At 32.2% G+C, this 52404-nt stretch overlaps 4 protein-coding genes and 1 long non-coding RNA gene across 6 annotated transcripts; 4 read left to right on the forward strand and 1 right to left on the reverse strand.

The window, feature by feature from the left end:
- Positions 1-242: 242 nt before the first annotated feature.
- LOC129292582 (trans-Golgi network-localized SYP41-interacting protein 1-like) lies at positions 243-9527 on the reverse strand. Its single transcript, XM_054930154.1, has 9 exons — positions 9374-9527; positions 9013-9277; positions 8624-8875; positions 4601-8548; positions 3187-3997; positions 2450-3096; positions 1484-1631; positions 1332-1413; positions 243-610 (listed from the first exon to the last, which is right to left on the reverse strand). The coding sequence occupies exons 2-9, from the start codon at positions 9232-9234 to the stop codon at positions 508-510; spliced, it is 6213 nt and encodes a 2070-aa protein (XP_054786129.1). The 5' UTR covers positions 9235-9277; positions 9374-9527; the 3' UTR covers positions 243-507.
- Positions 9528-17905: 8378 nt separating this feature from the next.
- Positions 17906-22865, forward strand: LOC129293983 (E3 ubiquitin-protein ligase AIRP2-like). Of its 2 annotated transcripts, XM_054932152.1 has the most exons (6): positions 17906-17995; positions 18183-18320; positions 19500-19662; positions 20966-21035; positions 21503-21737; positions 22432-22865. In XM_054932152.1, the coding sequence occupies exons 2-6, from the start codon at positions 18223-18225 to the stop codon at positions 22640-22642; spliced, it is 777 nt and encodes a 258-aa protein (XP_054788127.1). In that variant the 5' UTR covers positions 17906-17995; positions 18183-18222; the 3' UTR covers positions 22643-22865. The 2 variants fall into 2 exon arrangements, with proteins under 2 accessions (XP_054788127.1, XP_054788126.1); XM_054932151.1 differs by lacking the exon at positions 17906-17995 and having other exon boundaries at positions 18073-18320; positions 22432-22864.
- Positions 22866-24616: 1751 nt separating this feature from the next.
- On the forward strand, positions 24617-30586 carry LOC129292017 (uncharacterized). Its single transcript, XM_054929507.1, has 8 exons — positions 24617-24738; positions 24815-24932; positions 25016-25104; positions 25192-25268; positions 28878-29412; positions 29822-30118; positions 30374-30446; positions 30547-30586. The coding sequence occupies exons 1-5, from the start codon at positions 24649-24651 to the stop codon at positions 29230-29232; spliced, it is 729 nt and encodes a 242-aa protein (XP_054785482.1). The 5' UTR covers positions 24617-24648; the 3' UTR covers positions 29233-29412; positions 29822-30118; positions 30374-30446; positions 30547-30586.
- Positions 30587-43538: 12952 nt separating this feature from the next.
- On the forward strand, positions 43539-45071 carry LOC129291965 (uncharacterized). Its single transcript, XR_008588833.1, has 3 exons — positions 43539-43684; positions 44347-44412; positions 44962-45071. It is a non-coding gene; the product is annotated as an uncharacterized LOC129291965 (long non-coding RNA).
- A 509-nt stretch (positions 45072-45580) lies between these two features.
- Positions 45581-52035, forward strand: LOC129292385 (uncharacterized). Its single transcript, XM_054929949.1, has 2 exons — positions 45581-46746; positions 51986-52035. The coding sequence occupies exons 1-2, from the start codon at positions 45588-45590 to the stop codon at positions 52033-52035; spliced, it is 1209 nt and encodes a 402-aa protein (XP_054785924.1). The 5' UTR covers positions 45581-45587.
- The last annotated feature ends 369 nt before the right edge of the window (positions 52036-52404 follow it).

The raw sequence follows: 52404 nt of genomic DNA on the forward strand, positions 1-52404 counted from the left end.
CAAGAAATCTTCTGATCATGTTTTCGATCTTCAAATCCTACACTGTGCAACCCTCCACCCCAAAAGAAGAAGAAGCGGGTTAAAAAAAAAAAAAAATTCTCATCCTGGAAGACTTAAGCAAGGCACGATGAAAAGTGACAAAATCGTCTGTACAGCCACCAAACAAAATTTCATCGTCTATCATAATTTGATGTACTACTTAAACTAGTCTCAAATATCTGGACAAGTAGAAAAGACGAATCTCAGCAATTAAATTGGGGGATTCATAAAATTATGATGATGGAGGTCAAAGAATATGGGGAAAATTATCCCCAAACATGTGAGGATTAGATTCTCTGTATCCCTAAAATGTGATTGCAGAGAATCAAATGAACTGTTACTATACATACCTATAAGAATATGTCGGGCTACATTAAGAAGCAAAAAGAGAGAAAGGAAACAAGAAAAGATATTAGTATACAGGATATGCAACGTTGAGCTGTTCAGATAGGTGATGATCCCAAGTTCCTACAAGATTGTTGCCAATAGCCATATATGCAAGAGAAGCAAATAGCCAATGAGTCCTAATCTTGCCCTGGGACGACTCATGAGAAGCCGACCACCAGAAACCCTGCAGAAAGAAATTTAGCCCCAACTTAGTCTTTCAACCCATCTTAGTCTGTTAGAAATCCTGGTTAAATAAATCATTGACTTTTTGAAGTAGAGGTTTGAGCCTAAAAGTTTTTTGCTAGTTACCCATAACTCTCATCACTAGATTAGACCACCACTGTGGCATATTGTCTAAGCTTCAGGTAGTTCTAGGAATAGTACCGAAGTCTATGTGACTTAAGTATTTTTACGCTTCAGAATTTGGTCCTTGCTCTTCCCTGATCCTTAAATTTTCAGCACATAATATGATGAGTCAATGATCTACACCTCAAGTCCTAAAAGCTTAGGGTTGACAACGTATCAGGTATATGTGATCATTGAGATTTTCTTAGAACTTTTTCACTGGGAAGAGGGTTAGGGTACCTGTCTCTCAAATGTCTACTATGCAACTATATGAAGCATTTTGTCATTTTCTTCCTATACTTAATATCAAGTCTGGATAAGTTTGGACTATATAATACAGCGGAGTTTTTGTTCTTTTGTTTACTGCTTGCAGGGTATCTGTTGAGATAATGCCAATGGATATGAATGATGCTAAGATCCAACAGCTCATGCTTCCCTGTTTTACCATTCTTGACCATGCCTTATATGATAATAAATTCACCAAAATGTTGAAAGCGACATTACCAATATGCTTTCTTTACCATTGACAGAAACTTCAATTAGACAATATAGAACTTTACCAGATTCCATCAACACGATCTGCAATGACCTTTCCTTGCTTAGGTACAAATCCTGATGTGTTCAGTGACTTAAATGCATGACCTGCATAGCAATAAATAGTTTAGTCTTCAAGCTTTAGTGAAGCAGCCATGGTATGAGAAATTATAATTACCTTTATCCTCATCAATATCAACACTGCTGATTAGACGATCAGATTCCCCTTCCATGTCAAGAGCAAGATGGTCAGTAGATCCTTTACGCATATTTCGCACAAGCGCAGCTGATGGTGCAGGAGATATGACTTTCTTGCCAAGAGATCCCTGCACAAGACATGAAACTTTACATATGCATTTCCTCACAGATGGAAGAAAAGCATTTCAATATTTTTAAGACAACACAGCCTCTCAATGTCAATTTATATCAGCATTGAGGAAGGGTGAGGGAATGGAAACCCTCTGAAGCATAAACTTCTATTGACAAACCTCAAAAAGAAATGAAAGAGGCAAAGATACATAACGAACACTTGAAACCATCTACATGGTGTCAAGTAAATACTGACAACAATTTCAGGATGCTAATGTCAACATAGCATCCTTATTTGTACAACATAGAAGACAAGTTAAAATACTTCTATTACTGAATCAATAAAACATGCTTTCTGCTTGTTGTAACACCACTAAATATTTTGCCCCATTAATGCTATTGACCATAGAACCTTTTCAAATAAGTTGTCAACAAATTATTCCAGATCCACTACTTCAGAAATTGTTTTGTTATCCGAACAAATTGTGCAAGTTGGCTAGCAATAACACAGCAGTTCTACATAAAAACAATCAACATTGCTCAAGAGAAAAGGTGGGGGAAAGAATACAGACGTATATGCATGTCCATATGTCCACATATTTGTAAGGATATAATATGACATACTTAACAATCCAACAGAAGTTCAAACTGAAGTTAAAAGCTCAGCAGGTCATATATATCCATTTTAACCATTACATTTAAACACTAGACTAAGTTAACAAGCACAGGGAGCATAGAATAAACATTTGAACTTCAGTAACTTTGAAGACCTGGCAACATTATTGCATCAAGGAATAAAATAAGCTTTGAAAATTAACCGGGAGTCTATGACTACCTCTTCAACTTCAGATATCTCTGATCCACCTAGTAATGAGGGTGCTTCATATAAACTCCTTTCCTGGACAACCTCTGTCTGAGAGGTCTTATCATTAAGTGAACCTTCAAGCAATCTAACCTTGGCTGTTAATTCATCAATAACTTTCTGACTTCCAACCAACTTCGCACCAAGTTCCATGGCTTTTGACTTTGCATTTTCAGCTTCTAAAAGAATGGCCACAACCTGCCTTTCCAATACTGGTATCAACTCATTAAAACCTCTAGATTTTCTGTCTTCAACCAAATCACTGGCTCCCAACATGCTGAGAATTTTTTCCAAAGCAAAGGAAAACCCAGACAACTCATTTTTCACCTTGTGTAAGTCCTCCCAGTTACAGTTAAGCTGTTTGACTTCCTCCTCCAGATGCTTAATTTCAAGGTCCTTAGTTGCAACGGTTGTTTGAAGTTCTTCTTTGTCATCGGACAAAGAACTCATTTGGTGATGCAACTGAATAACACTATCAATGATGCTAAAGAGCTTCTTTACAGGAGCTGAAGCATTGGGTTCCATATCTTCTGCGGACTCTAAAAGGGGGAGTTTGATCCTATCAATCTTATCCAAGAGAGTTCTAACCTGAGATTCTGAGAGAAGGGAGTTTTCTGCCTCTGAAATCAAAGACATCAAATCATAAAGAGGTGAATCAACATCTGCAATTAAACAAAATAATCTAGGCCAATAAAGATTTCAAGATTTACCTTCTTTTGTTGACAAAGCGCTATACAATGATGATATCTCTTCCTCTTTTTCCTTTAATGTTTCCTCTAGGGCCTGATAACCCTCTAAGTTATTCCTAAGCTCACTACATGACTTTTGTAATACTTGGATATCAGACTCCAGTTGCAAAACTCTCTTTTGATAAAGGTCTCTTTCTTCTATGACCTTTTTGGAAGCAGCTCCTGTTTCCTTCAATTGATTCTGCAAATCTTCAACTGTTCTGCCTAATTCCTTACTTCGAAATTCAAAATTCTTCATCAAATTATGTGCTTTCCTAGTAGCAGATATCAATTTTTGTGCTGTTTCCGTGCATTTGCTGTTCTGATTATGCTTGGCTAGTACTTCTGCATCAAGGTTCATTTTCTCAGAAAGGGGGCCTGGTTCCACAAGGTTCTCATGAACTACAGATTGAAGTTCACAGGAAGAATCAGTGCATGCAGACAACAAGACTCTAATATCATTCTCCAAAGCAGCAATAGAATTTTCCTGTTCTGCTTTTAAACTTTCCCCAGCATTAACTTTTTCTTTAAGGGTTTCCAAGTGCTCAAGGATATTCACTACATCAGTCTCTGTTTCCAGTAGTTTTGTCTGAAGAAGAGAAATAAACTCATCAATAGAATCAGAAAAGTCATCAAGCCTATCTGCAGTAAGTTTGTTTCTCAGCTGAAACCCCTTCATGATGTTTCCAAATTGTGAAATCATATTGTCAATGTCAGTGCCATTCATGCTGTCCACTTCAATATCATAATTCTCAATGCCACCAAAGGATGCTTTTCTCACGAAGGAATGTTCCTGGTATAAACAAGATGGAGGATTAAGAAACGTGTGTTCAAAAGTAGTATACACATAAAACAACTAAACACTTCAAAACAAAATATGTCCAGACATAAAAAAAAAACATTATGCAACTCTCAACTAACAATCATAACATATTAATCCGATCCCTAACAATCAAAGACAATGGGAAAAGAAAGGAGAAGAAGGAGAAACAGAGAAAAAGATGGGAGGAAGTTCGGAAAGAAAAAACAGAGATGTTTGGATAGAAACTGAATGATCACTGGTTTGAAAATTCAACAAGTCTAGGCTGAAGTGTCCTAACTTACACTGCTCTGGGGCTATTCATAGTAAGCCCATGATAAGATAATAAAATAAATGAAAAGACAGGAAAAATTCCCCCAACAATGATATTTCCTAAAACATTCTCTCACTATTTCCATCACAATACTTGCTACACATGAAAAAATCTACGACTCTGTCAATCACAAGATTGTATTCCACTTGTGAGTAAACTACAACAGGTAAAGCCTCAAGTGCCACATACATGAAGGTCATGACCAGAATAGCATGCATGAAACAAGAAATAATGGAGAGAGAGGTGAAAGGTAAGAATACCACCTCCAACTTTTGGTGTGATCCAGGATCCTTAGCATTCATGCCAACAGTATAGTCCCTTATTTTGTTCAGAATTAAATCCACATTCTTGAGAGCCTCAAACTTCATCTCAAAGCACTGTTCTACTTTGGGAAGTAGAGTGTTCTCTTTCATAAGCACAATAAGATCATTTATAAGTCCAATAAGCTCTGTAGATCTGTTTTCCAAGCCACCATTCTTTCTAGATAACTCCTCCATACATGAATTTAACTTAAAATTGAGTGACAATATCTCCTCTTTAGCAGTTTTATTTGCATCTTCCAGGACAGAGATATTATTTTGTGCCTTAAATAATGTATCTTCCAGTGTTTTCATAGCTGCAGAGGCATCAATCAATTTGCTAGTCTGATTCTCAGCTTCAGATTGCAACTTCTTCAATTCACTCTCCATTTTGGTTCTAGCATCTTGATCAGCATCATATTTGTCTTTCAATATATTGGCATTACTCTCAGCCTGAGATAGTGTCTCTTCTAAGTCCTTTATGGTTGTGCTTGCCTCTGCTAGTTTGCTTGTCAACCTGGCAGCTTCTTCTTTAACTCTTTCTAGCTCAGTCTCTACAGCAGCTCTAACAGTTTGAGCCAGCTCTTTCTCATTAAAAAGAATAGCAATATCTTCTTCGGCCTTTGATAATGCAGCTCTGAGTGACATAGTAGACTCACCAACCTCTTCCAAATTATTTATGGTTGCATTGGCCTCAGCTAGTTTGGTAGCCAACCTTGTAGCTTCTTCTTTAACTCTCTCTAGCTCAGTCTCGGCAGCAGCACTACTAGTTTGAGCCAGCTCTTTCTCATTGGACAGAACAACAATATCCTTTTCTGCTTGATGTAATGCAGCTTTAAGTGACACAGTAGACTCCCCAACCTCTTCCAAGTCCTTTATGATTGTGCTGGCCTCCGCTAGTTTGATTGTCAACTGAGCAGCTTCTTCTTTAACTCTCTCTAGCTCAGTCTCTGCAGCAGCTCTACCAGTTTGAGCCAACTCTTTCTCATTGGAAAGATCAGAAATATCTTTTTCTGCCTGAGATAATGCATTTCTAAGTGACATGGTAGATTCAACAGCCTCTTGCAAGTCCTTTATGGTTGTGCTGGCCTCTGCTAGTTTGCTTGTCAACCTGAATGCTTCTTCTTTAACTCTCTCTAGCTCAGTCTCTGCAGCAGCTCTAGCTGTTTGAGCCAATTCTTTGGCGTCGGAAAGAACAGCAAGATCTTTTTCTGCCTCAGACAATGCAGCTCCGAGTGACATAGTAGACTCACCAGCCTCTTCCAAGGCCTTAATGGTTGTGCTGGCCTCCACTAGTTTGCTTGTCAACCTGGCAGCTTCTTCTTTAACTCTCTCTAGCTCAGTCTCTGCAGCAGCTTTGCCAGTTAGAGCTAAGTCCTTCTCATTGGAAAGAACAGCAATATCTTTTTCTGCCTGTGACATAGTAGACTCCCCCACCTCTTCCAAGTCCTTTATGGTTGTGCTGGCCTCTGCTAGTTTGATTGTCAACTGGGCAGCTTCTTCTTTAACTCTCTCTAGCTCAGTCTCTGCAGCAGCTCTACGAGATTGAGCCAGATCTTTCTCACCAGAAAGGATAGCATGTTCTTCTTTCACTTTATGTAATTCCTCCTCAACTTTTGCGATTGTAATTTCTAACTCCCTCTTTTCTTCAGCAGATTGAGACATATTATTCTCAGCAGAAGATAATGCCTGTTGAAGGGATTCTACAGTTGCTTGTGCTTCTGCTACTTTATTTACAAGGTCATTGGCTCCCTCTTTTACTAGCTGCAGCTCCTTCTCAGCATGTAGCTTAGCATCTTGGCATTCACTGACAAATCCAGCAAGCCACTTCACCTTTTCAAAAGGTTCTTCAAAAGCTGAATCAACGGGAAGATGGATATGATCAATAGACTCTACCACTCTCTGTAACAAGTTATTGCTCTGAAACAAGTGCTGCTCAAACTGATTCCTTTCACCTTTTACTGCTTGAAGCTCAGCCTCCAATTTTCCGATGCTTTCTACATCACTAGACAATTTATCAATCTGGTCACTGTACTCAGAAACTATTGATTCTTGCTTCTGCAAATCAAGCTTTAGCTGCTCAATCTCCCGGTTCTTTTCATTTATAAGACTTTTTAGACTGTCCCTATCTTGAACCAATCCTTTCCCTTTCTTAACTGCCATGGATAACTTATCCTTAAGAACGGCAGACTTCTCCTCTGATCGGTCAAGGTCTTTCTGTAGAGAACTCTTTTCTTCTTTCAGCGTATAAATTTCATCAGAAGCTGCTTTCAAGTCATTTAACAGTTTATTCACATCTGATCTAATCACCATCTCTTCTTCTAGCATGTCCTCACATAGCATCAATCTTTGATCCCTAACATATAAGTGACTAATAATTGTTTCAATTAAGTCAGTATCAATATGAGATGACCTAGAGAAATGATCACTCTGTTCTTTTATCATTTGCAAGCAATGGTTAATAATCATAAATGTGTCAGGAGAAGAACCATCAATTCCTCCATCCTCCATGTCATAGCCAGAAAGCTCAACCACCATTTTCATAATCTGCTCCTTCTCCCTCAAAACCTGATGATTCATTTCAATAATCTCTTCAAATTTACATCTCAAATCAGTTACTTCTGATTGAAGGTAATCTTTTTCCAGTAATTTCAACAGCAAAGATGTGCTCAAGAAATCAATACAGTTGCGGGCTTCTTCTTTAATGGTAGAGACTTCTTCCTGCAGAATATTTGTATCATCCATTGCCCTGTAATAAGAGTTACCCAGCCAATTTATCTTATATTCCAAATCAGACGATGAGACAGATTCTGGTAAATTTATTAGAGATAAAGCATCCTTCAATTTGCAGAACTCTATGAAGGCATCCTTGAGGACATCTCTGTCACCCACAATCCAACTTAACCTCTCCAACATATTCAAATTAGGAGTATCAGGTTCCATCTGCAAGATCTTCTTAACTTGTTCAATAATCATGCTACTTTGAACCAACTCATCATTGGTAAGTCTAGCAGCCTCTAGCTCAGCAGACTTCTCTTGCAATTCAATCAAGCATTTCTCATGGTCACTGGATTTTTCAGCCAGAGATTTCTTTAATGAGTCCCGCTGCTGTACCAATGCCTTTCCTTTCGTCACAGCCATACTAAGTTTTTCTTTGGTATTAGCACATTTAACTTTTTCCTGCTCAAGTTCTACTTTCACGTTTCTAATTTCTGCATTCAATGTTCCTATCATCACCCTTTCCTTGTCAAGCTCATCCACTAGTTTCCGATTCTCATCTTCTACAAGAGCAAGTCTTTCAACTAGTTCTGCTTCCTTTCTTTTGAGCTCCAATAATCCACCACGAGCAGCGGCAAGTGTGTACCAATGTTCCTCGTCCCTAGCATCCAAACCAACCTCAAAGAAAGATTGCCCTAGTTGATAAATTTCAGAAAGAAGATTATTATATTTTGCAGTTAATAGTGCAGTGCCTTCTGCAATATGAACCATTTTTCCACCAATAGAGTTATCTAAAAGTTGCTCTTGACTCACAACTGTTGCAAGAGAGGACATCATCCTATCTACTACAATATCAATCTCTGACGATACTTCTGGAGTCTTCTGACATGAGTTATCATGGGAGACTGATAACTCAGTAACCTTTGCATTGAGATTGTCTATCTGATTATCCTTATCAGAAAGAAGAGCATGAAGATTTCTTATAGTTGCCTCAGCAGAGGATCGTTCCTCTATGGTTAACTTTACAAACTCCAAACATTCTTTAATCATCTCCTTCAATGGAATCTCAGCCAGTTGAGCCTCCTTATCCCTACCTCCAGCTTCAGTTTCATCTGGCAGTGACTGTTGCCAGGACAGAGCCTTTAGCTGACAATGAATATCAAATACTCCTCGGGCAACAGTTTCTCGTTCTTCCTGCATCACAGAAAGTATCATTAATTGAGAATAAACAGTATCTGCAAAAGGGCCTGTTAATCTTATAAGCCGAACCTTATATTGCCGTGTATTACTTTCTTTTCCAGCAACCGTCTTCGCCACTGATTCATCTTCTGCTCTATCGTCCAGTTTACCAAAATGATTCCGTTGATCTTCTTCCAAGTTCTGTCTACTTTCTCCAGCATCTGTTTCTTCCTTAATAGTATCAGTTTGCCTACCATCAAACGTGCCTAACTCATCTGGGCAATCAACAAACATATCATCTCTCGCAGTATCCTCACTAGATTTAGCATCATCAAGGTCTACCTGTTCAGTACGACCCAAAATCCCATTATAAATATCAGCATGTTCAATATAAGCCAGCCAGGGAATAAAGATGGAATGGAAATTTGATTTTCTTCTACCTCCTATGCATATAATGAATCAAAGCTTGACATCACTACCTGATTCACTGTTTCCAGTGCATTCTCGGGAAGTGTGCCCGCCGTAACGTCGTCTTGACGAGTGTGAGTGGATGAATCGAATTGTAGTTCGCTAACCCCATTTGATTGTTCCACTGAGTTGGCTGCTGTTGATTCACTAAAATCCGAAAGGCTCCCGTGTGTCCCTTGCCCGGTAGCTCCATGGCCTTCCAAAGGCTGCTCTGCTCCGTTATTCTCATGCATTTCAAACGGTCATAATCGAATCGCCTCCAGAACAGACTCAGATCTGCAATAAAGCAACCACTACACGATTAGAATCAATCAAATCCACAGACAAGATTCAATCTAAAAGTTAACCAATCAAAGGGAAACAGAAAATTACCGAAACCCTAAAATCAAATTGGTCCGTCGGAAAATGATTGAGGAATCGGAAATAGCGATGGGTACTCGGACGTTCACGTTGGGTGGTGATAACAGATAAAGCTGAGACTCGTCGTTGACCTCGTCACTGAATTCACACAGTCAAAAATGCAACAGTTCAAAGTTACAATTTCGAAGGCCCAAGAGATCAGGTACGTACACGATAAAAATATCGTTAGAGTGTTAGCTGTTCTGTGAAAAAAATAAATAAATAAATAAATTTAAAAAAACCAATTAATTCAATTTAAATTTTAATTATTAAATTTTAAAAATTTGTAAATTTGATTCTTAATTAAAAAATATAAATTATAAATTTATTATAATAAAATTATAAAATTTAAAATTGAACATGTAAATTTATCTAAGACTTAAATTAAATTAAGGATCTCTCATTCATTCAAGTCTCAAGAGTCAAGAATTTAAAGCCATCATCAGAATCCACGTAGGTAAATTAGAAATGGAACACAGAATTAGCAATCACTATCAGAACTAAACCACCGGAGCATTTGCAATCTATAAGTGCAGTTTTCTACTACTTTTATAAATATATAAATTAATTAATAATTAATATCGATAACAATAATCAAAATAGCTTATAAAAAATAGTAGTAGGATATGATGGAAACCCCCTCCATTCTATATTGAAGTTGGCTTCTAGAACAACTAATGATAATGATTTTTTTTAAGCCACTTTATATAAAAAATTAATTATTAATTACTTTCTTTTAATTTTACCATTTTATTTGTAAATAAAATTGAAGGAGTATTAAATATACTTTAGAGTTGTGTGTCTTATTAGTTGGTAATTTAATTATTTTAGAAGGCACTAAATGTAAAAACGTCTTATAACAAATTTCTAACCTTAATTCATCACGTTATGAAAAATTAATTATTTTATTAAATTCAACCTTGTTAATAAAAAATTATACTTTAAAATAGTTAATAAAGTAACTTCATTGAAAAGAAAGATTTTCAATTGGTAAAAAAAGAAAAATCTTATAAGAAAGCTTTCTCATTTTCACTTTTCTTTTTTTTTTTCCCCATTTTATGCCAAACGGCCATAAATAACAATGAAGGTTTTCTACGTTGCCAAACTTTTTTCTCCCAATATTGATGGGTTGTGGCTTATGTGTTTGGTGGAAGTTGGACTTAGTTGAGATGGAAGAAGTCATCTCATGATGCCAAGTTTGAAAGAGTTTGGAACATTTTTTTTTTTAACATATAGCATTTCATATCGTAGTCCACTAAATCATGAGGCCGGACTAATTCAGATGAAGACTGAGTTGGCCCATTTTTGAAAAAAGCTTCTACCACACCTCCCTTGGAGAATTTGTCATACTTACTGCATTTCCAAAACTCAAACTCAAGATCTTAATTAAGTTAGAACGACTTCTTATCCAGTCAATCTAAGTGTTCGGTGGTGGAGTTTGGAACAATTGACATGCAATGTGGGGATTTTACAAGTAAAGGTTACTTCAATTTTTTACAACAAATCCCTTAAAACCTTTTGTCCATACGAAACATGCATGTGGATAAGGCAGGGGCAAAACCAACTCTAGGAGAGGGGATTTTAAAATTTAATATATGTATGCATGTATTTATATTTTATTTTTTTAAATAATTTTATAACTTATAAAACATAATTAAATGAAAAAATTGTTTGATATTATATAAATATTTAAAAAGCCATATTTTAAAATTTATAATTTTTTAAAAAATCCTTTAATATAACTTGCCATTAAAAAAATATTAAAGGATCTAGCTCAAATGTATTTTGATGGATAACAAAAAATAATTAAGATAAAAAAACTAAAGAATTGAAATGACCCTAGTACATGGTATCCTTGCAAATAAATATATGAACATACGACGACATAACAATATCACCTCCCGAATAAGCTTTTGACTGGGCCCATCATCTTTTTTTTCACTTATCCACTACTTTCATACGCCATTGATGAGGACTTGATCTTCAACAACAATATGTTCGCTAAACTCATTCCTTCAATCTTCCCACATGCCTCTTCCCCTCCAAATCAATTCACTTCCTTGATAGGGAAATTTTGGCAGGGAAGTTGGGGAGCCACAGTAATGTGGTTCTGCCTCTTGTAAAGAATGAGTTCCTTATACAAAGATTTTTTTGGTGATGGTCTCTTCAAAAATTTTGTATTAAAAATCAAGTTAGCTCACTTAATTGAATCAATAAGCTATTGAATTAGTTTTTTGACTGGATCAATGAAATATTTTTCATAATTAATTTAATCATAATTCAATCATTATTTATTATTAACCCTTACACCAGTATCTTGATCGATTTATAACTTATTCATAATAAAAAAAGTTTTTCTAGTTAAGAGATCAAGGAAAAGAGATGATGGGTCCAATTTATACATTGTTTCTTACATGATTTAGCTCCTAAATTGAAGTAATTATGAAATAAAAATAGTAAGAAAATAGAATATACTGCCTCATTGCACATAGTTATGTGTCTTGTAGAGAAAGAGAGCCGGAAAGTACCAAAAATGCACTAAAGGATGAAGAATCATGCCTCTAGTTATGTCTAAGCATGGATGAGGAGAAGCTGAAAATGTTGGCACATGATTCGATAACAGGTAAATAAAATTACAAAGGACATGGTTACCGGCGAATCAAAGGCTATTTCATGCTTTGATCATGGGTGGATGAAATTGTAAAGTGGCACGATCGCGCAGATGAAAAAAAAAAAATAAACATGTGACAACTGCAAAATTAATCTTGAATAAAAATAATTAAAATAAAAGGGCCAATGGGCTTTTAGGTTTTTATTGTGCGAAAATTGTATAATAAACCTTGAACAGCCTCATTTACATCATCCAATTTCATATCTAAAAGCAAGGAGGCACAGCGTGAAATTTGGAAGAGTTCTTATAAGTCAGGAGTTTTTCTTCTCTTCTCTTTTTTGAATTTTAGTTTATGTCTTTTATTGGGATGTTTTGTAGTAACTTTATAGGTTTTTTAAAAAAAAAAAACTCTCATTCAAGATAGGGAATTATAGCCTAGCTATGATGGATTTTGCTCTTTTAATTTGGTCTATTTATTTTTCTTGTTGAATATGAAATTTTATCTATGAGAATTATGTTTATATTTATATTTATCTCTCTTGATTAAATTATTTTATTATATAGATGGCCATTATATTGTACATCTATGGATTGTTTAATAAATTGAAAGGTAAAAAACGAACCTAGATTTAAAGAGACAGATGCAAGTAACTGAATTAAGAATAATTTAAGATCTATAGTGGCTTAACTCACAACTTCATGATCTAAAAAGTACATTTTGAGTTAGGAGGAAGCCAATTCAACGCTAGTTAGACACGTCTTAACATACTTAAAAGTAATTAGAATACTTAAGAATGATTTTGGCTATAAATAAAGGAAAATAACATAACTAAATAATTAGAGTAAGCCATCCTAGTAGATGAATCATAATTTCTTACACTTGTTTAATGGTTTGGTTCATCATTTTTTATCATTGCTCTTTATTTGCATTGTTTAATTAATTATTAAATCCATCTTTGAAACTACTTGTTTTTTTATAAATGATATAGTTAATTACTGAGTTCAATTCCTAGAAAAAGACTCATAAAATTACACATAAGCACCCTATAAAAATTAATATTAATTAATTTTTTAAATTACATATAAATAAAAAAATACAAATATTATGCTTTACTCACGTAAAAGGTCAAAATTACCATATTATTTAGGGATTTAATCACTATATTATTTTTTTATAGGGTACTTATTTGTAATTTTATAAGTCTTTTTATGTAATTTTAAGTTCTTTTCATAATATTTTTAGTCAACTAATTGTCAAAATTAATTTTTTTTTTCATACTAGGGTGCTCAATGTATTATTTTTAAAAGTTAAAGAGAAAAATTACACCACATAAAAGTTTACGATACCAAATGATCTTGAGGAAAAAATTAAAGGACAAAAATATACTTTAACCCAAAAATGATACCCAAATAACATTCAAAAAATGATAATAAAATCCTACTAAAATATATAAATGACAACTAGATCCCTTACAATGTCATAATTTGTCTAAAGTCCTTAGGTACCATTTAACATTAATGATTTTAGGTTAAATGATTAAATTTCTCCTTATTTAAAATAAAAAAATAACAGGTTCACGTGAAAAATTGTGATTTCTTGTTTAATTTTTGTGATTCATGTAATAAAAATTGTGATTACTTGAACAAATATTAAATTAGTTATTTTAGAACTTGGACTTTAACGATAAAAGAAATTTCACATGGCAAATTGTAATTTCTTGTTTAATTCTTATGATTCACATAATAAAAATTATGATTACTTAAACAAAAGTTATAACCATTTATTTTTAGAACTTTCTTAAATAATAAAAAAATTTTCACGTGCAAAATTATAATTTGCTATTCAATTTTTACAATTCATATAATAAAAGTTACAATTACTTAAATAAAAACTACGATCAATTATTTTTAGAACTTGAATTTTAATAATAAAAGAAATTTTACCTGAAAAGTTATAATTTTTTATTTAATTTTTGTAATTTATATAATTAAAATTATAATTACTTAAACAAAATTTATAATTGAGACTGATTATTTTCAAAACTTATTTATTAATCATAAAAGAAATTTTATGTGAAAAGTTGTTATTTCTTTTTAAATTTTTACAATTCACAGAAAAAAAAATTGTGATCCAAAAAATGAAATCAGACTCATTATTTTTGTATTAAGAAAAGGCTAATTTAATTATTTAACCTAAAATTATTAATATTAAAAAGATACTTAAAAACTTTAAAGAATTATGCCATTTCAGAGACTTCATTATTATTTATATATTTCAGTAAAATTTTATTATTATTTTTTAACAAATTTTTATTTTTAAAAATTTGATAATTTATTTTTTAAAAGTTAAAAGTAAATTAGTCAAACAAGTAAAAAAAAAAGCACATGAATGGATTTTCTAACACATGAATAGAACCAACAATTGGAGGGATTTCCTTAGGCCTTTTGACTGGAGTGGTCGGATTCAGCACTGGACAGATGTGATGTGAAGTTATGTCATGTCTGGTGCAAACTGTAAAGAAAGAGCATACTTAATGGAGCCAGTTTTTCTGAGTACAATGGCCAACTGTTTTTTTTTTCACCGTAAGCATAATAATAAATGTAATGTTCAAATTTAATTCGCTCAAAACTTAACATTCCATCAAAGTCCAACACATATCCATGTTTGCTGTAAAACATACAGTGACCATGTAACTAGATGAAATTTAAAAGATAATTTCACTTGTAAATTATATGTTTAAGAGTGTCTAGAATTTTAAATTTATCTTTTAAGCAATATTTCCTTTTAATTTTTAAAAATGATACTGTACAATTCTTACCATTAACAAAAGTTAACTTTAACCATTAATTGATCAAAAAATAATAAAAAATGGCCAAAAATTATAAAAAGACAAAAAAAATTATAATAAGAGCCCAACAAATTACAAAAAAAGACCAATAAAATTTTATGATCCTTTTTATTATTTTATTATCAACTAATTATTAAAGTTAACTTTTATTAATATTAAAAATTACATTTCACTGTTTTTCAAAGTTAAAAGAGAACATTACATAAAAAAAAAAAAGTTTAGGATCAAGATATATAGTTTGAAGGTCAAATTTCTATTCAATTCAAAATTAAGTCAAAGTTAGATTAGGAGAAGGCTTCCAATATATCTTTTTATTTATATGGTTTGAGTTGGAGATTTTATTGAAAAGATAAAGAGCTTTTTCTAACCAGTCAACCTAATTTTTTTTTAACAATAAGTAACAATATCTAATATTAATTGTGAGAGGTTGACTCTTATGAGTATCCACAAAGAGTGAAACTTTATTGAAAAAGATATTGGTGGAAAAATGTCAATTTGTGGAAAGGCAAGTGGCAAGAGATTTCACCAAACAATCTATAAGATGGAAATAGCCGGCAGCTGGCACCTTTGAATACTGAACATAACAATTGCAAAAGCATAATCATCAATATGAGAAAATCAACACCAAAGTGGAACCAACATTTAATTTTTGGACTTCCACACTGAAAGTCAAAAATTGTATTTGGGAAGCTCAACCCCAACCAGCAATCACCTAGAAAACCACTCATTCAAATTTTTTAGACATATTAGCTTCTGTACATTCTATATGATTTTATATAAAAAAATTAAATGTTTTTAAACCATATAGTATATATTTTAGTTCTTACTTATTTTTATAATTTTGTAATATTATCAATATCTCAATAAATACATACATAAATATATATAATATGACTGGGTTGGCTGGGAGTGACGTGTTCTTGAGGCATGGTCAAAGATTCAAACTTTGTGAATAAGAAAATTATATTATAAGAATTATCTCCAATTGAATTCAATAATATTCTCTGGCAAAAAAAAAGAATTCAATAATATTAAAATCTAGCTCTAAATATATAAATGAATGCCTAAAGAAAATCTAATTTATTGTATTACACGACATTTGGTAGGATATTTTGTTTTGGTGGGAAAAAATATCTGCAATAATATGTGAATTAATTTAGTGACAGATTAAAGCTTTATATTATGGAATGTGCATTTAATTTAATTAAGATAAAAATTTAATTATTTCTAAAATTGCTTATAAAACTGTTTAGATTTTAAACTTATTGTTTGAAAATAAAAAAATGTATAATTAGTTGTCCCACATTTAATTAGAAAATATTGTAAGTTTCAAATCAAAGAGCCTCACAAAGAAAGTGTTAACATGCATCGAGATATTGAAATTATTACTGAAATTAGATCCTCGTTGGCTTGTGACTAGATTCTGCCTGTTAAGACAATTTTGCGAGATGCAAATAAAGCCGTCTACACCCTTGGTAAGCATGTGTTACCTTGCATCGTTCGGTTTCATCCTTTGTTTTCTCCCACTTTTGAGTTATTTTTAGTTTTGCAGCAGGACATTAATACTACATTTTATGCTTTGTTTCCCTTGTCATTAAAAAAAAAAAAAAAACAGAGAGAGCCTCGCAAGTTACAAGTGAAGTAAGGTCTACCAGCTCGAAAGGGTTTTCCTAACACATTAGTGTTTTGAAATAGGCTCTCTCTTTAAATTTTTAATTATAAAATTAATGTTTTTATTGAGAAGTTTATGTCATGAAAAGTTTAATTAGCAGGCAATCAAGTGAAGTGCTAAAGAGCAAGGTAATAAAAATCAAACAAGCCATTAAATCAATCAAGATAGTGATTTAAAATTTAATGGTCCAACCAAGTGTCAACTTATAATCTAATCAATTACGATTAAAATAATATAATTTAATTAAAATATACAAAAATATTCATATTCTACTATGAAAGACATTAATATTTAAATAAAAAATCATTGATTGTTAAGTAAATAAAAATTTATTCATAAAACCTTATACATGCTTTATATAAATAATAATAATTTATAAGTTTTTGACAACCATAAAACACAACAACAGTAAAAATATTAATAAAAAATTTAGTTTCAATTTAGGTTTTAATATTTAGAAAGAAAAATAAAAAATAAAAATAAATAAAATCTAACCCTTGTCAACTCATTAACCCACCAAGGTGACTAGGTTTGTCTAAGTTGAAGTCAGTTAGATCAAGTTAAAATCAAGTTACAAATACTTAGTTTATTCAATCAATTGGACTAGCTAGTTCACCATTCACGAGTCAATCCGCCCAAGTTGGTCTAGGATTACAAACAATGTCAAGGAGTAGAGCTGTTAGACTTAGATATGAAGTCTCAAACATACTCCCTCCAGTCTCATTTATAAGTTCAATTTTAGAAGGTGTATTTGGTCTCATTTATAAGTTACGGTGCGTCTTTTTAGGTAATATTTGAGAAGTATTTCCAAAATTACCCTTCATGAGAGAGAAAAAGTAACAGGACATTAATTTTTAGATTTGTTATATAGGGACATGTTTGAAATTTTACTTACTTTTATTCCTTGTACTTTTATTATTTTGATATTGATGAGATTGATAGAAATGACTTATAAATAGGACCGGAGGGAGTAGTAATATCATTATGAAAAAATATAATCTTTATTCTTTATAATTTTATTGAGTTTTTTTGAATCCTTATACTTTTTTATAGTGTTTTTAATGGACAAAAAAACAAAGGTTATTTAATTTTTTAAAATTATAAAATTTAAAATACTAAAAAAATTACAAAAATTAAAATTAAAACTCAATAAAGAGAAAATATTATATTTATCCACCTTCATAAGTGTCAAATCAGGAAACTTATCAAATAAAGTGAGATTTACAAATCCAAGGATTTTTCTTACACATGTGGCCGTTACAAGCAAAATGTACCTTTTTTTTTTCACTCAAAAAGAAAGTAGTTGGAATGAAATAAAAAGGCGCGTGTAAGGATGAAGACGTGCAGTTTGTTAGCGAAGACATGGTAGATTGCAGATCAGACATTCTAAAAGAAGAGTAATAAATCCAAAGGAGAGAGCCGGTGAGAGAGATTAATGAAGCTAAGAAAATTCAACCGACAAGGTATCCTTTTCTTTCCTTCCAGGGTGGAAACTTTATTTGTTAAGCAAACTTCATTTCCTCTTCTTCTTCCTCCTCCTTTTTATCTCTGTCTTTCTTCTCTGCTTTTCACAGGCATATCCCTTCTCTCTCTCTCTCTCTCTGTGTGGGGTCTCTCTTTGGCATAAAGTTTCTGGCTTTTTTTGTACAGAATTGAGAATTCTCCTTCTCTCTTTTCTTGCCGGGGCTTAATGTGGCAGAATCACACCCATAAGTCGTCATCTTCTTCTTCGTGTTTGAGAGATTCTATTGTGGCTCTCGAAGCTGATATTCAACATGCCAATACCCTGTGAGTTTCTTCATCTTCTTCTTCTCCTCTCATTTTCATTTTTTTCTTGTTTTCTGGGTTTCTGCAAAAGCAGGCCATTCAGTTTTTGTAATTCACATTTATTACTCCATGAAACTTTTGGATCTTAATTTTTATATCGAAAATTATAATCATCTAGAACCATAAAATGTTGAAATTACATTTAAGTACCAGAATCCTTTTATGCGGTTTGTAAATTATTGTTCTGATTAAAATACCTCCAAAAATAAGTGACAAAATGAGTATTTCAGTCAAAACATTAATTTTTTAAATTGTAAAAAAGAATCACGATCCTGAAATTCATTTTCAATATTTTATGGTTCTGTATGGTTTTGAGAGGTTATTGCTAAGTAGTTTTATATCATATATAGTTTTTTTTTTGGTCATATCCAGATGTAATATAGTCATTGTTCATGATAGATTTTGCTGTTTAGTTCAGGCACTGAGCTATTTTTGCAAAAATGGGACTGTGATATTATCCATTGAAATGGAAGGTCAATTTCTCTTAAGTTCTTCTGTGTTTTAGCTTATAATCAGACCAGATTTTGTTGTTTAGTTTTTGTTTTTTTGTTTCCTCTATCTTGCTTTCTTCATTTCAAGAAAAATATGTTTAAGGAAAAAAAAAAATCTTGTGAGCTTCGGCCATGAAGAATTTACCAGAGCAGTGCGTAATTTCAAGTTCTTACAGTTATAATGAGAGAGAAATTAATTTTACATCTCTTCATGTTTATATATTTTGAGGGGTAAAAAAAAAAAAAGAAACAAAGAAATTGATAACAACCGCGGAAGTAATTTTGCTTAATCTTTCCTTGATGAGTTGGCAAGAGAAGGTGCCAGTTAAAATTTAACAATATAATGTTAAAATTTAGACGGTAAAATATAAAATGTTCGTTTAAAAAAAATTTGAATAAATTATAATTTAACATCTCCTCTACTTTGATAAAGTAGTTAGATATGTTCTACAATAAGGAATGGAATAAATATAACTTATCAAGTTTAGAAATTAAGATAATTAAATTACTTTGAATCGAAGTTGATGGATGAAATAAATAATTAAAAAATTAAGTAGTGTAAGTCATATTTGTTTTTGCAAAACATAATTATATATGGTGTTATTGATGATAATAAAAAATAATATTCATGAAATAAAAATAAATGCAGGGCAGCATCAGTACCACAAGGTTATGGAGGGGACCATATTCAGATGAAACTATCATACAGTCCTCTTGCTCCTTTATTCCTTAATTTGATCCAATGGATGGATTTTACTTGTACCGATTCTCTCCCTACTTATCTTGGCTTATTCCACATTCTCATTTACAAGGTAATTTCTGCTTCTATTATTTTCTTTTTTGGTGAATTACTTCAATTATTATTTATTTTCACCTTACTTCTTTCTTATAATTTGTATATAGGGAAAATCTTCCAATTACTAGTGTTTATATAAAGGAAAAAATCAAACGGAGCCAAAACCTGGACCCAAGTGCAAGATAATTTAATAAAAAAAATAATATTTTTTAAAAAATAATATTTTAATAGTTAAAATAATAATTATGTTAGAACTAAAATTGTAATAATAAAATTGATTGATCATCACTTTTTATTACAAAAATCATATTGAATAAATTAATATAATTTTTATCATAAACATGCTCTTTATATCTTATTTATATCATTAAAATATTATATATTTAATAAGTTTTTTCGTTCATATTTTTTATTTAGCTCAAAAGATGTAAAATATTAAGAGTATGAGATGAAAAATTATAAAATTTATATCAACACAATGTGGCTGTGCCACCGCTCTCAAATCTCACATCAGCAAACTAAATGAAATTTTTTAATGAAATCACGAAATTACTCTTTTTTTCATACACAAATTAAGTCCTTTTATTCAAGTTGTTATTTTGTTACATGGAAGATGTCAATTATTGTTAAATAATTATAGTAGCATTGTTCAGTTGATAATTAAGTAGCAATAATTAATATCTATATAATAATATTAATTAACAACTTTAATAAAAGGCATGAGACTTTGGTGTAATTTTGTGATTTTAGGACTTTCTTGTATTTAGGTTGTGAGTATTTTTTCTTATATATACTTTCTTATTTCTATTATAAGTTACATTTAACTACCTTATTAGAATAAGGAGAAGTGATTAAGTCATTAATTTTATCTAGAAAAATAAACTTTTAATTTTATTCATAATTAAATGAAAAAATTGATCAATTTGCATCATATTCTCTTTCACGGTTAATAATATTGGATAATAGTAGAGTTAGAAGGAAAAAAATTAGCATTGAGGATCCAACACGACTGAAGTTTATCTATTTACAAATGAATCAATAAACTTATATTTATAAATAGATGAACTTTTAGTTATATTAGGCCCTTATTATTTTTTCTCCTCCGGAGGTTTTCGCTGCCATTCTCCGATAATAATATTAAACAAATATAATTAATATCATCAAGTGTTTTATAACAAAAGACTATCAATTTCTTTCAAAACACGTGGGAGCATATATATATATATATATATATATATATAATGCAGTTCTCTTCCACTTAAATTAAAATAAGTCATTTTTTACCTATTATTTTCTGATTGGTTAATTTGGTGGTCCAGGTGTACGATGGGATGCCAATGCCATCATTATCCTCCAAAGAAAGAAAAGCCTCTCTCAAGGATTTCTATGGTAATGGACTAATGTGTTAGCCTTCCAGTACTTGGTTCGTTTTTAATTTTTTTTAATAAAATTACAGTCAAATCCTATATAAAAAAATTAATTATTATAAAATTTATTGATAATTGAATTAAACAGTTTTAATAACTAATTATATTATTAATATAGTTTAATTCAATTGTCAATGAACATTACAATAATTAATTTTTCTATATGAGATTTTAATATAATTTTTCCTTTTTCTTTCTCATTTTTTCCTTTTTATCTTTTATTTTACTGTTTTCTCCCTTCTGTCATTTTGCTCTCTTTGTGATTTATCAGTAGCCTCAATTGATTTTAATTAGGGTCAGTTTAATACACAAAATGAAAATGAAAATAAATAATTAATCAATTTTGTAGCCAAAAAAAAAATCTTCTGCTAATTAAATAAAAAATAATATTTCATATGTATATATTTTGATTTTTTTGCTTCTTTCCAGGTGTGATATACCCATCACTGAAGCTACTTGAAGGGGAGTTTAAAGCACATGAAGCTAAAGAGAATAATAGAAGCAATGGGACACAATTGGTGAGCAGAAAGAGCCCCAAGAGAGGGTTTGATGATAAAGAACAAGACTTGAGAGATGATGAATGTGGAATCTGCATGGAGATCAGCATGATCATGGTCCTCCCTAATTGTGGCCATTCCCTCTGCATTACTTGCTTCCATGACTGGTAATGTTAATTCATCTGTTAGGTTGTTTAAGTGTATGCCCTATTATAATTTATGTCTCATTCTCAGCAATATTCCTATTGATATATTAGTCCTATTTATAAAGTGTTTTATAAGAGTAAAAAATGGTCCTAATTATAAGGCGTCGAATAAAAAGATGAAATAATCCTCCAATTTTACCCTTTAATTTGAGAAAACATTTGAATAAATAGCAAAGTGACTCTCAATCTTCCTTTGTAATAAGGGTATGATAGGAGAGTTGGATTTTTTTTTTTAACAAATAAAACAATACACTCGCTCTGTTCTTAATAATTATAACAAAAACTACCATTTGCTGATTGTCTCTTTCACAATCAAAACTAAAAAATTTCAAAAAAAAAATTATTTCAAATTACCACCTTCTAATGGATAATATCATTAAATTAGAGGAAAAAGTAAACACAAATTATAAGGTCATTTTAGTTCAAACTTTTAATTTCAAACATAATTATTAGAATTAACTAATTTTCTTAAATTATGAGAATTGGTTAACTTTTGCTTGTATTTAAAAACTGGAGAGAGTAATAATTTTTTTTTAAAAGCACATGAAAAATGTTTCAAACCACTCATCAATTGGACCAAGTAGTGTCGTAGACAAAGTCATTTCAACTAACCAATAAGCACCATTGTTTTCCCCAAAAAAAAAAATACATGCAGGAATGTGAGATCAGAATCATGCCCATTTTGCAGAAGAAGCCTGAAGAGAGTGAGTCCAACAGATCTGTGGGTTGTGATCGACAACAACGAGGTGGTCGACAGACTCACGGTTTCAAAAGACAACCTCAGACGCTTCTATCTCTACGTTGAATCTCTGCCTCTTCTCACTCACGATGCTCATGATGTCTTCGTCTTCAACTGTATGCTCTGATTCCAACCATCTCTGTATATATCATCATCCTCAATAAACATGTATTCATGTGTCATATGTATTATTTACAGTGAGATGATATTGACATGAGATGATTCTCCAGGTTAGTTCATGCTTTGTAACTCAGCTTTTTGGAACCTGAGTTCTGTTATTCATGCCTGTATATACATGAATAGCGTCTGTATGCATGGAATATGTTCATATACAATGGATATTCCTGTTTGTTTTTCTTTTATTTTCCTTGCATATATATATATATATATATAGATGAGTATTGCTAATAATTACTTTCAAAGTCAATGACTCTTGTAGATGGGAGAATTTTAAATAAGGTTTAGGGACATAATTTAATTACTAGTGGGTCTCAAAAAAATTTAAAATTTTAATTTAGTACAAAAGGATACAAGTGAAAATCATTTTAATTGAAAAAATATTAAAGTATCCTTCATTTGTTATGTAAAATCACTAATTATTAATTTTCTTACTTTATTGATTAATTTACTAATATGAGTTATAAATTACATAAATTAACATGTCTATATAATTATACAATAGTTGACATCAGTTGTTCAATCACAAATAGTAACATCAATTGTTAAATTGTTAACTTTACTTGTTAATTTACTAACATCAGTTGTAAATTATTGACAGATCTTATAAACTTACACTAGTTGTAAATTATTGACAGATCTTATAATTTATAATGATGTTACTAAATTAACAAGTAAAGTTAGCAAATTAACAACTAATATTACTGCTTGTTTGACAAACAAATGCAATTTACAAGTTATATTGACAAATTAACAAGTAAAGTAAGAAAATTAATAACTAATAATTTTGCATAATAAATGAAGAGTACTTTGATCTTTTCATCTTTGAAATTATTTTCACTTTTATTTTTTTAGACTGAACTGAAATTTTTAATTCTTTTTAGACCCATTAGTAATTAAGTTACATACCTAATCACTATTTGAAATTCTCTCCTTTTAGATTGGGAGGAGATAAGCTAAGTCAGAAGGAAATTAGGTCACTGCAATGCAATAAAAAGCCTATTTGGATTTTAGTTAGATATAATTGACTATGAAAATAATTAATTAATATGGTTAATTTTAATCATAATTGATTATGTTATGGTGTAATTTGTTTAGATAATATTTTTTTAAAATTAATTTTAATAGAATTAAAAATATTTGAATAATTTAGTTAGAATTAGTTTTAACAGTATAAATTACTATAAACAACATTGGTTTCTAAAATTAAATTATTAATAAATTTGTATATAATATTATTAAATTTGTTAAATTTTATTTAAGAAATAAAATATATTATTTAAATTACATATATGATTAGTTAAAAAGTTTAAATTATATTAATATTAAGATTTTAATTTACGTAAATAAATAACTCAATGTATCTTAGTTAAAATAAATTTAATAAAAGAGAAAGATTTAATATTTAAATACCGAACATCAAGTATACAATAACTAATGAAGATAATAATATACAAATTAATCTCAAATAATATGATGAATATGAGTTATATTTGATGAAGATGTTGTGCATGATGGTAAGAATGAATATTCATCAATGTGATGATCTTTCTAATTTTCATATTCTATTTAATTTTTCTTTTCATGACACATAAAATCAAAGTTAGAATTGAATTGTTTTTTAATAAAATTATGTATCGTGATTGATACAAGCTAAACATCTAAACCCTTCCTTGATTTAATCGTTTATTTATTTATTTATTTTGGTTTAAAAAAAGGCGCTTCTTTTATTTTTGATATACAAAAGTAAATAAATAAAAGATTATGTCAAAGGGCCTTTGCCCTGCCCTCGTTTTGCATGCGTGCCTATCGTATAACAGCGTTCTCAGCCGTCTTCTACTCCTTTTATATATAAGCGCACCTATTCCCTCCCCTTCTTCCCCCTTCTCTCTCTCTCTCTCTCTCTCTCTCTCTAAATCTCAATTTCAGAATTGTATTAATTCATTTCTGAACAGAATGGCCAAGAAAGATCAGAAAGACGGCACTTGCAGAGTCGAAGCTGCTCTTCACCTCATCAAAAAACAATCACCACTCACTCTCAAACAGGTCTATCATTCAACACTGGACATATATACATATATGCTCATATATAATTAACTTGTTTGTTTGATTAATTTTGCAGGAGAAGTTCTGCAACTATGCTTGTGTAGAACGGTTTCTCAAAGCAAATAAAGATAATGTCAAGAAAGCTGCCAAGCAACTCAGGGTGTTCCTCTCTTGGAGACACACTATAGGCATCGGTATATATATATATATATGTATATATTCTTCTCCTCTCTCAGATTCTCTCGCTGCAGAAACTTTATTTTTGTTTTTAAAACAGAGCATCTGATGGCGGATGAGTTCGCGGCTGAAATCGCCGAAGGCTTAGCGTATGTGGTTGGTCAGGACGATGAATCCAGACCTGTAATGGTAATTTCACTTCTTCTTCTTCTTCTTCTTCTTCTTCTTTCTCTGTAGATTTGGTGATTTGAAAATGAGATTTGGCTGCATCTTCAGATTTTCCGGATGAAGCAGGACTACCGTAAGTCACATTCTCAGAAACGTAAATCAATTCGTCATCTTGTTCGATGCAAGTAAGTGCCTTCATTTCATATATATATATATACAAACAAAGGACTTCTGAGTGACACCGCAGCAAGAACGAGCCGCTGAGACGAGAGACGGGAGACGGGAGTGAGAGAGGAGAGAATTAACGTGTAATAACAAACGGGTAATTTTGGCAGGTGCAAGAGTCTGACAAATAATTAAAGCTTTAACGGTAAAATTGAATTATCGAAGCACCCTCCTCCAGCTTATGATAAAACACAATTTTTGCCTTAATAATCAATTATCACCATTTGAATCTGTTTGGCTAAATTCTATTTCAATCGATTATTTGGCTCAAATAATTGATTAATTGATGAATCCAAACAGGCAGAAAATTATGGAAAAATAATAGTAAAGTCCCTTTAAATTAGCTAATTAACTAATTGATCCCGTAAAATGATATAATTTCCCTTAAGTCCTTGGGGATCATTTTGTCATTAGGAAATTTAAAGAAATGACAGTTTTGCCCTTAATTCAAATAAAAAAAATGTCCTTTCCCCCATTTTCAGTCGTGCTTTGTCTCTCTGCTGACCTTAAGTGCTCTGTCTCTTTGGTCTCTGCCATCGCTTGTTGTCTGAGCTTTGTGAGCTTCCGTCACCGTCTTGCCATCACAGTGTCGTCATTGTAGTGTGGCTATAGCGTTCTCGTTTGCGATTTCATTGTTCTCCAGCAGCTTTGGCCGTTAGCTTTGTCTTGGTGTTCTCGATAGTGGATTTGTTGGCCTTAGTTTGTGGATGCGTTTGTGTTCCCAGTGGTAGTAGCTTCTCTCCTGCTCTCCACTCACACTTGATTAAGGTGTTTATTCCTCTTCTTAGCTTCCATAGGTATTTATTCCTTCGTGGGTGTGATTAGTTATCTAGGTTACTTTCATGATAATCAATGCCTCAATAATCTTAGCAAAATAAATCAATGAAATTTTTTAATTAAATATAGACATAATTGTATTGCATTATTTTGTTATCATGGAAAACTGCTGCCCATGTCCTGCAACTTAGATTGTAAGGTAAAGTCATGAAATGGTGGCAGTAATTAACAAGGAATGTGATGATTAGATGATGCTAATTTTTTTCAAGGTCTTTAACTTGGATGACTTCCCTCTCTTGAAGACCAAGTTCATTATGTTATACTAGGGTTGCAACTGACTGCAAGGAAACAATCATGTAAAGTGGAATTGATGAAACATTCAATACTAGTTTTATTCCCAAAAGTTTTAATTTTTGCATTCCATAGCCTGTATTGGTTTAGTCCTATGTTTATTGAGAAATAGTATGCAATCTATGTAGTTTTGCTATGAAAGCTTACATGTATACCCTTAAACAGGTATGTTGCTTCTTATTTCTTGTGCTCTATTGGTTGGACTCTTTGTACTTCAACATTGTGGTGCCCACAATATGGCCTTCGTGTTTCCTCCCATTATGATCCTATGGTGATTGTTTATGTTGAGATCTAATTTCTCCCCCAATTTGAACTTCAATTATTATGGTTTGACCTTTTTAAATGTTGGTGTGTAATTGGAGGCTTATTTTATTGCAACTGCTTTCTTGACTCTTGACAAGTTATGATTGCATTTTGAAAAATTTGGTTACATCTTCTAGCTTATGCCTTTCCTTCTCTATACTTTTGGAAATGATTGTTTCATAGCCTTATCAAATTAGGTTACATAGTAATCTTCCTATGTTCCATGTGATGCAAAATTCACTGTTAACTATTGAACATTGGTGTGGGAATTAGAGATCATTTCTTCCATTTTGTTTTTCGAGAAAAATATACCATATTTCTTTTAATTTTTCACCATTTTTAATTTTTCTTGTCATGTAACCCACGCTGCTAAAGGCTTGTATCAAATTTATGTGGACTATCTTTTTCCTCTATATGTATTTTTGTCTAGTTAGCTTAAGCTGTATAGTTTGAAGGATAGGAACAAAAGGAAGGAAAATTTATATTACTAGCTAGTACCAACCTCTTGAACTAATAACCTAGTTAAGTGAACAAACAAATTAATTAATGGAGTTGAATTGTTTATTTACTTGTTAGTATTGGTTGCTATATTGATCCATTTATCCAAAATATATGTGTAGTAATATTGGACATAAGGAAGAAAGCTTAAGGTTTTGTGAAATTTGACCACTTCATCCTTATAATTTTAACCAATGTTGTCATCATCTTGTTCCATTGGCCTAATTTATATGAAGAAAATAATAATGACATTTGTAATACTCATATCTTGATTTTGGTATGATTTTGTTTGACCTTTGTTGTTGTGACTAGTGTTTATTGTAAATTATTGATAGTGAGACTTGATTGTTTAGGATAGAGAAGATGGTGAATGCGTTAAGTCTTTTAAGAAGGATTTTCTCAAGGAAAATAGAGATAAATATAAGAAAATAAGGTTGAAACATAGAATAAAATATGAATTGAAGGCATGGGAAGAGTTGTTAGAGGCTAAAAAGGCCAAATATGTTGAGAAGGTAGGCAATTAGAAGCTGATAGACATGCTGACAAAAATAAATACAAGGTTCCTTTCCACACAAGATGCTCTATGAGGTAGTTTATAGAGCTTGCAGAGTTTGTGAAAGAGAATGAGAACCTAAGAATGAGGGTAGAAAACATCGAGTTTGGGGTGCTGCTTGATATCCGATGGAAAACACTCCCTCGAGACCTCTACTACCAATTAATATCTTTATATGATCTACCTACCCTTCAATTTTGCATTAAAGGAAAGTCAAAAGAAATAAAAGTAGAAGATGTTCACACATTGATGGGATTACCCTTTGGAGGGGATAGGGTGTTAATAGAGGTGGATAATTAAGAGGAAGCATTCTTGAGGTTAAAGGAAAAATATTACAAAATGCCATATAACAAGATATTGGCATTGATTAAATTTGGAGCAGATGATGAGAGCTTTAAGTTTTTATTTTTGTTGTACACATTGAGAATACTTTTATGTCTGAGTGCTAGTGCTAACGTCAGTGAGTGGACGGTTAAGGTAATGTATTGCACCAAGAATACATTGAAAGACTTCAATTAGTCAAGATATATATTAGATGACTTGTGTGATGAATTGGAAAAGTATTATTTGAAACAAATGAGGAAAAAGAAGGATATGACTGCAAACATTGGAGGATGCCTGTACTTTCTAGTGGTATGTATAGATGAATTTATGGTATTCTTTTCACCGTAATGCATTCATACTAAGTATAATGTGATAATTATATGTATGTTCTTACAGATCTATTTTTTTGAGCATTTTCCATTGGTTGAAATAAGTGACCTGATTTAAAAAATGCTGTCTAATATTGGACCGATAGCAAAGCGAAGGAAAGACTACAAAAGGAGAGAGACAACAATATTAGGCTACTTTATGGTGCTTATGCAGGAGAGCCCACTTCCACCGTCACTAAGAAGAGACCGATGACATCATATCTAGACTCGATATTTATTTCTCACTATTTTGGACAAAATTACATTTAAAACAAGTTTTTTTATTATTTATATTTTGTAAATGTGCATGAATTGAAGGACTTATTTTCAACAGTGATAGGGGTTATTGAAGAAAACCTCCAAAGATCAATTGCTTATGTTAAATCTGTGTTTAGAAAGGAGCAGATGAAAAGGGAAGCATCTCAAAAATTAAAAGGGGAAGGCAAGTCACGTGTTGAAGTTGAGGAAGAAGATGATGGGGTGGGATATGGTAGTAAAGACAAGCCAGCCTTTGAGTTTCAAGAACAAGACAAGGCAAATTTTAAGTTCAACGAAGACAAAAAAGAAAAAGATGGAGGTGATAAAGAAGAAAAACATGAAGGATATGAAGAAGAAGAAGAAGAAGATAAAAGAGAAGATGAGGAAGATGATGATGATGAAAAGGAAGGTAGAGGTGATAAAAGAGAAGGAGAAGAAGAAGAACAAACTGATAACTTGTCATCTCCAAGACGAAGAGGAAAAATCAAATAAGGAAGTTAAGGAAGATGATGGTGAATGACAACTTAGGAGATCTATAAGGACAAAAATACCAATTATTAGGTCTCCTTGAGTTCTATCAAAGCCGATGAATAAGACGAAGAAGAAGATTGATGAAAAGCAATAATTGTTTTCAATTGTATCACATATGTGTAAAAGGGAGGAAGGTGATGAGTAAGTAGTCTTTATTGCCTAATTTTTCATTCATTTCCAACAACTTAAGAGAAGTTATTTATTATTCCCTATTTCAAGATCTTAGTTGAAATGCATGATTAATATCTCACCCATGAGGAACTTCGATGTTTGAGCAGTGGATTAGTAACAGGATGAGACAGTGTCTAATTTTTTTTTTTATAATTTACACATAGTAATGTACAAATAACATGAACTCCTTGGTAGTTGTAGTTCATGACTATGCTATGCCATGCATTAATAGTTGATATCAAGGATTTAGGTCCAATCCGTCATCATATATTTGATGCTGACTTCATGGTTAGCTTCCAGTGAAATTAAATTTAAAATGTCCTCTTTATTATGTTTTGTTTTTTTTATAGTTTGTTGCATAATGTGTTCTTATTTATAGTGCAAAATGACATCAAATCCCCTCATTTGGAAGGCAATAAAGAATAAGAGGGATATCCTACCTGAATATGTAGGATACAATATAGCTGAATGCGATCTCATCGTCAGTCCAGCTCTTGTGAACCATCATTGAATGTGTTCGGGCTAAAGCTGAAGACATTGAACTTCTATGTCCTCGACTCATTAAAGGAGGATAGTGGTCTTGAACTAACGAGAAAGAAAAGGAAAAAGGATGGAGCTTTATATGTAAAAAGATTATTGGTGAACGCATGTGTATGGTCTATTAGTTAACTCCTTGGTATGTCTTGTGTGTATATTGTTTTGATAATATAAATTTGTTTCCTTTATAGCGAAATAGGTTCTGCGACATCATTGAGTTAGTAAACCTAAGCTTGATCGGGAAGAAACTAATAGCTGATGTTATTTAGCCTCTGGTACCCCAATAAAATAATCTGTGCATTCTCCACCTATTGTTACAGCTTTTCTTGTTTATGTAGTGCCTTTATTTCCTTTGACCAATTGTGATTATTATTTATATGCTGCATGTTTGCAGGAAAGATTGTAGAGTTCTCATCATAATTTGGTTGAAGACATGGGATCCCACAGTGTCACAGGACATCATTAATGTACGCTTGCATTTTCTTTCATGTTATTCTTTCTACTTTAGGGTTGTTCTTTGTTTGTGTTTCTTCTTTCAACTTGTGTGTTATTCCTTCTTTGGTGCAGGAAGAAGTTACTAACTTCAGGATTGAGCTTTTATGGTGGCTGATTAATCATTTAGAAAACAAAAAAAAAAAGAAAGTGGCCTTGAAATTACTTGATAAAGGGAAGCCAAGGAAGAGAAGGGAGTGGCCACTTTAGTGTATAAAGAGGGACGTTAATATTTGTCAATGACTGCTTAATATATAAAGGTGTAGCCATTGTTTGAATATTTGTTAATATGTGTTTCTTAGTAATACTTTGATGCATTGGCTGGAGCATAATGCCTAAAGCTGTAAGGCTGCTATGTTGCCTTCAATCTTATATGATCAGATTTGATCATACTTTAAAATTACCTATACCAATTGATACTAATGTTGCCTTTAATGAATGAAGTGAGTTTATAGTTGATCATAGTTAGATTATAGTTGAATGAATTGTAATTATATATATATATATATAAATTATAGTTTTGACCTTCAATAAAAAAGGTAATTATATAACCAAAATAATCAAGTGATTGTAAAGATACAATTTTTTATAATTTTAAAATTAAAAAATTAAATTATTTCATAATAAGTTTAAACTGTTCAACATATTATTTCTTGTAAGTTTACTAGTTGATTCATTTCACTAGTGTAATGAAAAAGTAAGAAATTAAGTGTATTTGATTTTTTATCAAAAGTTTGTTCATCAATATAAAAGTGTGTTTGGTATTTTTACCTTTTTTAATTTTTAAAAGTTAATGTTGAATATAAAACATAGGTAAACTAAAGTAATAAAAAAATTAGGGAAAAAATTAGCAAGGGAAGTTTGGTACTTGAAAATTCACAAGCCCTTGTTCATAACTTTGGTTTCACTATTAACAAGTTTTGTTCCTATATTCGTAACAATTTATTAGCCATTCACAAGTCTTGGTGTGCAAGTCTCGACAAGCATCAGAGTTGGAAATGTGCAACACCCCGTTCACAACTTTAGTTCCACTATTAACAAGTTTTCTTCCTATATTTGCAATAATTTATTAGCCATTTGCAAGTCTTGGTGTGCAAGTCTAAACAAGCATCAGAGTTGGAAATGCGCAACACCCCGTTCACAACTTTGGTTCCACTATTAACAAGTTTTGTTCCTATATTTGCAACAATTTATTAGCCATTTGTAAGTCCTGGTGTGCAAGTCTAGACAAGCATTAGAGTTGGAAATGCGCAACACCCTATTCACAACTTGGGTTCCACTATTAACAAGTTTTGTTCCTATATTTGCAACTATGAAATGAGGAATTACAATTTATCAACACCCTCTGTAAATTGACTGAATCATCAAAAATGAAATACAACTCTAATTCAATAACTAACAACTTTCATTAATTTCAATGACAATAAAACCTTAAAAACTGACATAAATGACTCTAAGGTTTCTTTGTCAATTACATGATCCACAACTTGCATTAAAATATCTTATAACCATTTTGTCAAAAATATATGAAGGGTTGAATCTTCTATACATAAGAAGTTTCAACTTTGTTATATTCACAATCCAAGAAAACAATAGTCATCTTTGCACACTATACAAGTCAAAAGACAGCTGAATTGACAAACTATACGCAAAAAGGGTGTCATATCTACATTATATCCTAGATTGGATTAGGATTCCTACAAGTCTTACGTGTATGGCTTGGTTGATGGCATAGTGAACAGTGATAAGTCTTCTTGTTCTGAAATTGTGACTCCTTCTTAGAAGTTCGTGGCCTTTTAGGAGGACGATTGGTCCTTGGAGGTTAGAGGAAGACTTGGCCCTTAATATTTAGAATGTTGTAGTCATTTGGATGATGTATGTCTATTGTAACAACAGGAATCATGCTACAACAATATATCTTCTTTTATGTGATTTTGTAACAATCTTCCACATAACTATACACATTGCCATGTGTTAGCTTGATGGCAGAGCAAGCATGTGGATAAGGAATCCTTGACATTTGCCATGCTGAATAGCAGCATTCATGTAAGCCAAGATCAACACGCAAGTCTTCATATGTAATATGTACATAAACCCTATTTCCTCCATAATGCTCTACAAACATTTGTTTAGCTCTAGCCATGTGGTCTCTTATTTTTGCCTCAATCTTTGGACTAATACCATTTCTTCAAGTAGAGAGAGCCATTTTAGATATATGCATTTTGTGTGTTACCTTTTGTCTATGCTCATGGATCAATTGTGCAATACCATGCCTTCTCTCAGTGACCATCCATGAATTAAATGACTCTGTAAGATTTGTGGTTATATTGTCCCATCTTTTATATGGAAACTTAAATAAAGACCACCTTTCAATGTCTCCATGATTTTCAAGCCATTGAGCTAATTTTGGACTGAAATTTCTCATGTTTCCCATTGCTTCATTCAAGTCATTCTTAAGCCTTGCATATGTGATGCCATCAAGCAAGTTTAATGCATCATCCTTACCCTGCCCACTCGTCCTTCTCTTACCTCTATTAATTTTTAAAAATGCAGTACTGAAATTCTCTTTAATGTGATAGCAACAAAATACATGTTTCTCACCTCCAAAGATAGCTTGAACAACACCTATTATGGCATTGTGTTGGTCTGAAACTATTGTGAGTTACATTGAGCCTATTATTTCTTTCACCATATATAAGAAACAAGTCCAATCTTCAAGTGTCTCCCTTTTCACAATAGCATAAGCAAAGGAAAACAACTTATTATCAATGTCATAAGCAAATGCTGACAGCAAAGTCCCCTTATAAGGACCACTTAGATGACTACTATTTATGTATAATATGTGTCTTGTATCATACATGAACCATTCTATACAACAACTATAAGCTATAAAGACACGCTCAAACCTGTTACTGTTATCTATAGCCTACTTAGCAACTATTTTTAAGTCTGTTTCTACTAACCAGTCATAAATCCATGGAATTAACATATAAGATTGGTCGAGTCTATCGTGGATCTCTTCCAACACCTTCCCTTTGGCTCTATATACTTGTCGATAAGTTAGATTAACATCATATTCTCTTTATAACTCTCTCTTAATATCATTAGGACGTTTGTCTACATGAGACCTCACATCCTCAAGTACAATATATGATGTTAGACTTGAACTTCCCCTGCGAGTAACAATCAAACTGTCTGGTGCATAATGTATGTGCTCATTTTTAAATGTCTTCACATGTAGAAATAAAGTTTCCTTTCCCATTATGTATGCTGTGATCTTCTAAGGGCAGCCTTTAATGTCACATATCACTCTCATCTTCTTTGTACTATTATTCTTATATTTGTATGAAAACTTATGGGCAATGCTATATTTGTATAATGCTTTTCTAAAGGCTTCAGCATGGGGAAAGGTTTGCCTTACACTTGACAATAAATCCCTCCAATTACAAGAATTAAGCTATGAAATCAGTATAGGTGAACTTTCTACTTCACATGGTAATGTTAGAAGTTCTCCACAAGTTTGGTAGTTACACATTCTACCCCGCTTTCAAAGGCTTTCAAAATCATGATCTTTAATAGGAGGAGAAGGAGAGTTTGGATTTAAAAATGACAAGAATTGCTCTATCCTGCATTCACAATCCATGCAACTTCATGTTTCATTTACACTTGCATTGACAATCATAACTTTAGTTACTAAAATAACAACTATGCTATATAAATGACAACTTTCTTTACAGGAATTAAACATAGTAACTTACATTAGTGTTTCCTCAATTGTTGTTTCTTCACTTCCATTTCCTTTACAACCTATATATCCATGACTACTTTTAACATTATGCTTAAATAGGGTAGCAATTCCACCATTATTAACAAGGTCTATAAGGGTCATTTCATCATATCTCACAGTATATTTCATAGTGCTCAAATTGGTATCAATGCTAAAATAAGATGATATCATTATTTTGAATTCTTCAAGTGTCATCCCTTTTCTCATCACTTTCACCCTCACACTCCCCCCATCATATTATATTTTACTTTCAATATTTTTTACAAAATATCCCCTTATGTAGAAATAACAAAATAGTTCCTTTCCAAAACAAGAAGAAGAAGAAGTCATTTCTCATGCCAACTTGAAATAATGAAATATTCATTCATCAACATGTCTATTTTTTAAATATCATGATCACATATCTGTTATGTTTTATCCAATAACAACTATTGTTCTTATATTCACAACTTTGTATTTGTTATTTACAACTTTTGCTTTATGCATTTATAATATAACTGAAAATGACATATCATTTATCATTTATCATCTATCATTTATTCATGTTGAGTAAGCAACAGTACCTATATTTTTCAGTTTCAAGCATGAAGAGAAAATAAAGACCTCAATCATTTACGTACAATAACCCACATCAACTTCAACTATCACATATAGAAGGAGAAAATTTCAAGGAGGAGAGGAAATACACTCATGTACAGCAAACCCAATAGAAAAAGATTGCATGCTAATATATACCTACTTGCAGTAGCCAATCAACACAAATAACCCATGTACAGAAACTTAAAAAAAGGAACACAAGAATGAGGACAAGAAGGAGAGGAGAAGGAAAAGAGAAGGAGACGAAGAAGCAAAGGGAAAGGGAGACGGACTAATACCATGAGTTAGAGAAGATGAGAACATGAATAGCATTAATCAGAGCCTAAACACGCGGGAATTTTTCTTCAGTGAGGATTGGGATTTTTATTTACTTTGAGGGAAATTTGGTTATTTCATTTGATTTCCTAATGACAAAAAGATTCTAAGGGATCTGAGGAGAATTATATCATTTCATGAGACCAATCTGTCAATTAACTATTTTAAATGGATTTTTCTATCATTTTTCCAAAAATTATTGGACTTTGTACAAGTGGTACCGTACTAATTTAACAATAATGTTGTTCCACTAACTAATTAATGGCCGTTGTGTCTAGTCAATTGGAATTTGGACTCTAATTTTGATATCCTTTAATTTAATTATTTAATAAGGGGTTCAGTTTAAACTCGCTCTCTAATTTTGACTCATTAATACTCCCTCCGTCTTATTTTAAATAAAATTTCACATACTAATAAATCTTATTTAATACACTTAACAACCATATCTTTCTAAAATAAAAATATAAATTTTCAAAAATACCCATCATTTAATATATTGAAAAGAGAAAAGATGAAAATTAATTATAGAGAGAGAAAGGGTAATATTGAAATTGGTGCATTTAATAAAACCTTAATCTATCCAAAGTATCTTATATTTTGAGATGAAGAAACTTCTTCAAAAGTGTCCTATAATTTAGAACAAAGGCACTACTTCTTTTCATTTTATTCATAAGATATATAGAGATAATGATTTTTTTTGTTTTTAATTATAAGTCATGTCATTAATTTTTATCACATATTTCTCAATTTACCCCCGCTAATAAATGTTAGTGAGAAAAGGTATATTATTATAATATATATTTTTAATTATTAGTAAGATAACACATGATTATGAATCAACAATATTATAAATTATAATTTTATAACTTATCAAATATATGTGTATCTTTGTTAAATCAAGTATGAATATGCAGGTTTAAAAATATCTATATTTTCACTTATAATTATCAATATCTTTCTAGAAAAATTGTTCCAAATCATATTATATAATGTAAAGGGTCCAAAAATGAAGTTGGCTTTTAAATAGGGTCTAATTTTTCTAGAAAATGAAGTTGACTCAATGGTACTAAACTTAGCTTCAACTTTCTTAAGGTGATAAAGATTGGAGGTTTGAGTTTGAGAAGGTTCTAAAAGACCTTTTTGGTAGGGTGAGAAATAACTCAAGTACCACTTTGGGAAAAGCCGGCTTGGGCTCCGTGAGGAGTGTTGGAGCCCAATCCAAAAGACCTCCAGTGGGGTAGGATGAAGACTATTACAGTTTACCTCATGTTTTATTTCAATCACAATCATATCATGCGTATGGAAATTAAAAAGTCTTTGAACCTTGATTAATCACAAATCATATGCATACATGTTCATCTTTTTTTAATTTTTATTTATTTTGATTGGTGTAAAATGAATCAAAGATAAGAAGATATGTTCATATTATATTAATCTTATTCATCTCTTCATTTCATTAGCCTTGAGTGTACTATGTCTTCATGATCTCATCAATTTCCTTGTGCCATCTAATATATATATATATATATATATTGCAAGTAGCAGAAAATCAAAATAATGATGGTCATCAACTAATAAACTTCATGATTACATTAGATTCATTATTTGAATCTTCACAGAGAAAATTCATCACTTAATAGAAAAATAAAAATAAAATATGTAGTATAAAGTATTTTGATCAAGCGTTAGGTGATTGGGTGTTGGAATTAATTAGATGCATATTATATAAATAAATACTATTTTTAGTCAAGTTTTGTTCAAGTTCGGTTTGGTTTCCATATCTCAAAACTAAAACCAAACCGAACCAATCGGTTTGTGAGTTATAATAACCAAAGTGGACTTGATCAATGATTGGTTTTGATTGGTTCATTTTAGTTTGGATTGGTTTGGTTTGGTCCTTTCAGTTTGGATCTGTTTTGAATACCCTAGGTAGGAGATATGGGTTTGATAGTAAGGAGTATGTTAAACCTTGAGGTAAATTAGAGGGTTTAGCATTATAGTAGAAAGATGAAGTGGATGTGGGAATAATATTTTTGTCTAGAAATATTATACATGTTAAGGTTTTAACAAGTGCTTTCTCTACCCCTGATTTGATTACATTTGTATATGGTCCCCTTAAAGAAGATGAGAGGAGGTTACTTGGCAAATGTTACCCAAATTTACTAGGGCTGTGTCTGGATCATGGTTATGCTTAGGAGATTTTAATGACGTACTTTCTCAAGATAAGAAGGAAGGGGTTGTCCACGAGCTATAAGGAAGATAGTCAGGCTTCAAAGTCTACTATCTGACTGTAATTTGGTAGATTTGGAATTTAAGGGGCCAAAGTTTATGTGGTGCAATAACAGGTTGGGGGATGCTATGGTTAAAGAAAGAATTGATCGTGCATTAGGAAATTGTGAATTCAAAGAAATCTTTAAGAAAACCCAGGTATTTCACTCTGAATTGCTTGGTTATGATCATAGTATGTTGTTAGTTGATTTTTGTTTTGTTAATTTGAAGTTTGATCATAGTTTTAAATTTGAGGCTAATTGGGTTAATCATGTGGAATATAATGAGGTGATTAGAAAGGGTTGGTTTAGAGTGAAAGGTGTGCTGGAGTGTGGTGTTAAGGATGTAGTTTATAGATTGAATCATTTTCAAAAAAATTTATCTAATAGGAATAAGGAGGTGTTTCCAAATTTTTGGAAACAAATTGATATGTTGAAAAGGCAGGTAGTAGATTGTTAGCAAGGAGAAGTTACTGAATTGAAGGTGTTGAAGGTTGAGAAATTGATGAAAGCCATTGAGGAGACTAGGGATAAGGAGAAAGTATATTGGTGGCAGTGATCTCGTATAATTAGTTGAGGAGTGGGGATCATAATACTAATTTCTTTCATAGTTTTGTTATTTAAAGGAGGTAACGAAATAAGATTGTTCGTTTGAAAAATAATATAGGGCAATGGATTGAGGAGCAGGGGGATATAGATGAGGCTTTTAAGATCTTTTATAAGGATCTTTTTACTTTGGCTGGTTCTATGAATATAGATGATGCCCTCTTTTATGTTAAAAAGGTGGTTAATTCTGATGATAATGAGGAATTGGTTAACCTGTAATAGAGGAGGAGATTAAGAAGGCTATGTTTCATTTAGGTGCTTCTAAAGCACCTGGTTTGGATGGTTTTCCAGCTTTATTTTATCAGAGTTCTTGGCCAAATATTAAGTTACAAGTTTGTAAAATGGTTCATGATTTTTTTGTAATAATAGTTGTATATTAGATTTGAATTGGATAAATATTGTTTTGTTACCAAAGGTGGATAAGCCAGAAGGAGTAGGTCAGTTTAGGCCAATTGGTTTGTGTAATGTTGCCTATAAAATAATTTCAAAAATTATGACACTAAGGATGAAGGAGTTGATGAGCAGGATTATTTCACATTCTTAATGTGCTTTTGTGACTGGTAGACAGATACAAGATAATGTGGTTGTAACACATGAGGCATTTCATTATCTGCAAAAGAGGAAGACTAGGAATAAGTAGGAAATGACTTTAAAGGTTGATATGAATAAAGTATATGATAGGGTGGAATGGGGTTTGTTAAGAAATGTGATGTTGAAGATGGGGTTTTGTAGGTTATGGGTGGAATAGGTGATGAAATGTGTTACTATAATGGCTTTTAATTTGCAAGTTTTTGATAAAAGAGTTGCAGAGTTGAAACTGGAGAGAGACATAAGACAAGGGGATCCTTTGTCCCCTTATCTTTTTATTATTATGGCTGAGGTGCTATCCTTGATGATTCAGTACCACATTAATAATGGAGAGCTCATGGGTTTTAAAATTGCAAAGAAAGGCCCTTTGTTATCACATTGTTTTTTTGTTGATGATTCTTTTTTTTTTTAAGTAAATGCAAGGATTGATAATTGTTTAGTTTTGAAGAAGATTTTGGATGTGTATAGTGCTGCTTCAGGTCAGTTGGTTAATTTAGAAAAATCCTGTGTGTATTTTTCTACTAATATTATGTTTGATAGTAGGTTGGAAATTGCTCAGGCTATTGGTGTGAGGTGTTCGGAAGATCCTGAGAAGTACTTGGGGTTATCAATGGTTTAGGGTAGATGTAAAGCAATAGCTCTGGAGTATGCGAGAGATAAGGTGGGGTGCAAGCTTTTGGGGTGGAAGCTAAAGCTTCTTTCTTTTGCTAGTAGGGAGGTTTTGATTAAAATAATGGTGAATTCTATCCTTATTTATCCTATGACATATTTTTCATTTTCTAAGAAAACGTGTATTAAGTTTGATAGACTTGTATCAAATTTTTGGTGGGGGTAGAAGGGGGAGGAGGGATGTATTCACTGGAAGAGTTGGAAGAATCTTACTGTGTCTAAAGCAGAAAGGGGATATAAGGTTTAGAGAGTTACAAGCTTTTAATAAAGCTTTCTTGGCTAAAACGGCTTGGAGACTTTTGACAAAACCTAATGATTTTTGGTGCAGGTTGATTAAGGGGATCTATTTTTCTTATACTGATTTTCTATCAGCAAAAAAAGGAAGCAAAGCTTTTTGGTGCTGGTCCAGATTGTTGGAAAGGAGGGAGTTATTAATAAAGCAATTGATGTGAAAAGTTGGTAATTGATAAATAATAATTTTATATATTTTTATCCTCTTAATTTAAATTTTTAAATATTTATTTGAGGCTAATTAAGTTTAATTAAATATTATTTAATTTTATTAGTCAATCTTCAATTTTGATATTTTATCTATCTAAATCTTTGAGTTTAGAAATATAAATAATATCTTTAATATTTTTACTCAGTTGTTATTTTATTTTATTTTTACAGATTTTTTAAATTTAATTTTAAAAATTTTGTTTATATTTATCAGGAGTGTTTTAGTGTAATTTTCAATTAAGACTACTTAGGGTACTTTTGTTATTTTAATAAATTATTAGGTTTTTCTTTAATAAGAGATGCACGTCCGCACAGGAGATGCATATATATATATATACGTATGCATGCATGCATGCATGTATGTATAAAACATGACTTTTACAAGAGAAAATAGAAACAGAGTTGGTGGCGCGCCCTTCGCAGTTCTCCGCGAGCGATGGCTTCCCTGTTGGATGCTGTTTGACTTTTAATTTTATAAAAAATTAAATTTTAATATAATCAATCACAAATCATAATTTTAAATTTTAATCAAAATATTTGATATTAAAAAAATATTTTAATTTTATTTTAATTTTCTCTTTCTCTTTCTACCTTTGAATTTTATATTTTAATTGTTATTATTAATTGGAATAGGTTTATTATATAATTTTTGAGTTATAATTTTATTTTAAATTTTATTTACTATAATCAATTGATATAACATCATAAGAGTAATTTGCTTTGGCTTGAATGATTACTCATGCTTTATTTCTGGTGTGATTAACATAAAATAGTTGTTAGGTTGTGAGTTAAGGGAGATTTTTTTTAATTTATAATTTAATTTCTTATTTAATTCTTAAATGATAAATTTGAAAACTATATAATAAGATCAAAATAATAAATTTAAATAAAATTAGTTTATTTTGTGGATGAGGAAGATTAAATTTAAGTGATTGAGTTGTGACTAAATGTGCTGCTTGTATTTGATAATTTTTTCAGTTAAATTTAATTTAATTTATTTAATTTTAATTTATTTTTTTAAATAATTTCATTATAAAAAATTCCTCCATTATTTATTTTTTCATAATCATATTTTAACTAGTTATTTTATTGGCTCTTAAAAAAATAATTTAAATTACATTTTTACTGTAAAATTTAATTTTATTAATTTTAATATTATTTGGCAATAATATCAATAATGGAAGGCAAATTAGGGTGTGGGGTAGGCAATGGGTCTTGGGTCTTGATTCCTTTAAGCTACGACATAAAGCTGAAGATACTGTTAAAAAAAGTTTAATGATGGCTGATTTAATTGTTGATGGGAAGTGGCAATTATCGAGTATTAAGCATAGAATTTCTGAAGCTATTTGGCTAAATTCTATTTACATCGATTATTTGGCTCAAATAATTGATTAATTGATGAATTCAAACAGGCAAAAAATTATTGGACTTTGTACAAGTGGTATCGTACTATGATTATGAATTTAACAATAATGCTGTTCCACTAACTATTAATGACCGTTGTGTCTAGTCAATTAAAATTTGGATTTTAATTTTGATATCCTTTAATTTAATTATTTAATAAGGAGATCAGTTTGAATTCGCTCTCTAATTTTGACTCGTTAATATTCCTTTTCGTTTTATTCATAAGATACATAGAGATAATAATTTTTTTATTTTTATTTATAAATTATGTCATTAATTTTTATCACATATTTTTTAATTTACTCCTGCCAGTAAATGTTAGTGAGAGAAAATATATTATTAAAATATATATTTTTAATTTTTAATAAGATAACACATGATTATGAATTAAAAATAATATAAAATATAATTTTATAACTTATTAAATATCTTTGTTAAATCAGGTTCGAGCATGTAGGTTTAAAAATATCTATATTTTCACTTATAGTTTTCAATATTTTTTTAGAAAAATTGTTCCAAATCATATTATATCTTTATAAAGGTTTAAAAATGAAGTTGACTTTTAAAAAGGATCTAATTTTTGAATTTTTTTAGGAAAAAATTTATTAGTTTTTTTTTGATATATTATGTTTAGTGCCATTCAGTTTTCTAAAAAGTCATTCAAGTTCAAGGCTCAACTCTAGCTTCTAGTTTACTGGTAACTTTACTCAGGTTCAACCTGACTCAATTATAAAAAAAAATAATTTTTTTTTTGTCTAAATCAAGTTGTTAACAATGGATTTGACTCAATTAAAATTTAATTTTTAAATTATAATTTGATATAATTTAATTTTTATAATTTTGATATAGTTAATAGGCTTAAGGTCTAATTTTACTTTAATATTTGTTTTTAAAAAACATTAAATATTCTATACTAATAAATGAGATAATTTAACTTCTAATGACATGGCTTAGTGATGGCGACGAGGGCATGTTTCAAATCTGGGGTGTTCGACTTCGAAGGCGAGACTCAGTAACGGACTCCAGATGTGGTTAACAGACAATGGCTCGAATGGCTACACGATCTGCTGAAGGCAACTGGCACGGTTAGGGGGCATTGAAGGGAGAAGAGACACACTAAATAAAGAATAGTTTTTCTAAAACTGATTTTAGTGTTAAGTGCTCCGTTTAAGTAACACAATGCAGATATTAAAAAAAAATGCGCGCACACATAATGCAACACTCCCATGTTTTGGTCCAAATTATAAGAAACAGTGAAATTTGTGTATGGTGCGTTGATTACATTATTCTTATGCTCATTTGGATAACCACTTTTTTTTGGTAATCACAAACTCACAGTGAGTAATTTATTTGTTTCTTACTTTCTCATATCGAAGATTGGAGGGAGTATAGGTAAGAAACAAAAACAAAGGAGTAAAAATATCCACAAAGTGATCAGCCAAGGATATTCAATAACCTAAAATGAGAAAAGGGATAAAATTACTTATAATATTATCAGAGTTAGTATAAAAGTGACTAAACCGTTAACTTTATCTTAACGTTGTTATTTTCCACCATTAAATGCTGATTATGCTTGACACTTGTTAGTCTTTAATGACATGGACTAAAAAAGGGGGGCAAAAATACCCACGAATCATCATCTAAGAGCATTCAGTAGCATAAAGTAAGAAAAAATGATAAAATACCCATAACATTATCAAAGTTAGTACAAAATGACTAATCCATTAAATTCCTTCAATATTTGACCATTTAACTGATACTAAAGTAGAAGTTGACCATTTTTTCACTAACGTGAACAAAAAATATTCTCAAATAAAATTCTATACAAGTTAATTAGTTATTATATGAATATCATGTGAGAAAATATCATTTTGACCAAACATCAAGTTAAATCGATCACTTTGTTGCAACAGTGATGATGAGTGGAGAGGTGTGCTGTAACATCCTGATTTTTATATAATAAAGAAATTGTGGAATTTAGGTTTTGAGGAAAAAAATGATAATAATAGGAATTTATATTATTTGAGGTTATTTAGAAATAATATTATGATTAGGTATTTAATTATGAATTTAAAAATTTAAATTTAAAACCACATAAGCAATATTTAGTTAAGATATAATACATAAATAATTTTTTTTATGTGTGTGTTAAAAAAAAAAGAGAAGGTAGAAGGAACAAAAAAAAAGGGGGGTGAAGGTTGTTGTTTCTAAGTCCCACATTGGTTAGATGAGGGAAGAGAAGAGGTGCCTTCATGTATAAAAAGGAGGGGGTGTGTGCATTAGGAAGCATGAGAGGCTAAGATGCAATTTAGAGAAAATTGCAACTTTGGCCCAAAGGTTTGAATAATTAAATTCAAACCTATAGTTTTTTTTAATATAATTTTGGGACTCACAATCCCATTTTTATATTATTTTTCTCTCTTCCTCTCACGTTGCTCGGCGTTTTCTCGCAAGGGGGGATTATTTTCTTTTTCTTCAGGTATGTTCTAACTTTCCTGTTTAGATTAGCATTTAAAAATTTATTTAATTACAAAATTAATTTTATAGTTATTTTTAAATAATATTAGCTTTCTAGTGATATGATTATTTTGTAGGATAGAGTAAATATTTTGATTAGGATTTTTTCTATAGGATAGTTAATCTGATGATATGATGGATTAAAAATATAGGTTAAAACTCTTAGGGATATAATAAATATTATAGAATATTTTCTTGAGGTTGAAACTCATGTTTAAGAATTTTTGAGTTAAAATCTAGATCTATATGGTTGAATTTATGTGGAATCTGAGATGTAGGGATAAACCTATGATTATTAAATATTTATTTAAGTATGAATAGGTATTTTTGAGGTTATAGAAAGGTGATTTGAGGCTTCAGGATAATTTTAAAATTTAATTTATTTTTGGATGAATTTTTAGAATATAGAAGGATGAAATTGTGATACTAGAAGTGATTTGAGGATAAAAAAAATAGTTTATTAGGGTACGAGAATTTTAGAAAAGAATTTGGGAAGTTAAATGAGGCATAAATCTTAAATTAGTGTTAATATGGATTATAGATCTAAGACTTTCTAACTATTTAAATTAGAGTTATTTATTTTAATGTAAAATTAATATATAGTATTGTGAAATAATTATGTAGATTATATTGACAAAGATAGTGGTGAAAAAGGAGTTGTGAAGGGGAACTTGTTATTCAAGACACAAGGTAACCATTATTAATGTGTTGTGATGAGTGTGTTTGTGAATGGTTATGTGTTGTTTTGTTGTTTGGAAAAATTATGAATTATTGAAAATAAATACTGTATATACTTGTTTGAAATTATTGCCAAGTGGGTTAAAAATTTATTTTTGTTTATCATGATGAGATATTATTGTTCGGATATATTCCTGTTTGGATATTTGAATGATGCATGACTTGTCAGGGTATTTTAATGTATGGTGTTAATGGGAATTTCTGTTCGGTTAATTATTACCACGTGGTAAGCCCTCATTGGACCCAATGAGTGGCGTGTCGCTTGGTCCAACTCACCTTTGGCCGGGTGATTTGGCGTCCGAGCATGGCGAAAGGAGGATATAAGGTGCAGTCATGCAAATTAAATACTTGTTCGGTTTGTTTGAAAGTATTGTTCGGTTAAATGTTTTGTGTGCCCACTTAGCAATCGCATGATTAGTTACATCCGCATGCATCATTACATATTAATTTTTGGTTACTGGGACTTTTAAGTCTCATTCCCCGTGGTTAATATTTTTACAGGAGCGAGTCCGGCCGAGAAAGCACCAGAGGTGTAACTGTGGTGTATGAGACACCATCTTTTACGTTGCCTCTTATTTTAGATTATACAATGTATCTTGTGCCAACTTAGGACATATCTTCTTTGTGAAGCATGTAAACTCTAATCCTTTTTATTAAAGTATTTATATGACCAAGAGGATTATGTCTGTCCCTCTTGATTTATGATCTGATTTGAATAACATGCTATGAGGATCATGTCTGTCCCTCATGGTTCTAATTGTTTTTTTTGAGATATTTTAAGACCTGTGGTATATTGTCTTGGATGTATCGTGGTAGAAATTTTTCTACCATGATAAGGGTTCAATGAAAAAAAAGGATTTGTTGAATTAATAACTTGTGAAAAATCGGTCTGTAAATTTGAGGGTGTTACATATTGGTATCAGAGCATATAGTCGGTTGGCAATATACATTGTTATGGTGCTTCTCATTGTATGGCCATGATATAGCTAGGCTAATTTTATTATTTATATCTTGTATCCTTTAGGAGGGGAGAGAAAATGCCTGTTACTCGTGGTAACTCAGGATTTCAACATGAGCACCTACCACCGCCACTGCCAAATGAGGAGCCTGACTTGGCGGAATTGAGAATGCTTGTAAAAACATTAACAGACAAGGTTCAAGGATACGAACAAGAGTTGACGGAGCTAAAGAGGCAAAAGGTAACTGAAAATGGAGATAGGGCTCATGTTGAGAGTCATGTGGGGGAAGGCAGTTCCTCACATCCTGCCACTCCGAGAGATCATGAGTCTAGAAGGAAGGAAATTAGGCAGGAGGAACAGAGAGCCCCACCGACCATTACTGATGTGTGGGAAACTGTTAGGAAGTTTAACCCTCCTACGTTTGATGGTAACCTTAAACCATCCGTGGTAGAGGAATGGGTGAAGAGACTCGAATCCATCTTTCGAGTAGTCACATGCACCAGCAATCAAAAAGTACAAGTAGCATTAGTGCTCCTAGTGAAAGGAGCAAGAGATTGGTGGGAGACAGCAGGGCCCAGGGATGATTCTACACTCACCTGGGAGGAATTCAAGGAAAAATTATTCAGGCATTACTTTCCATCAGAGTTAAGGTCTGAGAAGGAAGCGGAATTCCATGCCTTTAAGCAAGGGAACCTCGATGAGGACACATTCATTGCTAAGTTTCAGGAGTTATCTAGATACTCCACGTACCTGCAGTATAGGGATGATTCTGAATGGAAGGCTAAGCGCTTATTGGAGAAGGCTAGACCAGAATTGAGGGAACAATTAGCTCATCTAGATATCCGAGATTATGATGAAATGTGCATAAAACTACAAGTAGTAGCTCGCAGTAAGAAGGAGGTCGAGAGAGAGAAGAGGGGTTATTCATATAGTAGACCCCCAACCTACCCTCGACCCACCGGAGGCATTATGAAGAAAAACCATCAGGGTTCGAGTAGCTCATGGAACCAAGGAAGGCAGAAGGGTCCATTTCAAAGGGGCCAAGGACAGAGGAGCTATCATAGTAGTTATCACGGGTCACAGAGGAGCCCAACAGTATCTACACCTGCCCCGAGTACAGCGAGCTCTCAACAGTGCACTAAATGCGGGCGTCGTCATTTCGGACAGTGCTGGGTCTGTTACATTTGTGGGAAACCCGGTCACATTGCAAAGTTTTGTGGGGACAACCAGGGCTCAAATATGAAGAACCCTTCCCAACATCCTACTGTCTCTGGCCGTGTGTTTGCTCTTACTCAGGACACCATGAACTCCCCAGATGCCATTAGAGGTAACATCAAAATCCTTCATCATGATATTGTTGCACTATTTGATTCGGGTGCTACACACTCTTTTATTTCTGAAACTTGTGTAAAGAACCTTGATTTGCCTGTGTGTATTTTACCTTTTGATATGAATGTGTCTACTCCTGCGGGAGAATCTGTAAGGACTGCTAAGGCATGCCTTAACCTAGTAGTCGAGTTTAAAAATAGGAAAACAACTATGGACTTAATTATCCTACCACTGAGAGGTATGGATGTAATTGTGGGAATGAATTGGATGGCTGCAAATGGTGCTATCCTAGATTGTAGAGAGAGGAGTGTGTCTTTATCTTCTTTATCGGTGACCCCAGTCGAGACTCAAGATCATGTTTTCTTGTCGGCGGCGCAAGTTGATAGATGTATGAAGAAGGGTTGCCAGGCCTACATGGTTTTCTTCTCTATCCAAGCTGAGATTGATGAAGGCGTGAAGAATATCCCAATTGTCAAAGAATTTGCGGATGTATTTCCAGACGAAGTCTCCGGTTTACCCCCAAAGCGCGAGGTAGAGTTCTCAATTGAATTGGTACCCGGTACAGGGCCAATTTCTAAGGCTCCTTATCGGATGTCCCCTTCAGAGTTAGCGGAACTGAAAAAGCAAATTGAAGAGCTACTTGAGAAGGGTTTCATCAGACCGAGTGTTTCACCTTGGGGATCTCCAGTCCTTTTTGTAAAGAAGAAGGACGGAAGCCTCCGATTGTGCATTGATTATAGACAATTGAACAAAGTAACCATCAAGAACAAATATCCACTTCCGAGAATCGATGATTTGCTGGATCAGCTTGTGGGATCCGCAGTTTTCTCAAAGATTGACTTAAGGTCAGGGTACCACCAATTGAGAGTGAGAGCAGAGGATATACCTAAGACAGCATTTCGGACGAGATATGGGCATTATGAATTCATGGTGATGCCGTTTGGACTTACGAATGCTCCTGCGGTATTCATGGATTACATGAATAGGATCTTTCGACCCTATTTAGATAAGTTTGTAGTAGTGTTTATTGATGACATTCTTATTTATTCAAAGGATGAGGAGGCTCATGGTGAACATTTAAGAATCGTCTTGCAAGTTTTGAGGGAACATAAGCTTTATGCCAAATTAAACAAGTGTGAATTTTGGCTCCAAGAAGTAAAGTTTTTGGGCCATGTTGTGTCCAGAGACGGAGTTGCGGTGGATCCTAGCAAGATTGATGCAGTGATGAAGTGGGAACAGCCAAAATCTGTTACAGAGATACGAAGCTTTTTAGGTTTAGCAGGTTATTATCGTCGCTTTATTAAGGGATTTTCGCAAATTGCGATGCCCTTAACTAAGCTGACTAAGAAGGATGCCCCATTTATTTGGACTGACAAATGTGAAGCTGCTTTCCAAGAATTGAAAAAGAGGTTAACCACTACTCCAGTATTGACTATTCCTGACCCTGTGGTGCCGTACACTCTGTACACTGATGCTTCTTTAAAGGGTTTAGGATGTGTTTTGATGCAAAATGACCGAGTGGTTGCCTATTCCTCCAGACAGTTGAGACCACACGAGGAAAATTACCCTACTCATGATTTGGAGTTAGCTGCAGTTGTGTTTGCTCTGAAGATATGGAGACACTACTTGTATGGATCTAAGTTTCAAATCTTCAGTGACCATAAGAGCCTGAAGTATTTATTTGATCAAAAAGAGCTTAATATGAGGCAGCGACGATGGATGGAATTTCTAAAGGATTATGACTTTGAATTACATTACCATCCGGGTAAGGCTAACGTGGTAGCTGATGCCTTAAGTAGAAAGACTATTCATGCTGCACATTTGATGGTTCATGAATATCATTTATGGAACAGTTTTCATGATGTTCCAGTAGATGTGATTGAACATCAAATGGCCGCACTCCAGGTAGCAGACTTTGAGAGCAAATTCTGGGAAGATCTCAGAGTCTCACAGCAGAGTGATGACTACTTAAGGAATATAAGGAAGGAGATAGTGGTAGGTAAGGCCCCAAATTTTACCATCTCTGAGGACACAGTGATGAAGTATAAAGGTAGAGTTTGTGTACCTAATGATCCAAGATTGAGGAATATCCTTTTAGAAGAAGCTCATAGGAGCAAATATACAATTCATCCCGGTATAACTAAAATGTACCATGATTTGAAGCGAGGTTGGTGGTGGCCAGGAATGAAGAAAGATGTAACTGAATTTGTTTCTAGATGTTTAACGTGTCAGAAGATAAAGATAGAACATCAGAAGCCAGCTGGAACACTGCAACCGTTAGATATTCCAAAGTGGAAATGGGATGATATTTCTATGGATTTCATCACTGGACTGCCAAGAACACCCTCGAGTAAGGATGCTATTTGGGTGATAGTAGACCGACTCACCAAATCAGCTCACTTTTTGGCGATCAAGTTTACCTCTACATTAGAGAAATTTGCTGAGATATACATTAAGGAGATAGTTAGACTTCATGGTATACCCTCTAGAATTGTGTCAGATCGTGACCCAAGGTTCACTTCAAACTTTTGGGGTGCGCTACAGAAGGCTATGGGTACCAGACTGAGTTTTAGCACCGCATACCACCCCCAAACAGATGGACAAACAGAGAGGACGATCCAGACTTTGGAGGACATGTTGAGAGCTTGTGCCATTGAACTACCAGGTAGTTGGGATAATCATTTGCCATTAGCTGAATTTGCTTATAATAACAGCTATCATTCTAGTATTGGGATGGCGCCTTATGAGGCCTTGTATGGAAGGAAGTGTAGATCGCCTTTATGTTGGACAGAATTAAGTGAGAGGAGTATCATTGGTCCAGAAATTGTAGAGCAGACCACCCAGAAGATTGCAATGATTAAGCAAAAATTGCTAACCGCTCAGAGCCGACAGAAGAGCTATGCTGATAAGAGGAGACGGCCGTTAGAGTTTGAAGTAGGAGATCATGTATTTTTGAAGGTTTCTCCAGTGACAGGCATTGGTAGATCCATTAAGGCAAAGAAATTGACACCTAGATTTATGGGCCCGTATGAGATCTTGGAGCGAATTGGATCTACTGCATATAGAGTTGCATTACCTCCACAGATTGCAGGTATCCATAATGTGTTCCACGTATCACAGTTGAAGAAGTACAACCCGGATCCCTCCCATGTTATTGAACCTGAAGAAGTAGAATTGAGGGAGAATTTGACCTTTAGATCCGAACCGGAGCGAATTGAGGACTTTAAGGACAAACAACTACGCAATAAGACCATCCGACTCGTGAAGGTGATTTGGAAGGGTGGAGCCCTAGGTGATGCTACTTGGGAGACCGAGGAGAGTATGAGGCGAGATTATCCACATTTATTTGCTTAGGTACATAGTTTCTAAGCTTATCTATTAAATTTTGAGGACAAAATTTCTAAAAGGAGGGGAGAATTGTAACATCCTGATTTTTATATAATAAAGAAATTGTGGAATTTAGGTTTTGAGGAAAAAAATGATAATAATAGGAATTTATATTATTTGAGGTTATTTAGAAATAATATTATGATTAGGTATTTAATTATGAATTTAAAAATTTAAATTTAAAACCACATAAGCAATATTTAGTTAAGATATAATACATAAATAATTTTTTTTATGTGTGTGTTAAAAAAAAAGAGAAGGTAGAAGGAACAAAAAAAAGGGGGGGTGGAAGGTTGTTGTTTCTAAGTCCCACATTGGTTAGATGAGGGAAGAGAAGAGGTGCCTTCATGTATAAAAGGAGGGGGTGTGTGCATTAGGAAGCATGAGAGGCTAAGATGCAATTTAGAAAAATTGCAACTTTGGGCCCAAAGGTTTGAATAATTAAATTCAAACCTATAGTTTTTTTTTTAATATAATTTTGGGACTCACAATCCCATTTTTATATTATTTTTCTCTCTTCCTCTCACGTTGCTCGGCGTTTTCTCGCAAGGGGGGATTATTTTCTTTTTTCTTCAGGTATGTTCTAACTTTCCTGTTTAGATTAGCATTTAAAAATTTATTTAATTACAAAATTAATTTTATAGTTATTTTTAAATAATATTAGCTTTCTAGTGATATGATTATTTTGTAGGATAGAGTAAATATTTTGATTAGGATTTTTCTATAGGATAGTTAATCTGATGATATGATGGATTAAAAATATAGGTTAAAACTCTTAGGGATATAATAAATATTATAGAATATTTTCTTGAGGTTGAAACTCATGTTTAAGAATTTTTGAGTTAAAATCTAGATCTATATGGTTGAATTTATGTGGAATCTGAGATGTAGGGATAAACCTATGATTATTAAATATTTATTTAAGTATGAATAGGTATTTTTGAGGTTATAGAAAGGTGATTTGAGGCTTCAGGATAATTTTAAAATTTAATTTATTTTTGGGACGAATTTTTAGAATATAGAAGGATGAAATTGTGATACTAGAAGTGATTTGAGGATAAAAAAATAGTTTATTAGGGTACGAGAATTTTAGAAAAGAATTTGGGAGTTAAATGAGGCATAAATCTTAAATTAGTGTTAATATGGATTATAGATCTAAGACTTTCTAACTCTTTAAATTAGAGTTATTTATTTTAATGTAAAATTAATATATAGTATTGTGAAATAATTATGTAGATTATATTGACAAGATAGTGGTGAAAAAGGAGTTGTGAAGGGGAACTTGTTATTCAAGACACAGGTAACCATTATTAATGTGTTGTGATGAGTGTGTTTGTGAATGGTTATGTGTTGTTTTGTTGTTTGGAAAAATATCTGAATTATTGAAAATAAATACTGTATATACTTGTTTGAAATTATTGCCAAGTGGGTTAAAAATTTATTTTTGTTTATCATGATGAGATATTATTGTTCGGATATATTCCTGTTTGGATATTTGAATGATGCATGACTTGTCAGGGTATTTTAATGTATGGTGTTAATGGGAATTTCTGTTCGGTTAATTATTACCACGTGGTAAGCCCTCATTGGACCCAATGAGTGGCGTGTCGCTTGGTCCAACTCACCTTTGGCCGGGTGATTTGGCGTCCGAGCATGGCGAAAGGAGGATATAAGGTGCAGTCATGCAAATTAAATACTTGTTCGGTTTGTTTGAAAATATTGTTCGGTTAAATGTTTTGTGTGCCCACTTAGCAATCGCATGATTAGTTACATCCGCATGCATCATTACATATTAATTTTTGGTTACTGGGACTTTTAAGTCTCATTCCCCGTGGTTAATATTTTTACAGGAGCGAGTCCGGCCGAGAAAGCACCAGAGAGTGTAACTTGTGGTGTATGAGACACCATCTTTTACGTTGCCTCTTATTTTAGATTATACAATGTATCTTGTGCCAACTTAGGACATATCTTCTTTGTGAAGCATGTAAACTCTAATCCTTTTTTATTAAATGCATTTATATGACCAAGAGGATTATGTCTGTCCCTCTTGATTTATGATCTGATTTGAATAACATGCTATGAGGATCATGTCTGTCTGTCCTCATGGTTCTAATTGTTTTTTTGAGATATTTTAAGACCTGTGGTATATTGTCTTGGATGTATCATGGTAGAAATTTTTCTACCATGATAAGGGTTCAATGAAAAAAAAAGATTTGTTGAATTAATAACTTGTGAAAAATCGGTCTGTAAATTTGAGGGTGTTTACAAT

The sequence above is a fragment of the Prosopis cineraria genome, unplaced genomic scaffold (genome assembly GCF_029017545.1).
Source record: "Prosopis cineraria cultivar Desert tree isolate PC_DT_omini unplaced genomic scaffold, ASM2901754v1 PC14, whole genome shotgun sequence".
Lineage (NCBI taxonomy): Eukaryota > Viridiplantae > Streptophyta > Magnoliopsida > Fabales > Fabaceae > Prosopis > Prosopis cineraria.

Coding starts and splice junctions, on each gene's coding strand:
- LOC129292582 (XM_054930154.1), bottom strand. CDS start 9,234: ATGCATGAGAATAACGGAGCAGAGCAGCCTTTGGAAGGCCATGGAGCT. Junction 1,414..1,483: donor TGATATTGATGAGGATAAAG/GTAATTATAATT, acceptor ATTGCTATGCAG/GTCATGCATTTAAGTCACTG. Junction 611..1,331: donor GATCGTGTTGATGGAATCTG/GTAAAGTTCTAT, acceptor TTCTTTCTGCAG/GGTTTCTGGTGGTCGGCTTC.
- LOC129293983 (XM_054932152.1), top strand. CDS start 18,223: ATGTGGCAGAATCACACCCATAAGTCGTCATCTTCTTCTTCGTGTTTG. Junction 18,321..19,499: donor ATTCAACATGCCAATACCCT/GTGAGTTTCTTC, acceptor AAATAAATGCAG/GGCAGCATCAGTACCACAAG. Junction 21,738..22,431: donor ATTACTTGCTTCCATGACTG/GTAATGTTAATT, acceptor AAATACATGCAG/GAATGTGAGATCAGAATCAT.
- LOC129292017 (XM_054929507.1), top strand. CDS start 24,649: ATGGCCAAGAAAGATCAGAAAGACGGCACTTGCAGAGTCGAAGCTGCT. Junction 24,739..24,814: donor CACCACTCACTCTCAAACAG/GTCTATCATTCA, acceptor TTAATTTTGCAG/GAGAAGTTCTGCAACTATGC. Junction 25,105..25,191: donor ATGAATCCAGACCTGTAATG/GTAATTTCACTT, acceptor CTGCATCTTCAG/ATTTTCCGGATGAAGCAGGA.
- LOC129292385 (XM_054929949.1), top strand. CDS start 45,588: ATGCTTGTAAAAACATTAACAGACAAGGTTCAAGGATACGAACAAGAG. Junction 46,747..51,985: donor CTCCCCAGATGCCATTAGAG/GTAACATCAAAA, acceptor ATATTTTTACAG/GAGCGAGTCCGGCCGAGAAA.